General features: G+C 41.7%; 3 protein-coding genes across 3 annotated transcripts; 2 read left to right on the top strand and 1 right to left on the bottom strand.

The window, feature by feature from the left end:
* Positions 1 to 8595: 8595 nt before the first annotated feature.
* TCF21 (transcription factor 21) lies at positions 8596 to 10185 on the top strand (the record flags this gene model as incomplete). Its single annotated transcript, XM_079532735.1, has 2 exons — positions 8596 to 9045; positions 10096 to 10185. The coding sequence occupies 2 exons, from the start codon at positions 8596 to 8598 to the stop codon at positions 10183 to 10185; spliced, it is 540 nt and encodes a 179-aa protein (XP_079388861.1).
* Positions 10186 to 28079: 17894 nt separating this feature from the next.
* Positions 28080 to 33615, top strand: TBPL1 (TATA-box binding protein like 1; the record flags this gene model as incomplete). The annotated part of the gene is made up of 6 exons (XM_079550059.1): positions 28080 to 28214; positions 28786 to 28868; positions 30044 to 30107; positions 31697 to 31800; positions 31887 to 31981; positions 33545 to 33615. 6 exons carry the CDS (start codon positions 28080 to 28082, stop codon positions 33613 to 33615), a joined length of 552 nt encoding a protein of 183 aa, XP_079406185.1.
* A 7151-nt stretch (positions 33616 to 40766) lies between these two features.
* SLC2A12 (solute carrier family 2 member 12) lies at positions 40767 to 68272 on the bottom strand (the record flags this gene model as incomplete). The annotated part of the gene is made up of 5 exons (XM_079549966.1): positions 40767 to 40863; positions 41648 to 41780; positions 43897 to 44019; positions 59576 to 60895; positions 68155 to 68272. The coding sequence occupies 5 exons, from the start codon at positions 68270 to 68272 to the stop codon at positions 40767 to 40769; spliced, it is 1791 nt and encodes a 596-aa protein (XP_079406092.1).
* Positions 68273 to 72089: the final 3817 nt, after the last annotated feature.

The raw sequence follows: 72089 nt of genomic DNA, 5'->3' as shown, positions 1-72089 counted from the left end.
CATCCTCTCCTCTTTGTGGAAGTTTTGGTCAATATGTCACAGGTACAACTTTGTTCAGTCCTTACAGAGAACAAGTTGGGATATTTCTGCCACTAAATTTTGGTATATGTTAAATGATACATTGTGTTCAGTATACTTGCTATGCAAGACAAATAGCCAGCATGATAAATAAATATCTTCTGTATTATGGTGCATCATGTAAAGTTTGGCTAATTGATGTATATTGTACAAAGCAGAGCAAACCAAAATTATATTAAAATAAAATATCCTTCAACTAGCCATGGAATCCTTCATTACTGTTTTAAATCAGGAGCTTTGTATAGCATCTCTCTTCTCACACTACCCTCAGCCATCACCTCATCTGATCTTAAAACATAAGCAGATATGTATGTGGTGTACCCTACCATGCTTTCTGAAAGAGGGCTGCTTTAATCACTCATCCCTTGGAAAAGAGGCTTTATCTTGCAAGCAGTTAGGAAAAACTTGGACTTTCTTATTGTATCATAGAATCATTTGAGCTGGAAGGGACCCTTGAAAGTCATCCAGTCCAACTCCCCTGCAATGAACTGGGACACTTACTGCTAGATTAGGTTGCTCAGAGCCCTCTCTAGCCTGACCTTGGATGTATCCAAGGATGCAGCTTCCACCACTTCTATGGGCAACCTGTTCCAGGGTCTCACCACTCTTATGGTAAAAAACTTCTTTATATCCATCCCCAGAGCCTTCTCTTCACCTGACTGAACAGCCTCAGCTCTCAGCCTTGTAGGGAATGTATTCTACCACTTGGATCACCTTAGTGACCCATCATCCATGGATGGACTCAGAACAGCCACTACATGCTATTTTATATTTCCCACCACTGAATCACATAAAGCAAGTCCTGCTGGTCCGGGATCAGATTAGATGTCCATCTCTATTCAGCTTTCCTCTAGGTTAGACACAATCACCAGTTAGGAATCAAACACAAGGTAGTCTGATCATCACCTCAGATCTGCACATAAAGGAAAAAGAGGGGAGCAGGGAGGGAAGAAGAGAATCAGACTGCACTCTCCATCTCCATTTAAGCCCCTTTTTTCTCCTCACTTAGGTCATTTCTGTTCTTTGGACCTTTCCAATGAAACTCCACTACAAACCATGATCGTGGTCTTCTTTTTATGCTCTTCCTGTGGTTCATTTTTAAAGCTATTTATTTCTTCTAAATTAATTAAATAGACTTTTATTATGTGTTTTTGCAATGTCACTTTCTAAAACAACACCATTTTCTATATGTATTATAGCTCTTTGTCTATGATATGCACCATAAAACCAAAGGACCACATTGTGGCAAAATGCCATGACCCCACTTTGGGGATGTTCCAGGAGCTTTGAGAATCACAGTGTGTGAGGCATGAGTAAGGCCTGTCAGAGTCAAAAGAAATGTACATTGACTGTGGTCTTTACATATCACTTCACTAAGACTTATAATCTGCTTTCTTGTTTGCCTCGCCAGCTAATGTACCCATTTAAGACTCATCCACAGCACATGCTGTCTTCAGCTAACTACTGTGTTGAGTGAATCCCTAAGGGCATTTACACATGCGGGCAACTGAATGTTACCAGTTTGCTGTTATTTCAGTATTTCTGGCCCAAATATTTTTCCAGCTATCTACGGCCATTCCTTTTGATGTTGCTGCAGTCAGACATGCATATTCAAAGATTAGTGTGGCCCCCTATCAGAGGTGGTAAAAAAACAAACCTCTCATGACAGATTGAGTGCAGGGAGTCCAACAGCACAAACTGTGGCTATCTGCAACAGTATAAAGCAGCCCACAAAGAGTCATGGTCCCAGTATGCAATGTTTAATTTGGATAGAAATGGAAGACATAGGCTGACTTACTGTGTTTAGCAATGGATGCTGTGAAGATCTGACTTCCAGAAGCTGTGAGCACTTTAAGTGAATAGGAACTTTGGAAAATCTCTGTCCAAATGCATGTGTATTGTGCCACAAAGCATATAAGTAATAAAAGTTCATCAGAATAGTTGACATTCCTCTCACTCCCCTACAAAGCTTTCCTCTTTTCCAAATTTTCTTCTGAAGGAAAAATCTTATTTTCCAAAATTTTCTTCAATGTGCTAATGATTGGAGGGCAAAAGGGAACTCATTTCTTATCAACAAATTTCATCATGTTTTAAAACCACAAAAATGCAAAGGAATAGCCAATAAAGAAACATCATGGAAAGAAATATTCAAAATAAAGCAGTTATGTCTGCACTTTAATCCTACAGCAATAATTTCACATAAGATATACTGGCTTTTTTGCATATTTCTCTTTTGACCATTTCATAAAAGAGGCTGCAGTTTACAGTGTCAACTGTCTAGCAATATTTCAGAGATGCATCCTGGAAGCAGAGGATAGGGATGAAAGAAGGTACCTTTTCTCAGCGTGAGCTTCCTTTTGTGTATGAATAAATATGTATTAAAAAAACAAATATGACTCAGCCAGTTAAGTTTCTTCCTACAAGTATGCAGAAAAAGGGAAATTCTCTTGTATGTCTGTGAAAAGGTAATCAAAAGTTTGGGCTCTGTGCTCATGTTGGGAACTGGCTCTCTTTCTCTATTTCAATAACTTCTACATCTGACATGCTTCTGATTTCTGTAGTACTCAGCTTTGAGCTGAAAGAAACTTGGCAGAACATTACTTAACACATCTGTAATACTAAAAACCCTCACCAGAGACCTGGCATAGAAACGGCGGGTAAGTCCCATAGGGATTTGATGTACCCTTCACAGCTAGGAAAATGGCCTTGCTATCAGCATCTCTCTGATGCAGTAGGATATTTAATTATGACACTTTTCTATGAAGGCTGCTGTTGCCATTCTTGTTCATACAGGCTGATTTGCTCTGAGAGGCCCTGCTGATATTAATGGAGTTACTCAAAGGATAAGTCAGAGTGGTAGAAACAATGCAAATGTTACGAGTACAGGTGCTATAGGCAAGAGTGCTTGTAAAATGTGTCAGACCTTTTGTCATCAGTGTGCCAAAAGGATTATAATGTAAAACTTGCGATTATGTACTTTGAGTTTCATAGCATATTTTTTTCAATATTCATGGGAAAAAAAAAAAAAAGCCCACAAACAAAGCAAAACAAAACACTTCCCAGAGCTTTGATCTTTTTGGTTTTGTGACATTTCAAGATTTAAGAAATCATGTGAAATGGCAATACAGTTCCTATGTAACTTGAAGCTGAAGTTTACTTCTTTTTGAATCTTCTAATATGTAATCAGTCAGACAGATTTCCCACTGTAGGTATGACTAAAATTTTTAGACATTCCTAAATGAGAATATAAGAAATAATTTGGTTTGGGTGTTTTGATTTTGCTATTGTTTGTTCCCGTCCTCCTGTAGTAAACTATTCTAGAAAACTGTTTATAGCAGAGCACTGACTTCCCTGAACTTTGAAGCAAGAAAGTGGGGCTTCTTAGGGAAGGGGTAGTCATGCTGATATCAGATACAAATACATTCCTCTTGGGACAGTGCTCCCAAAGAATAGCCTTTTTGATGCCTTAAAAGTGACATTACTTCTTCCCTTGGTTTATTACTTTATGTTATGTAACATGACATCTTTTACCTGTCAAACCAAAACTGAGACCAGAAACAGATACATAGCACTAGGAAGGAGATGTGGGAGGGTTTAATTGCCCTGGCACTGTTGATGAAGTCAACCCATTTTCACAAACAACTTTGATTCATTTCCCGAGTGTCACCTATTTGCCACAATGGGGAAGACAGAATCCTTTAGAAAAAATATTACAGGCTTGTGTTTTGAGATACTTAAAGTGGTTTAAAATCTGATTATTTGTGACTTTCAGTTGCAGCTTCAGTATTCTTTTTTCTTTAATCTCATATACTCACATCATGATGAATAATATTGTTTTACTTAAGGTATGTAAAGATGTCCTTTTGAATTCTCTCTGCCTCTTTATTTAGTTTCCAAATGAGACCAAGAGAGAAACAGAGAAACTTTAGTCCAACAAGAGTTTTATAAAAATGGCAACATGAAAACAATAATCTAGTTACATCTTGTTTCCTGACTATTCTCAAACCTCACTGAACGTAATTCATAGAATCCTATAGTGGCTTGGGTTGGAACAGACCTTAACACCATTCATTTCCAACTCCTTACTGTGGGCAGGGCTGCCACCCACCAGATCAGGCTGTCCAGGGCCCCATCCGATCTGGCCTTGAATGCCTTCAAGGATGGGGCACCCACAGCTTCTCTGGGCAGCAGTGCCAGTGCCACATCATTCTCATTATAAAGGATTTATTCCTAATATCTAAATTTACGCTCTTTTTTAGTTTAAAGCTATTATCCCTTGTCTTGTCTCTACACTCTGATAAAAGAATTCCTCCCCAGCTTTCTTGTAGGTCTCCTACTGGGGGCCACAGAGCCAAATGTAGTACTTCAGGTTGGTGTCTCATAAAAGCATACATAGCCAGCAGACCATGGTCATGCTTCCTTCGATGCATTTTCGTTGGCTTTCTGGGCAGAAAGCACATATTGCTAGGTCATTTTGAGTTTCTCATCAACAAACACCCCTGAATCTTTCTCCTCAGGACTGCTCTCAATCCATTCTTTGTCCAGACTGTATTTGTGCTTGGGGTCACCCTGACCCAGCATAATTAATGATTCATGATCAGCTGGCTACCTCTGAGTGACCTCCTTGGTTGTTCTCCAAATATAAGAAAATACCTGTATTTTGCCAGGGTCAAGATCTCCAACACCAGCTACTGATTCTGTTTTTTCCTCAGCTTTGGATGATCTAAGCTTTTCCCTGAGCAAATGTTCATTGTGTAATGAAGTTATGGTGCCTAGACAAACGGCACAGAACACTAGAAAAAAAGAATAATTAAAAAAAAAAAAAAAAAAAAGCAATGCCATGCAAAATCACTAGACACTTCGAGAAATCTTGGCCTAAAGTTGCAAAGCTGTTCTCAAATTACTGTGTTATTCCAGCTCAAGAGAGGGAAGGTTAGAGGCATAAAAAGCAGCGCTTTATTTCCAGGGGAAATCTGTACCCTAACCAACCAGCAAAAGCCTGCATATAATATGTCCCCCACATGACACTCTTCAGACCAAGCATCCCACTTCTCTGCTCTCAACAAGTCCAGTCCTAAATGGCCTTATGGCTTTGTGGATCTTAATTAGAAGTAAGAGATACATGCTTTTCTGAGAAACACAGAGATGATAGACATTTAAAAGGCAAATTCACATATTTGTACTCATGTTTCCCACCATTTCAACTTCTTTCTTAAAAAAATTACTGAAGAAGTTGAAAGGGTCAAAAAGACCTGAACTCCACCAATCTTTGCCAGCCAGCTCTTAACCCAGTGGCAGGTAAGTGTTCCTGTCACAGAGCTAGAGAAGAGTCCACACCATCCCTAGGGTGGCAGTAGATATTCCATCTTTATCCTTTGCTCAAGATTCAATTGGTCACTATCCCAAACCGGGGCCAAAATTCAAAGGACTGGACAAAACATAAAGTGAGGGGAAAGGGATTGAAACATGAGCCAGATTAGGGCTACAAGTCCTGGCTTGGCCAGGAGGGAAACAAGGAACGAGAAGGTTGAAAAAGGACAGGTTCAGCTTATGTGATAAGTAAGGAAAGAAGAGTTAACAGGAGATGAGAGGATATAGTTCTGTTTTTGAGATCTGCACATAGCTGGCTTTGAGGGAGAAAAAGGGAGAATGTTCACGTTGTTGAAAGACTATAATAGCCTGCATATGGAAAGGAATCAAGTACAATACACTGTATGAACAAGCATAAGTGTGTACCACACACAGATTACAATCTCCACCAAACAAATGAAAAAAAGCATTATGTCTTTGCAACAATGGATTGTCTGTATCAGATCAATTTTACCAGCTGTAATGATTCAAAATGTATCTAAGTCAGTAAAAGCTACAGATGTGCAGCACCTATAAAGGCCTGTAAAAGACAGGTATGCATATGTTGTACACTGAATGCACATGCAGCAGAACACTAAAGGCACTTTTAAGAAGACACAATTCCTCCTGGTTTTTACAACAAAATCAAAAATTACTAAAATAAAGTTAAGAACAAGTGACAGGTATTACATGAATATATGCTTTTTTATTTTCTTTTGTTCTTCTGGGAGTTTCTGATGCTGAAACTTGGATGGGGTTTTGTGCTCTCTAGTCATTCCTGTTCTGGTCATTCATGCTTAGAGACACAAGAAACTTCAACTTGGTTTTCTGTCATCCTTGCTTCAATAGGAGTCCTCTAGCTTATTTATTACATCAGTCACTTGGACTATAAATCTCTGCAGTGGATGCAGCCATTTAAATCTCCACCTGCACAAACAACAATCAAGCCTAGAAAATAAGGAGGCTCATAAATCTCCACACTGGTGATTAGTAATAATTTGTATCTGAAAGGAGAAAAAAAAAAATCTAATTCATTAATCAGGTCTGATATGCTGACAATCTGTTTGGTTTATACACAGAGAAAACACAAACAGGGCACGGTTAGCATAACATGACGTTAGAGGTTAGTGAATTCCCAAGGGCCTGGGGGTTGGAGATATGATATCTTAATGTACTTATCCCATTGTGAGGGGAAGGTGCTATCTTCCAGCCAAATGGTGAAGAGATGGTTTAAAGTTTAGATTGGCTCTTCTCCTTCTAGATTACCAAGCTAACAAATCAAGATGGATAGAGGGAGAGGAAAGCCTTGCTTGCTAGTTGTCAAAAAGAGCACCCCGCATCCTACTGAAATTTTAATCTGATGAGAGTTTATAGGACTTAGCAGGTGCTAATTTGGCCCTCCACGTTTTTGTTTGGTTAGTTATTTTTTTGTTTAGTGCATGCAGAAATCCTGATATGGTGCTCCCGTGGGTGAGTACAAGACCTTCCTCCGGCTTTGGTTACCATGGATTAACTCTGGAGCTGCTGTGTGCCACAGCAACATCTTGGGTTGTGCATTTTTGCCCGGAGCTATGCCAATCCTCAGATGGACAGCTGAATAGTTGGATTTTCCCCTGCCATGAGATCAGTCATGATGGATGTGTGTCCAGAGAGAGCCATGTGCAGGAGCTCAGTGCCACAGCTCCTGCATTGAATATCCTGGCTGCTGAGAAGGTTGAGGGGGCTATGAGGTGTGTGAAGAAGGAAGGTGTTACTGGGGATGGCTCTTCAGGCTCCACAGATGAGTCCAGCTGAAAATTTTACCAAGTTGATCATGGTGAGGAAGAAGAGCTAGGCCTTGCCTAAATGCTTCAGAAAGCGTTTTCTTCAGACTATGTATGTACTGATCACGAATGCACTGAGCAGCTCTTCATTCAAGCTACACAGAAATATGCTCATTCACACTTTTGGTAAAACTCCTCTTCAACTCCAGCAGCTACAGAGCAAGTCCTGACGTTCTTGTTTGTGCAGCCCCACAGCCAGGGGCCTTGTCTTGCCTGTTTACTCAGGCAAAACTTGCTGATGTTTGAGTATGCACCAAGCAACAAGCAGAATTTTGCCGACATGAAACAGACTGTAACTCCAGCTCCTGCTCTGCCACAAAACTTTGGGTGCTTGATGTGATCGCTACCCTCCAGGAGCTCCCTCCTCCTCTCCTCCAGCACCCACAGCCCCACTGGCCCCAGCAGTGGCGTGGTGCCCGGCCTGTTTCTGTGGGATGCAGGGTCCCCAGCACCCAGCACACTGGGGGAGTTTGGGTGAAGCAAGAGGACTGGGATGCCCTGGAGGTCCAGTGGGAAGCCTGGAAAAAATCATCTCCTTCTGCTTCCAGAGCTCAGGCTGCAATAGTGAGGTCCAAGTGCTCCTTTCCTGGAACACACTAGTAGCTGGACAGGATGCACTCTCCAGTATAATCATCCACAAATCTCCCTCAGATTAGGTTACAGGACAGCATTTAGACGGCACGCATCACAAAGCTCCCTGGAAGGCTTTTGCTGGTGGATCTCTGCTCATGACCCATTTTGGCTTTCGTCAAGAATTGTGACACCAGCCGCATGGGTCATGGAGGAGGCAGGGAGGAGGAGAGCAGCCCTGGCTGGAAAGGGAAGTGGGGAAGGAAAAGAGGAGGAGGAAGGGGGAGGATAGAAAGACAGGGAGGAGAGAAAGAGGGAGAGAGAAAGTTGCTTTGCTCCAGTTACGAAGATTTCAATCCCAGTCCTGAGCTCTCTGCAAGCGCTTGCTGGGATACCTAACTCCCTGTCCTGTGCAAAGGTCTGTGATTGGGGATGTGGTGTGCTCAGCAGGCAGGGCCCCTCCCCTGGGCTGGATCCGCCTCTCCTATCCCCCAGATAAATTACTAGTGTCCTCACTAAATTCCTCAGCTTTCTCTCTCTCCCGCTCACACACACTCACTCACTCCTTCCCTCAAACACAGGCAGAGCAGGGTTGGGGGGCGGGAGGGTGGGGGTCCTCTCTGGACCTGTATCACATCTTAGTGCTGGAGGGGGGAGAGAAGGGGAGGAAAGTGCTGCGCCCCTTCTCTCCTCCACTGCCACCACGTAGGTCTGGGGAGCTCCCCTTCCTCCCCTCCGCCCCCTTTCCCGCCAGCCCTTTGGCATCTTCCAGACCATGTCCACTGGGTCCCTCAGTGATGTGGAAGATCTGCAAGAGGTGGAAATGCTGGAGTGCGATGGCCTGAAAATGGATACTAACAAAGAGTTCGGGGCGTCCAACGAGAGCAACGAGGAGGGATCCAATGGCGAGAATGGCTCCCCTCAGAAAGGGAGAGGGGCCTCGGGAAAGAGGAAGAAGGCTCCCCCCAAGAAGAGCCCTTTAAATGGTGTGAGCCAGGAAGGAAAGCAGGTCCAGAGAAACGCTGCCAACGCCAGGGAGAGGGCAAGGATGAGGGTCCTTAGCAAAGCCTTCTCCAGGCTTAAGACCACCCTGCCCTGGGTGCCCCCAGACACCAAGCTTTCCAAACTGGACACCTTGAGGCTGGCCTCCAGCTACATTGCACACCTGAGGCAAATTCTGGCCAACGACAAGTATGAAAATGGCTACATCCACCCAGTCAACCTGGTAAGTCACAGCCCGCCAGGGCCAGGCACTCCTGTGTGTGTGGATGGGGAGAGGGGGGTGAGGAGTTGGGACGGGGCATGTCCACGGAGAAACCTTCACATCCTTCTCACAGAGGGTCTGGTGCCTAGCCACAGGGTACGAGGAGTAGTGGAGCACGGGGACAGGCTCCCAGCTGCCTTCCTTTCCTGTATCTCAGGAGCTGAATGTCCCAGTCCCCTCCACTAGTCCCTGCTGTCCCATCCAGAAGTGGCAGCAGAAAGGCAGGAGCATTGTGCCTGAAATGCCTGAGAGAGACAAGCTTTCTACCTTCAGATGGGAAGGTATAAGAATTTGGATAGAGAATGGTATGTTTTAGGAAGGGCTCAGGCAGAGAAAAGACCCAGGATTTACGCAGTCTGTCTGCTTTATCATAAAGTTTCCTGCCATAACAAAACTCAAGCCGCAGTCTTTTAAAGATAGAGCTTTGGAGGCTTTGTGCCCAATCGCTCAGAGTTGCTGGGTCCAGGACATATTTCACCCCCCCATGTGAACTCACACAGAAGAAATGTTCAGACGTTCAGACATAATGTTCAGACCCCTCGGAGGGCTGCGTGGCTGCCCCAGAAAGCACTCTCCAGTAGCCCCCCGGGTCTCCCCAGCAGAAACATCTAGTTTCTAGCTGTATATATATGCAAGGGATGCAAACCAGGGGTGGTCTTCAGCTGCTGGGCTCACCCCATGGGACTCTCTCATGGGACCCGGCTCTCGTAGGAAACCCCAGCACTGCGAGCAGCCCCCACGCTGCTCACGACCTGATAACAGCACATAGAGTGCCCAGAGCAGCTCGGCTCAAAGTGAATCAAGCAGTGTGCCTTGCTCCCAAGGTGAGTGCGATTCCCGGAGAGAGCCGGCTGCGGCTGGGAGGCGAGGAAAGAAAACAGGATCCTAGCTGAAGCCGTGCCCCGGTCAAGGCGGTGGATGCCGGGGTTGCCGCTGAGGCTCATTGAGCATCGCGATGTGCCTTTTCATGTATGTAACCCCCTTACCACCCGTGTCTTTTCCTGGCTACAGACCTGGCCTTTTATGGTAGCCGGCAAACCCGAGAGTGACCTGAAAGAAGTGGTGAACACAAACCGCTTGTGCGGCCCGACGGCATCCTGAACCCCCGGCCCCGCCAGCACCGGCCCCGTGCGGCCGGGGAGGGGGCACGGGCGCGGGCAGGGCCCCGCTTTGCCCCGCTGCTGCCCCGGGCCCGGGCAGGGAGACGGGAGAGCGCTCTGTCGGCACGGCACCGCGGAGACTGAACGCAGAGACTCCACCCCGGGAGAGCCCGACTCTATTTAACTTTATTGAGTGCGTGTGCAGTCGAGTGTCCTGCAACAACAGCCTTGCTGGTTCAAGAGCTACTAGAGGAAAGGCAGAGATCAAACAAAACCTACAACACGTGTATCTTTTGTCTGAGACCTGTGGAATATGTAGATGCCTAGAAAAAAGACTGACTTTGACAGTCATCTCTATGAACTCATTTGCCCTAAAGATATATAGATATATTTTCTTCAAGCAGGTTTTTGCTCTATTTCTGTGAATAAACCTTCCTTTCCATTGAACATGGAGCGGTGTACTTTTCGTTTCCAACTCACAAGGCAGTGGGAGCACCGCACCTGGCTTCCTGCAGTGAGGCAGGGGGTCCAGCCCTACGCCAGGGAGAATGAGTGGGGGGAACAGTTGGTACAGCATCTTCACACTGAACCCCACAAGGAGGGGCAGCTATGAGCTCGGCAGGGAGAAGGAGAGCAGCGAGAGAAAGAAGCTGCCTTGCCTCTCTTTTTTTGTCGAATAACCACAAAGCCGTGGGTTTTAACCTTCCTGAAGAACCGGCGTGGGCCTTCCTGCGGGGCTGCAGTGGGAGTGTCGAGCTGGCTTATTGACAGATCAGTGTGGGGCTGAGGATTTTTGTCCAGATTGAGGTGCCAGGGATTTTAGTGCAAACATCTCCCTTCTGTTGCTTAGGGCGCCTGCAGGAGATTGGGCTGAGATAAACAGGAGTGCAGGGTGCTCTCCCTGCACCGGCAACGGCAGTCGGCAGCTGATGCGCCAGATCCCACCGAGCTGTTTAATGTTTCGGGGTTATGACCGCACTGTTTACAAGATGTCTTCAGTTATTTATACTGTTATTATTAGCAGAGGGGCTTTAAATTTCCGCTTCACTTGCTCTTTCGATATCGTCCCCTGGTTCTGTTGGATACCTGGGTGCTGGTGGGCGGCAAGTGGACATCTGGGGCTCCCTGTCCACGGGGCCTGCATCTCCCCTAGGTCAACTGAGCAAGGCAGAGTCCTCCTGGCAATTCACATCCATCGGCTGGGTTCACATGTGGGCCATGTTGAATTAGGGCTGGGAGCTGGGAACTGTGCATGCATTGCGGACCTTGTTACAGAAAGGGCTGAGGACTGCAGGATAGTCCTAATGGTTTTGAAGGGCGGGCTGTTTAATTTCACTTATTCACAGCTTTATCTCCAGCCTGCACAATTAAAAGCAGACCTTGTCGCCCAGCCTAGCAGTGCACAATTTCACCATCAAGAGCAGGGCTGCGCCAGCTGATACGTAGTTACAGGCAGACGTGCACAGATTTGATGTACTTTAAAGCAAAGGGATCACCTTGAGCAGCCACAGCTCCTGCTTCTAGGAAAAGCAGCTCTGCTTTGCTAAGCACAGCTGAAGAGGTTGGTCCCTGCCGCAGACAGTGGCAAAGTCAAGGGAACCTCTGTTCTCTTAACGGGAAAAAGAACAGAGCCCTCTGACCTTAAATGCAGAGCAAATGACTAATGCAGCAAACGCACAAGCACTCTTTGAACCACTAAAGTTAACCGCTGAATCAAAATTAATAATTGAATTAAAACACTCAAAATTTTGACTTGAATTCCTACTAACTAATGCATGCTCTGTCTCATAGCAAGGTGCTGTTTAAATTCAAGAAAGCAGAAACTGAGAGGGATCTGGGATATGCATAACATTAAGAGTTACATTCTAAATTTTCTGATACACGCTTTTCTGCCACGCTGCAATGCTTACTAATCGCAGGCAGCATCCTTGCCACCCTTAGCCACACTCACTGCTCATTGGCCACCTAAAATGCAGCATGAAGAAAGAGTGAAGTGCTCCATGCAATATTGCTCCATGAAATGTGAGGAACACAGCAGTAACCATGTACCAAAAGCTGCAATGTAAGTAGAGCGGAAAGAGGAAGCTGTAGACACAGTTATTTCTCTTGTCACTGCTCACTTTACGTAGCACTCTAGGGACTAAAATATTCCTCAAGTACACTCTGTCTTCCTCAATCCTTGCCACTGAACAACAGTTCAGCAACAAAGAAAAAGGGAAAAAGCAGCAAACAACAGACAAATGCAACCAGCAATATGCAAGGTAAATAGCGGCTTTACTCAGACAGTAAAACTTTTTATGACTTTATGTTCACTTTGAAGACAAAAAAAAGATTTTCAGAGACGTGGATGTGGGTGGCAGCCCCTGATCACTGCCTGCCTTAGAATATGAGCGAGGGCACAGCCCAGTGCATGGCATTAACAGCCCCCAGTCATTAGGTGAGTTGAGCATCCTCCCTGCATTAAGTGCAATTTTACAGAAAAATTATTTGCAAATGAAAAAAAAAAAAGAAGTAAATTTAGTTTGATTGAAGCACTTGATGGTTTTGAAGGGAACTCACAAATGTGTTAAGGAAAGAGAAGGAATGGATATAAATATTAATGTCAATGACTTTAAAGAAATTATTTTGTTTGCTTTCTTTTCTGTACAAAGTGATGTATTTTAATATTTACTGAAATATAATTATTTATACCCTTTTTCCACGTGGAAACAAAGCCGACTCGATTTATCTTTCTCTATCTACATGGATGTACACGCAGCTGCGAGAGTGTCTGTATACATTCCCTCCTAATAATGTTTGAACTCATTGCCTGATTTCAACTGAATTTGACAGAGGTCTCAAAGATAACCAAATTGCTATAATTTTTTGTAAAAACAGTCAGCTAATAGAGAAGAGAAAAAAAAGTCTTTAAATTCTGCAAGTAAAAGAAAGCTTTTGACATGAACCCCTGTCAGATACCAGAGCATCCGCAGCAGAGCGGCAGCTGTAGGTGAAGAGCCAGGCGCCGCTGCCATCACCCACTGCAAGTCTTCGGACAATTAGACAACACTCCTTGCGCACCCGTGTTTTTAAGATAAGAGCCGTCTAAAAACAGTTTAGTCCCATTTAATTTTTAATATTATTATTCTTTTATTTATTTATTTCCTTTTTTTTTTTTAATCCCCGAAAGAAAGCCAGTTCTACGGAACTTCTTCATACCCATTTTTCAGTTCAGCGAGGAAGTAGAAAATCCTTTATTCGCACAGCTGCCTGCAGTGCTTGAGCTGCTGGGCTGGGTGCTCATACTGCGCTGCCTGGCATGAGTTTTCACACTCCGCAAGGTCTTTAAGAACAAGTATTTTTCTATCTCTTGCAGAAAATAAATGTTAGGCTTATCTGATTCTCTTTGTGATGGAAATCTGCCAGTAGGAGACTCCAGCATGGCAGGAAACCCCTCTGCAGCCCCAGCGCAATGCCTTGCTGTCCTGGGCACTGATACAGTTGTCAGGTCATGGTTAAAGCTGTGCCCCAAGGTGCACAAAGAGCATACACCATTGAGCTAACTCCTTTAAGTGTTGCTGAGAAAGCAGGTCAAAAATCTCAGTGCACCTTGGAAATCAAAGATACAGAAAATCAGTGTGGTTTATTCCATAGGAAAGCTGGTTTTAATCCTGGGTGTAATGTTGTATTGGTAATTTTATGTCTGTATCTGTCTGGAAATATATGCTTCCCTGTAAATGACTTTTTTTTTTTTTTCAAAAGATAACCTTTTCTGAAACCCCATTGTCATTGTTTTTCATTGCTATTTGTGGTAAAAAACAGGCAGAAGACATTAATTAATAGCAAGTAATAAGCAGGCTAATGGATCTAAACTCAAATGCATCTGGTGTGTAAGAAGAGAGTACGAGTTGATAAAAACACAGGATATTTCTGATTTCTGTCTGGGGATCTGAGTGTAGTTCATCACTCACAGCCTCCCAATAGGAGCAGATTTTCAGAAGAGATTTCAGAGAAATTGAAATCAGCAAACAGCAGAGCACTCTGTAATTTCCACGTATATACACTCACAGAAAAGTCCACATACAGAATCTCTCCCGACAACCAGTGATCCAAATCATCCCTGTTCACTGCAGGTGAACACTGCAGCCCTGTCAAGGCTGTGCTACCTGATCAAAACCACGGGGTATGAGCAACTGAGCACTCACGATTTGGCCACGGGATGCTCTGTGCTCTGAAGCTCAGGGTGCACTATGAGTGGGATGGTGGGATGGGAAGTGGCACAACCAGCAACACCTACTTTTTTTGTTCCCTGTGCTACAAAACAGCTGCTGTGCTATGGCTTGGTGACTTCCTGTAACACTGAGAAGATGTCACAGTTCTGATCTAAAATGTATGCTCCAGAAAGGATGGGAAATACCCATTTGTTACCCTGGTGAGGTTTGCTGTCGGCAGAGTCCACAACCAGCCAAGCTCTGCAAGGACCTGATTTTTCTTCAGGTCACTTTGGACACTGGTGTGTCTGAGCTAGCTGTATAAAAATGACTTTGAGGTCTAAGCATGCAGTAAGCGCATTTTCCAACTGTGGTGTGGACATACCCTAGGGTCACGACAGTCCTGAAATGACGCATTTTCTTGCCTCAGGGTTTTGCCCTTAAACTGAAACTTGTAAACAGACGAAATGGATTTCCAAGCCCATGCGCATGTGTGAACCAAGCTGAACAGTCCTCACGTGGGGAGTGGAAAGATCCAAACCTTCCCGCAAGGAAAACAAAGATCATTAAAAAAAAGCAGGAGAATAAAAAAAACAATGCAAACCCTTCCTTTCTGTACAGTCTAAGAAGCCATTTTCTTTAAGCAAAGAGAAAAAAAACAACACTTATTTACATCCTCAGCTGCTATGTAAACTCTAAGACCATATCCAACTGTAAATATGGATTATCTACACACTCAAGTTTTCTCTCAGTTGTTTACATGCATACTTGAAAAAAAAACAGAAAAAAGGATAAGAAACATGAGGGCGAAAAAGGGAAGAGCACAGATTCGCTGCAGAAGTAACCTCTGTGCACAGTCAAGAGACAGGAGAAAGGGGAGAAAAAAGCACAGACAGCCCCTCTTCCTCTGGCTGCTGCCGCTTGGTCCTTAGAAGGGATGGGAAAGGCAGAAACTATGAGCAGCTTCACCACAGCCAGGTGGGGCCAGACCACCGGGAAGATGGAAGCGGAGAATCTGAGAACCACAGCTGCCTTCCCTGGAAGGAACATCTGCAGAGCCTGCATCGGGAGGAGGAGCGGGCACAGCAGTGAGTTCCCAGGGCTGCACTCACAGAAAGCTGTCCCACTGGGCGGCTTCCTGGCAGCACATCCTTCCCCCAGCAGGGATGAAGCAAAGATCATCATGTGTTCACGCAGTCCAAGTGACAGCATGGCTTCTTGCTTCAGCATCCTGTTTCTTGTGATGCTTTTTGACGGCAACCAGAAAGGGAATAGCTTTTCCTCACTGATAACATGCTGTTTTCTTCTTACATAGGCCTTTTTGCCACTGGCACCTCCGAGACAACTGAGTAGAAATTAAGCAGAAGACAGCAGTTACCTTGGAGTGTTTGCTCCAAGGTTTTCTGTAGGAGGTCACTATCATTCTAACAATGGGGGAGGGAAAAAAAGAAAGCAGATAAGAGGCTGGATGAAGGTTGCATGTAAGCTTGGTACAGGTTTAGAAGTAACATTTTTGGTACACAAACTTATGAACAGTTTTAGGCACTCTGAAATCACCAGATATCTTTGCTCTTTGAAATCGACATAAATATAGGAATTGGAAGAGCTGTCAGGCTTTATTATCATGTATAGACAGTATCTGGATCAGCAAGTAAAACAGGCCATGGACCATTCTCCAAAAAACCAAGAGTGAGGAAGGTGTCACATATACACACACTGAAGTTTTATTCACTCTCACAAACAGTGAGCACAGTTCCTGGCACACACTATTCCCAAAACATGCTTGAACATCTTCTGGGAGAAAGCTAGCCAGACCAAAAGCAGGCCAAGGACCATGCTAACAGTGAAGTACTATTAAAAATAAGCCACACGCCTTCACCATGTTTCATTGATCCATACTATTGTACCCTTAGAAGCTAGAATTATAAAGATCATTGATTCTCTGTTCTCCTCTAACTTGGTTTCTAGATCAGCCTGCTATCTTCTCCAATGGGCTAGAAATTTTTAGTGGGCACTCTCCTTGCTATGTGAGTCTTGTACCTAGTAGTAACAGGCGAGGTAGGCTAGGGGTTATCAGAAGAAAGAGGCCAAGTTCAAGGATGAAGTATGAGATTTAAACAAAATTATATCCAAATTTATTGGATATAATACTTGGAAATAACACAAAACTCCTGTTCATTTGTTCTTCAACTCTACTAAGCTCTACAGCACCCTTTCCACTTGAGCTGTGTGTTCACAGGTGCTAAGCTTGACATATCAGGAGAAGCTTCTTTACTGAAAGGGTTGTTAAGCACCAGAATAGGCTCTCCAGGGAGGCAGTTGAGACACTAGCTCTGAATGTGTCTAAAAACTATTTGGATGTGGTGCTCAGGGACATGATTTAGTGGAGGGCTGTTAGAGTTAGGGTAGTATGGTTAGGTTGCGGTTGAACCTGATGATCTTTAAGGTCCTTTCCAGCCTGAGCATTCTATGACTCATGATTCTATGATATACTCTCATGTGCTCTTCCATGCCAAGCAGTTCCACTTACACTTCATGTAAAGATCTAAAATGGAGATAATCATCAGCTTAAATGTGCCAAAAGGCTTGAAACAACTAACAGGTGTTAACATCCTTCCTCTGGGGCAGGATGCAAGTCAGCAGGGCCAAAGTAATGCTTTAGGTTGAGTCACAATCTGGGTGAAGTTTTTGCACCTTCTATGAGCTGGATGCCTGAGGGCTGTACGATGCCATACGCTTGCAAATAAAATTCATCGTCACTCCTGAAAAACCCAATAAGCCAACATTAGAAATACAGACACTGAATGCAGGAAGCAGCTTTGTGTAACAGCTCAGAGAAGAGTTCTCACTCATACAGGAGAAGGAAGGAACACTTGCTCAGGTTCCTGACAGGCATTCATAGGATCTCAATCTGGGCAACAATGTGCTCTTCTTCCAATTATACAATTTTCATCATGTTTCTCTATTATTGTCAACCAAGGCTGCTAAGCATAGTCTACAAGTATTTTCCAGTTGTAGAGGACAAAACTACAGATATGTATTGAATCATTTTAAAGGTTACTAAAGAAAAACCTCATCTTGATCATTTAACTTTTATTTTAGACTATTTCACTATCATTTTTTTCATATTATTGTACCAAGTAGCATATCTATGTTACTTATTATATGCACTCATATACTGTATACTTTTTTAATATAAAATGAATAAAAAAATATAAAATCATATATATCATAAAACTTGATGGAACATTTGAGTATTGTGGAGTTGGTTTTAGTGCCACTTATGCCAGGGAGGTAACACTTTAATATAGTATAGTACTAGCAGGAGTTATCATACTGTACATGGACCTCATCATCAGAGAAGTGTGAGAAAACAGAGTTTATAATTTCATCTGACAAATGAAGTCCTGGAGCAAGGGATTCCCTCCCTGGCTGATCTCTTGCCACAGGTTTAAGCTCAAGTCCTGCTGGCTATCAGCTTGGCAGCTTTCTCATAATTAACTTGTAATATCATATGCATTTAGCTCAGGGTCATTCCAGAAAATGTCATTTCTATGGAACGTGCAAAATATGGATTGCTCCTAGGTATCTCCTCCTCAGAAACAAATACTTGAATATAGTCTTCTGCATAGAGCTCACAGTTCCAAGCAGCTGTGTAACAATCCTAGTCTAGCCTCACTGTGGGCCTCCTCCAGCTCTCTCATCCCACCCTACAAATTTCCCACAGTCTACCTTGCGCTGGATTTTATCTGACTGGAAATAGATCCTGCAAAAATACAGAAATCCAAATAAGCATACATTTCCTTTAGGTTGTTGAATTTTAAATTTTTTTTTAATTTATTTTTATTTTTTTACTGACACCTGCAATTACATTTGAATAACAATGTCATAAAATTGCATTCTGCTCACTCCCATTGCTGTAATTACCAAACAAAAATATGTGCAGTGTCTTCATATTGATACTGATGGTCCTAAGCAACCCACAATTCCACATCACAGAACATTCAAGCATAGTAAACAGCCTCCTTACATTTTCATCTCCTCTCTGCTTTCCAAACAATTGACTGAGAAACAAAAGCATAGAAAAATTTAAAATTACATAGCAAGACAGTGGCAGAAATGGCTTCAGTGCCTTATCTGTGAGATGTCAGTACAGCATCTGTGAAGTTAGAGCATGCACTGTTTCTGCAGGTGGGACATCACTAACACCTCACCCACACAGCCACAGAGACTAGAGAGTTGCAAACAGGGATGGAGACCTCAAATACAAGTTAATGGTGAAATTGGCTGGCACGCGTACCACGAGTGGCACAGCTAAAGATAATCAGCTTTGTAACTGCACAAGTATGAAATAAACAGGTATGCACAACTGATGAACTTACACATAAAATCAGACAGTGCCCAATCACCTCATTTGCATTCTATGACAGTGTGATCACAACTACTTTCAAAAACTGCATATTTTCCAAGCATATATTTAGAGATGAAATCCTAAACGCATCCCAGCTCAAATGGGGAAAACTCAGGCTGAAAAAGCAGCTGAAACTGTGGCATTGTAAGGGCTCATTTCTTCGTCAGGAAAAATATTAATGTGGTAACAGTTGCCTAAATCCAGAATTCCCGTTTTCAAAAGCGAGTCTCATTTTACCGTCTCCACCGAAATGAAACGGATCCGTTCCAGCAGAAAACCACAGGGTGGCAGTGCTGCTGCGCGCTGGCGTTAGCGCAGCCCCCCCTAACGGGAAGACAAAGCCTGGGTTAACGATCTGTGCAGCCGCTGCAATACTTTCTGTTAGAATCTAAAGTAATTACTTCCGTCAGGTGAACTTAGCAATGAATTTCAGTTTTTGAATTTAACGTAGCAGAGGAAAACATTCCAACTGTGAAGATTTTCATACTGTTCCCTCTGTCCTAATGAAAGCCATTCCACAATCACTTCACACATTGTTTCAGATCCTCAGAAAATTGTCAATCCAGCGTCAATCCAATTGTCAATACTGTGCACTATACACCCATAAATACATGTACAAACACATACATTTCTCACACACAGACTGACGTGTCTTTATGAACTCAACCAGACCATTTTCTTTCAGTAAGGTGCTGTGCCCTCAATTGGCTCCACAGCACCCAAACCCAAGTATTCACAAGTTCCCAAACATCACACAGCAGATAATGATAGAACAAGGGGGTGAATGGTTTCTAACTAAAAGAGAAAAGATTTAGATTAGATGATGGGAAAACATTTCACTGAATGGGTGGTGAGGCGTTGGCACTGCTGCCCAAATAAGCTCTGTGCCCCATCCCTGGAGATGCTCAACGTCAGGTTGGATGGGACCTTGCGCAGCTGAGCTGCTGCCCTGCCCGTGGCATAGGGTTGGAACTGGGCGGTCTTTGAGATCCCTTTCAATCCAAGCCATTCTATGAGTCTAAGAATCACAGAATCACAGAATGGCCAGGGTTGGAAAGGACCTCAAGGATCATGAATCTCCAACCCCCCTCTGCCACATGCACGGCCACCAACCTTCACGTTTAATGCTAAACCAGGCTGCCCAGGGCCCCATCCAACTTGGCCTTGAACACCACCAAGGACGGGGCATCCACAACCTCTCTGGGCAGCCTGTTCCAGTACCTCACCACTCTCTGGGTAAAGAATTTCCCCCTGATGTCCAACCTAAATCTCCCCTCCCTCAACTTAAAACCATTTCCCCACGTCCTACACATATCAACCCTTTCAAAGAGTTGATTCCCCTCCCCTCTGTAGGCTCCCTTTAGGTATTGAAAGGCTGCAATGAGGTCGCCCCGCAGCCTTCTTTTCTCCAGGCTGAACAAGTCCAGCTCCCTCAGCCTGTCCTCATAAGGGAGGTACTCCAGTCCCCTGATCATCCTAGTGGCCCTCCTCTGGACCCTCTCCAACAGCTCCCTGTCTGTTTTGTACTGCGGGCTCCACACTTGGACACAGTATTCCAGATGGGGCCTCACAAGAGCAGAGTAGAGGGGGACAATCACCTCCCTGTCCCTGCTGGCCACCCCTCTTTTGATGGACCCCAGGATACCATTTGCCTTCCGAGCCGCAGGAGCACACTGTTGGCTCATATTAAGTTTTTCATCTATCAGGACCCCCGGGTCCTTCTCCACAGGGCTGCTTTCAAGGACCGCTCCTTCCAGCCTGTACAGATGCCTGGGATTCCTCTGGCCCAAGTGCAAAACTCATCATGTTCACCCAGGTGGGGGGGAATGGAGCAGGCAGCAGCGCTGCGGAAAGCCCAGGAACGTGTGCTGGAGCTGCAGTGCTGCTGGCACATGTGCAGCAGGTGAGGCCGCCGCATGGTGATGAGCAAGCAATAGACGGTGACATTGTGTGGGACGGGTGGTGATGTCACCCAGTGAAGGTGAGAACTGGCAACACAGCCGAGCCATGGTTTGTGGCACCTCCATGCGACGCATTCTGACTGCTTGGCACACGCTGCTTTAACGCAGGCGTGGCAGCCCAGCCCGGCAGTTCGTGCCTGGCCCCCGACTGAGCGTGTGTGCAAGGACTGGAGTGTGGACAGGGCAAACTTTGGAGCTGAAACGTGCTCTGGGTGCTGCTAGCACAGCTCTCAGACGTCGTCTCAGAGCCACTTTGCTGTACCCCGACTCTGCTGGCAGCAGGCAGCCGGGATATCGCAGAGAGGTGCGTGCAGCAGCACAGGTAGGCAGCGTGGCAATGCCTCACGCCAGCAGCTAGAGGGGAATACTTGAGAGACCCTTCCCAGGCCGGCCCATGCCCGTGGCGTCTCCTGTCCTCTTCCAGCGTGACATCTGCTGTCACAGCATCTCCTGCTGGTGGAAGCATGGAGATGGCATTAGATACCTACAGCCCCATAGACCTGGAGAAGTGGGACAGCGTGGTATGCACCATGGCACACTGCCACCATTTTCTTTCTTCGGGCCCAACGTTCCGCTCAAACACTACGGCCTGGCACTACAGCTTTGTACTATGGAGGATCCATAGTTACCATAGATCCATAGATCCATAGCACGCTGAAAAACAACGCCTGTCGCAACTGCCTATCGCAATAGTATGCGCCAAGGGCGACCCCTCGCGAGCAAGAGCCCCCTCTCTCCCCCCCACACCCACCCACACACACACCCCGCACGACACCGGAAGTGCGCCGCAGGCGCAGCCCCCTTCCTCCCCTCCCGCCGCAGCGACTTCCGGTGGCCGCTCTAGCCGGCGTCGCGTCTATGCCCGCGGCGCTGGGGGATGTTTATTGTCGCGGAGCCTCGGCCCGTCATCCGGAACGCCGCCGGGCGCGAGCGGCGGGGCGCCTAGCAACCCTGCCAGCCGCCTCCCGCCCGCACGGTAACGGCTGCCGCGTGCCGCCGGGCCGCGCTCTTCCCCGCCGCCCGCGGGCCGCCGCTTAGCGGGCCCGGCTCCACCGCTAGCCTCTGCCCGAGGGACCCGGCTCCGTCGGGCGGCCGCTGGGAGCCCGCGCCCCTTCCTGCTGCGGGGGTAGGCAGCGCGGCCTTCTGCTTTCCCTCCTCGCGTCGGCGCGTTCCCTCCGCTGCCCCTTTCCCTGGCGGGAGTCGGGAGATGGAGGAAGCCGGAGGGAGGGACGCGGCTCGGCCGGGGGAGCGACCCCTAAAGGGGCGAAGTGCCGAGGGGCGCCCGGGGCGTGCGGTGCGGGGTGGGCTAGCGGGTGGGCGCGAGGCCTTGTGTCCGCGCTTTGTCTGTGCTGTGCTTGGCTGGGAACTCCGGGACGCGGCTCACTGGGGGCGATTGCTGCCTGAGTGCTGCGGCACAGGACGGGCACGTGCCGGGCTCGACAGCACGGCTAGCAGAGTTCTCTCAGCTGAGGCGGGTAGAAAGGGAACACGCGACGTGCCCTTTATTCTAAGTCGTTCAGGTTTTGTGTTTTTGTCACTCGTTTGTCAGTGTGGAACGGCCACCGAGCCTGTTGGGCCAGGCTTTTATTGCACTTCGGACGGTTTTCTACCTATCTAGCTATTGAGATCGAATTGGTAGTTCTCAACACCTGGAGCTGGGCTATCGCTTGATGCTTTGAGGGAGAAGTGGCACAGAGCTGGATGCAAAGTGATTCTCACTCTGGCTATGAGCAGATTTATTTTGATGGGAAGAACGTGAGGAAAATGGCGTGTTACAAGTTACTCTCTGAAAGCAGGCTTTCTCAGCTAGCTCTGTAAGCAGCTTGGCTTTATTTCTGTAGCTGGATTTGTGTTGGAAGACCCTGGGTCTGTGGGCACACAATAGTCTAACTCAAAAGAATCCAAAGCAGAATGGGAAATTTGTGTCCTACTTGCTCCTGGCATTGCAGGTATAATGGTTTTTTGTGTTGTTCTTCTTGGACAAATGTCCACTTCAGCTATTTTTGCACATATTTGTAAAATTTCTTCCAAGCTGTATGTGCTTTGGTTCCATAGGAAACAGTCATGCGACTGTAAATCTCAGAAGTTGGAAAGAGCTAGTCTGAAGGTAATGATCCCTTTTAGAACAATTTAACTTGCCACTGGAGGCAATAAAAAATGAAAGTACATGCCTCTGGCTCTGACACTTAGAAAGCTGATTGAGTCAGAGGGTTCTTGGACAGACAGTAGCAGTATTGCTCTCATTTCTTGGGAGTCGTCCACCGATCGCTGTAATAGTGTTGTATTCCAGGATTCAAGCAGACCTCAAGTCTGTCAGCTCTCATTCGTACGGACCTGTTTCCCCATTGCCCGAACACGAACAGGAGGATGGAATTAATTATCTCCTGGATCCCACTAGGAGTTGTGTTTTGTGTTCTTCATTCTCACGTGGACTCTTTTGATAACTTAGTCAAAAATGCTTTTCAAGCTATTGGTTGGAATGCCAATAGCAACAGTGGTATGTTCCACTGGGAATGCTGTCCACTGGGCTGTTGGAACAGGTTTTGGAATTGGTTGGCAAAGCGCTTAGGTTAAAAATAACCAGTACAAGTTGCTTGTCCTTCTGCTGGTGTGACAGATATGTTCATAAAGCTTTTCTGATGTTAGCATCACCGTTGTTAGGTACCCATCATCTATCTTCGCAACTCTGAGTTTCTCAGCTAAAGGTAGCCAAAAGCTTAAAATAGTACTTTGTTTATATACCCTTTCCCTAGTGACTTTTCGTTCTCTTTGATAATGACAGTGGTGTTGGTTTGGAATTTTTTTTGGAAGTCAGAGCAAGCTGGCTTTTTTTAGATTGCAAGATTTCAGTGCAGGGTGTGTTTCTCTGTGTATGTTTATATAGTTTCAAAAATAGTATGGCCTTGATCCTAATTGAGGATGTATGGGTAATGCTTTGTCCAAGAATTGCAGTGTGCAATCCTTTTCTCTCTCCTTCCTTCAAAATGTTCTTACTCTGAAGTGGGAAGTTTCTCTAGTTTCAGAGAATAGAATGCACTACTTCTTAGAGCCAAATATTCTTGAGATTAGTTTTTATTGTTCTTATTTTGAGGTTCTTTGCTTGATCTATTTGCTTTTCTTCCTCCTCTTTTTTTTTTTTTTTTTTTTTTTTTTTTCCCTTAATGACAGTATTCCATTGGTTTCCCTGACATCCGTGTTTAAAAGAGAGAACAAGCTTTCAAAATGTCTATGATAAAATGGAATAATACAAACTTTTGTGAAGATGCATTTATGTATCTTTTCTCTCTTGGTGTGGATTCTGTTACATTCATACAAGAAAATTTGAATTCAAATATGTTACTTGTTACTTGCTCTGGAGAAAGCTGAATGAAGTGTACAATACAAAAGTAAAGCTGTGTGTGTAGAAAAGTAAATGATTTTATCTTCTGTTTTAGCCTGATACTAAATTAGCAGTGGCTGGCAGAACATACTTTTGAAATGGGATTTAAGCTGCCAAAAGTTTAAGGTTCAGATGAGAGAACTTTTGGGTGATATTAATCAGGAGAACATAAATTGAGCTCAGTGAAATCAACTTGGAATTTGTGAACCCTAAACAGGAAAGAACCAGATGTTAAGTTTCTACTCAGTCCCACTGCTCTGCAAATATAAGTGCATAAATACAGGAGAGTAAAAGGCACATACATAAGGCTGTTCCTTAATATCAAACTGTCTTTCTAAAAGCATGACAAGATTATTTTTCCTAGTTTGCAGATACGAAACAGAAATGTAGAAATTCAATTTGGAAAATAAGAGGATGGATCAGAGCTACCCATAAGGGATCATAGTACGTCTTGGGTTAGAAGGGACCTTAGAGAACATCTGCTTCCAACCCTCCTGTTGTTAGCAGGGCTGGCACAAGATCAGGCTGCCTGAGGCCCCATCCAACCTGGCCTTGAATGGGATGCAGTAGGGTGCATCAATAATCAGAGATGAGAAAGGAAAACTTGGGAAGAGGAGCATCAAAGCATTGGTTACAACTATGTGTTCCAGCTGGTTGTGCTACTGGAGAGAAACAGAAGAAAGAACAGGTTTTTTGTTTGTTTTTTTTTTTAATGAACCTTCTTACGCTATTTTTTGTAAAGATGGTTTGGGGTGTTTTTATGTGGTGCATATATTAGTATTTTTTTAAATCATTAATTTCTGTTGAAGTGGTTGCTGTGCATTTGGATTTCTTTAAGACTTCCTGAAGAAGGAGCACGTCTTTTTCTGAACAATTTTTTCTTTGTTGCTGATACAGCATGAGACATCAAAATGAACACCTGAGGCAGAGCTTGTAGCAGGTTATGCTCACTGTTCAGCGCATCCAAGTATAGAAGCAGCTTGTTTCATCTAGTAATTCTAAACCATGCCTTGGAAGAGGTTGGTGCTGTATTTATGTGCTAAATGAGGATGGACATACTGAATTTGAGATTGTCCACACTCAGATTTTGAAGGAATTTGGGTGGTATTTGCAGCAGCAAATGCAGTCATCTTAGTGCAAATGGAGAAATGTCATAGCGAATATTTGAAATGTTCAGCATTTGAGTGAAGTGTTTCAGTGATCTTCTTTTGGTAGATCAGATAATGCTACAGTCACAAAAAGGCAGTTTTTCAATTCTTATGCTGTGTTTACATAACTGCTTTTATGAAAAATTCTGTCACTTTTTAAGTGAATGTTGCAAACCACAGTCTAGAATATTAGCTACAGCTCAAATTAGATTACAGATTTAAAAAGGTCCTGCCTATATATCTGTTGTCTTGAGCTTTCAGAATGTGGCTAATGAAAATGGGGGTATGGTACCCTAATATCTTACAATTTTTCTCCCTTAAAACTCATTGAAGTAACTTGTACACCTAACCAAGATACATCGTAATTTCTGAAAACCTTCTTACAGACAGTTCCACAACATTTTAACATTGAGATTTTTCCTGTAAATTTCCCTTTAGTGATAGATCTTTTCCTTTTAAGATGTGATTTTCATGTCTCTCAATTGCTTTTTTTTTTTTTTTTTTTTTTTTTTTCCTTAAAGCTTTTCTCTTAGGTTCTATTTAAGACAAACTGCCAGTGTTTCATGGGGATATTCTCATACAGTGTTATAGTTTGCTTAGCAGTTAGGAACCTTTTCATCTGCACGATGGCATTATTCTTACAGACTGTGGAGATTGAATGTGCCAGTAGGAACATGGTGAAATCTGGGAGACAGTGTCCATTGCAGCTATCTTCTTGCCTAGCATTAGTTCCTGGGTTCCAGTAAGTGATCTCAGCAAAAGTCAGGACATGGAGCCAGGATGGAAAACAAATGCCTCTCTCAGGATGCCATGGCTTCCAGCTCCTCTCTCTACGCTGTCCCTGCCTGCGTGCTGTTCAAAATCTGCACATGTGCTATCTTTGGATCCAGTGCCATAAATTGCTAACCCAATCTGTAGTAGTCCAGCAAAACCAGATGGAACAAGTCATTTGTAACTGCATAGGATTCATATAATTTTGAATTAAAAAAAAAAAAAAAAAAAAAAGAAAAAAGAAAAAGGAGATCTGGGAATACTAATTAGTAACTGTTTGTTCTCTGCCTTCTCTCCCCCACACATTGCCTTTGGTTTCCTCCCTATCTTGCCATTTCTTCATCGATTTCTGTGTTAGTCACCTGCCTCTCCTTTTCTTATATTGGACAAACCAATAATTATAGAATAATTCTTTTAGCTGGGAGCCAGCTGCTCAATAGGAGAAGGTGACTGTCACAGCAGTTTATCAAGTGCATTACACACATCTGCACTGTACATTACTCTGTGTTGGCAGTGAGTTTTATTATGACGTTTAGGAAGGTGGAAATAATGATAATAACATTGGTAAGTTTGTGTCTTGTAGGTTTGATACATAAACCAAAAGATTTATGAGATTATAAATGTGCATTGCATTGTGTTATGTGTATGGGTGTTTTTGATACATAGTCTTCTGCTTTTTCGATGGCAGTGACTGCATAGAGCATGTTGCGTATCTGACAGTTTCTTTGATTTTGGCCTTTGCTTTCTATAGGGATTCATTTGGGGTGAAATTTTACTACCATTTTAGATGAGTGGCACAAGAGCTATCTGGGGTACTATTGCCTCTAACCCTCAGGCTGCTCTGTGCTTAACCTCATTCTCCTGAATGAGAACTAACATTTTTACATTCTTATACAAAGAAAAATTCCTTAATAAGCTCTGATATTTTTGTATATTAGTCCTTTTCACTTTATACCAATGTTCTTGCTCTTTATTTCCCCCACCTTTCTCCAAAAGGTGGAATTCCACTTCATCTGGAATTTATGTGAAATGCCAGCCATCTTGGCTTTGGTGTGCTTACAGAAGCGATGCCATCAGTTGCAGGATGGCATTGAGCAATATGCCTGCCCCTGTCTCACAGTCTTCTTCTAGTCAAAGTGTTTGGTAGGAGCATCACCCCTGGCATGCATAGGCAGATTGAGCAGTTCCTTGCTGTGTTAGGTTTGCTGTGTTGTGTGCTGGGTGGCTGTCCTGTACCTTCATGGTAACACTCATGCTGTTCCTTAGAAACATTTGATTTTTCTGTGTGCATAGCGTATGCTTGTTCTGTGTCATTCCTGTGGCAGAGCAAAAGGGGATTAGAGGCTCCTATGTCTCATGGCCTGTTGCTGCCATCAGGATAGTTTGTATAGTTCACCCCATGCTCTTACATTTGGAGAGTTTAGCCTAGAATGCTGGGGGAGAAGTGGGTAAACTTTGGTTGCAGACTGTCTGCAGGCTGTAGTGTGTGTAACTTCTGAGTTTCAGAGTTACTCAGCAGGCTCATCCATTTCAATAGAAATGATAAGCTGTTCAGAATTATCAATGTAAGCAGTGAGAGAAATGCATTTTCCCGAGGCGTCTAGTGACATCGTCAACTCATTCCTCAGCTCATTTCTCATTTATCCTTTGAAGCTATGGAAAATGTTTTAATAAGCTTTGCGGTGTCCTAATATAGTTGCTAAGAGCTGTAACATATTTAACCAGTAGATTTAAAAATAAAGTACATACATTTTATGTCTGTTAAGTCTGGCAACGTGGCTTCAAACAAGCAGCCTCCTATTTTATAGTGCACAGGATGCAGACATCCCTCCCCCCCCCCCCCCCCCACACACAGTGAACTTAAATGAGTCAGACTGTAGTCACTTCTGCTTCTTGTCTCATTTAAGGGATGAGTGTATACAAGAACAGTGTTAATAGACAGTTTTCTACTGGTATGCTTAATTTTGTTGTTTTCATTCTCAGGATGTGATCTTCATGGTGAACTGGTGCGAGAACTGAGTTGTAAATCACCCCAATGGATGCAGACAGTGATGTTGCATTGGACATTTTAATCACAAATGTAGTGTGTGTTTTTAGAACAAGATGTCATTTAAACTTGAGAAAGATTGCATTAGAGGGAGCAAATGTGATATACAAGCGTGATGTTGGGGTAAGAGATTTAATGTAACACAGTTATCTGTTTTTATGTATATGTTCCTTAAGCTAAAACTTCATGTATCTGATATCCACGTATGATGGATAGAGAAATTTTATTTCTGTAGTTATGCAGAATGCTTAACAAGTCATGTCAAATGCTAAGCCTGTTTATTAAGATATCTGATGAGACCTCCTATGCATTCGGATCTAGTTTGTCTCCAAATTCGATTTTCTTTTCTCAGAAAATTTATCCTGATAAGGAATTAGCAGTGTGATAGTTGAGATAATAATAACAAATAATAATAATAATAATAATAATAATGGTGCTGTGGCTTTCAGCTTTTTTTTTTTTTTTTTTTTTAAGGGGGGACTGACTTTCAATCTGTTGTGTTAAAATTGAACGGCTAATTCAGTGCATGTTTATTTAGCTCTTCTCAGGAGCTTATTTTGTAATTGCTGAAAGAGATGAAAGGAACGGTTCAAGACTTATAAAAAATAAAGAGAATATTATTAGTGTAATTTTTTTTTTCCTTAGTATGAAATTGAACTAATTCCCAATGCTTCGCTTTCATTTTCCTTTTCAGAAAGTATTAATGAAACTTAGAAAACCTAGGATTACAGCCACAATTTGGTCCTCAGGAAAAGTTATTTGCACAGGAGCCACAAGGTAAGTTCATGAAAATCTTTTCTGTGGATGAAATTGATGTGTATTTTAAAACATAATGTTACAGATGACGAAGTTAGCAAGAGGCAGTGCTTGCTACTGTTAATATTCCCTCACATTGTATCACATTCTTGCCAACTAAGCATTTGGGCGGAATTTATCTATGCAGTGTCTGCCTTGGACCAAATCGAAATCTTAAGAAACTTCATTTCAGCCTTCTGGAAGAACAGTTGGAAAAACTACTTTATGAAAAAAAAAATCCTAGTGATTTCTCTTGAAAACTCTCTAAGATATATATATATATATATAAGATATATAAGATATATAAGATATATATATATATATATATATATATTGTTGTTGTTGTTGTTTTTTTAAGCCAGAACTTGAAATCTAGAAAGGGATGATGTTTTTTAAGGAATGTCTCTTTTATTATTACATGAAAACCTACCTGAATTTAATTAGGTTATATACTACTGAGGGACTGGAAAGAAGCAAGAGCAAATTTAATTCAGATACAGGAACTCACTGAACCCATTAAGGCTCATTAGGCTAAGTTCCTCTTGAGATGTGTCCACACTGTGGATAAGATACAATGATAAATCTGTATGCTTTTTGTATATGTTCTCCATCTCAAAATGGAGAATGTTTGGTCAGTACTACCATTCAAATGATAGAGTTCTTTGGTTTTTTTTTCCTTTCACCCTGCACACCATGTAACTGTATGGTGAGCTTTTCTCCTAAACTTTATGTTGTGCTTTCTACTAGTAGGAATGTTAAACACTGCATTCTTTTCTATACCTCCAGGCAAGTTAACACACCCATTGTAAAGGAGAGTGGGATGAAAAGTAACCACCAAGTCAGGATGGCCAAATTCAGGCTGCTTGTGGTCATATTTGTCTCTTAGGAGCATTTATGTTTGATCAAAGTATGACTTCCACTGCAGCTCCTACTGACTCGAACTGAGCGGTGGAATAGAATTCTTTATACCATATTTGAAGACTGAATATCTAGACAGTGACAATAGAATTTGATATGTACAGCTGGATAAAATAAACAGCTGTCCACGTGATCACACTTCATGCTTGCATAATGGTTTATTTTATACTCTGATTATCTACTTACTATGTGTGAACATAAATATATGCTCTATTAATGCTAGATTGTCTGCTTTACAGTGAAGAAGAAGCTAAATTTGGTGCCAGACGACTAGCTCGTTGTCTACAGAAACTAGGTTTTCAGGTAATTCTAATGAAAATGGAATTGTGTGACTTAAGCAATGCTGGTAAACACTGTTTTTGGAAAAAAAAAATATGAGGGAACTTAACAATTCAGCAACCAGCATGTTTTCACTCAGATGCCCCTTTTGTTACAGAATACATTTTCCAGATGCTATCAAAGAGAATCTGTCTTACTTAGTGGATTTGAGTTTCATTTGGCAGCTTAGAATTGTGCTTTTTCTCTGGCTAATGAACAGTATTTGTTAAATGAACCACCCACAATTGTTTCTTGAATCTTACAATGTATTTTTCTATTCATTTGGAAGAAGTGCTGAAATGTATAAACCAAGCTGTCATTTGAAGACTATTTCCTTCATTTATGGTGGAATAGCAAATGCATGTCTATCTTGTTTAGGGCACATTTTAGCCCTGTTAATTGCAGTGGAGGGAAATGCTGCTGTGTTGAGATTGCACAGCTGAAACTAAGTCAAATGAAAAACTCAGGGCATGAAGCTCCTCTTTTCTATTTGGATTACAGTTACTAGTCAAAAATACTACTTCAACTGTGTTGTAAGGGTTATGAATGACTCAGAGTATGAAAATGTATTTTAAAACTTCCTGATAGCCAGTTGTGCTGTTTATCCACAATCTATGTTTACCAACAGGCTATCCCATTCAGACTGTATTCAACCCAAGCAGAAGTTAGGCAATTTTATTGCTAATGTATACATTAGAACCAGGCTCTAAAAGCTAGAGCGGATCATTGGATTATTGGGAGATGAACGGTGCCTCCAGTGTAGGTGCACAAAGTTTTATAATAAAGTGAGTGGTTTAAGTGGAATGTACTTTAAGGTTTGAAGTAATAGTTGACTTTTTTATAAGGTTTTTTGCCTCCACTCATACTTAAAAGTTTTGACTGAGGAATGATCATTTTCTGTTTAATTTGTTTCAAATACACTGAAATATTCTGCAGTGATCTTACTAATACTGACTATTGATCAGTGCACTTGCTTAGGTATTGTCTGTTGGCTACTTTAATGTAGAATAGCCATGAACGGAGAATTACAGTGTCTGTGGTCTGTGGTAGGTTGCAGAAGGTCAAAGACTGTAAAGAAGATGTTGCCAGAATGGAGATTTGAAATGAAGAAATTTTTGTCTTTTCTTATTCCTACCTTTAATAAAATCATTTATAGCAATGAAACACTAAAGACACTTTTCCATATTGCAAAGAATTCTTGTAACAATGAAACATTTTTTTTTTTGCTTACTTTGATGTCTCATGAATTATTTTAGTTTGCTTTCAAATTTGATGTGTTTAGGATAGCGATGAGTTGTTCCTGCATCTCATTCTTAAAGTAAATTGTACTAAAACCACATAGTAGAACTGTGAAATACCTAGTTCAACAACTACTATACTATAGAAGGATAAAGTAAATGATTTGAATCCATTAAGTACTCTTTAAACTGTTATCAGAAATGCATTAATCACATTGATCAAAATACTATTAACTAGTATTCTTATAGTACTCGTTTAAGATTTTTTGCAATGCATACATCTCTGCTTCTCTATGAACTGAATTTTTAATGACTCTTTCCTTTCTTTTTAAAAAGGTAATTTTCACAGATTTTAAAGTTGTGAATGTTTTAGCAGTGTGCAACATGCCCTTTGAGATCAGATTGCCAGAATTTACGAAGAATAACAGACCTCATGCTAGGTACGGTAGGATTTTAAAGAGTAACAGTGCTTGTGTACCTCTTAAGCTTTTCATTTTGAGTTTTGACCTCTTATTTTGTTTTCTAGTTATGAACCAGAACTTCATCCTGCTGTGTGCTACAGAATAAAAACTCTCAGAGCTACCTTACAGATTTTTTCAACTGGCAGTATCACAGTTACAGGTATTTTGATGCCATAAATATTTAACTTGTTGGGAATATTTAACTTCAGGGACAGTAAGTTAGGAAAAGATGATGTTCAAAATAGTCAAAAGATATGTTGAGTAGATGGAGTGGATTTTGTTTCCCTGCGCTTTCATCTAAATTGTTTCAGAGCCAAATTCCAGAGGAGTTACATAGAAAATGTTATGATTGATAGGCTTAAAAATTACCTTGAATGGACAAGGTCTGAGGGCTTCATTTGTTTGTATTTTTTTTTATTTTTATTATTTTTTTTTAATCTTCATAATACTGTAAGCTACACTGAAGCATGTATTCTGAACTGGTTGAACTAGAAATTAGATTTAAGATAAATTGGAAGCTTGAGCTTCCCTGAAGTCTTAGAAGACTCAGTGCCTCACATCATCTTCTTAATGAGATTTAGCCTTTCTGTAAGTTTGTGTCTACTCAATGCTGCTTCCTGAAGGCTGTCTTTTGAGCTTGTGTTTGTACAGTAGCAGACAACTTAGAGAAGGGTGCAGCATCTGTCTAGAAGGTGGAGAATATTATAGGCTTTTACCTAAGCTTAAGTGAACATTTAACTCAACTTGAAAACAAGAATAATCCTGGTCCACTCCATTTTCTTCCCAACTTAGCACGTGAATTAGAACAGTATTTCCCAGATTACATAAATAAGGTGTAGCCAGTTATTTGTGATTTTGGGGAGCCATTTTGAATGGTTCTTTCTACTTGAGGTTAACTTCTGAAGTCCAAAAGGAGAGTAAAAAGAAATTGTGTTCTTAGGCATTGAAGCACTTGAGAAATAGCTGATTTGATTTATCATGCATCACCAAACTTCTATCCAGGATGAATTTCTTTTGGCATGTGCATTGCTTGTTCATTTATGACCTCAATTGTTTGTTGTGGAAAAGAATCTAGTTCTGTTAAAAAGCACTGGTAGTTCGTTTGCTTTCCTCAAATGTTGATAAATCAGATACCCTACAGCTGCTTCATCCTGAGATAATAATCACTCTCTGGCTTGCAGATGTCCTGAGATTAATGTTTGGAGCTATTTGCAAAATCAAGATTGAAAAGTTTTCAAAGATAAATTTGCTTGAAACATACTTAAATTAAATGCAGCATTATTTAGCATTAATTTTTGTTGGTGGCTATTTAAAAGAAGAATTAAGTGTAGCTAGCTCATACAAATCTGGATAGTGCAAATTCCTAGAAGAGTAGTGTAAGTAAAATTATTTCCTTTATTTCTGACACTCAGCTGCTACAATCTTCCCTGGGCTGACTGATTAAGAAATATGAAACTTGTAAGGAAATCAATAGTGTTTATTTGTACTCTAGCCATTGGCCAGAGTGGAACATCTTACAGCATCCACATTAGAGTCTTTCTCTTGTAAGTAGAAGTGATGGGAGGAAAACATTCTTAATTTGGGAGAAATTGTTCTTGTTTACAAACTAAAGTTATGGTAGCTAAAATTGTTAAAGACAGTTGTTTTAATTCACGATGGTCTGATTTATTTCTCTTCCTATTGCTTTTTTCTTTTTTTTTTCCCCTTTTTTAATATATCTCAGGGCCAAACGTAAAGGCTGTCGCCAGTGCTGTGGAGCAGATTTACCCCTTCGTGTTTGAAAGCAGAAAATAAGTTTTATAACTCACCACTTGATGGTTAGGTTCCCTAACCAAGCACCTTTAAAGACTGCTGCACATTGGACTAAAAGCAAAAAGGAAAACTGGACCAACTATAGCAGAGGAATACAGACTTTTTTCTTGTTCATGGCCACAGTATAAACTCCAGTCCTTTTGGATTTTACTCTTAACAGTGCTGTATTGTAAAAACAGAAGTTTACAAGATATGAAATTGCTGCTTTTAAAAAGACATTCTATTTATTTTTGCAGTAATTTCTGTGTATTCATAAGCAAAGCTGTCACGATGTGCACTACCTTTAAAACTTTTTTTTTTTAGTTTGAGCTTGTGTTTTATTTGTGAATAGTCTTTTACATTTTTGTATGCTGAATATTGGGCACCAAAGAAGCTGTAAAAGTTATCTTTTTCACCTGATGAATGTGCACAAATAAAAGTTTGGAAAATATTTCTCTTCATACCTGTTCTGTTATATTCCTTTCCTTTTTCTATTACATTAAAATTGTATAGTTGCAAATTAATTTGAAACAATGTAAGATAGTCTTTTGCTGATAACTTCTGTTTCTATTTGTAGTATGTGTAAAATTTTGTGTGTGGGTTAGATCAAAATCTATAGTAGTTACATATGTTTATCTGAGGATGAAATTTGGTTTGTTCCCAGTTCGCTTAATTACATGCCAGATCAAGTATTTTCTTGCTGTTAAAAGACAACATTTCTAAATAATTGAAGTCTACAACTGGTGTTTTGCTGTAGATGTTGAGGAAATCTTACCAACTAAAGAAGCTACCATAGAAAAATCAACCACTTTGTTCACTTACTGGATACGAAAGGAAACAAAAGTTACTATGTGAGCTTCAGTGTTCTGGAAAGCATTGTTACCCTTGGACTCAAGGAGACTAATCCAGTCCCAGCCTATTGCTTGATGACAAACATAGGCCTTTCCTACACTCAAGTTACTGTATAATATTTTCATGACAGGAGGCTGCCAACAAGCAATGAAGCTTGATTCTGGCATGTATTATTATAGGTATGAATCTTGGACATGGAAGCCAGTAGATGTTTCAATAAGTGCACATTTGAAGCAAAAGAGAGGTGAATGCTTAAAAGAAACTGCAAATGCTACTTTTAAAAAATTAAAATAAATATGTATAAATGTATGTATGTCTTTTTTCCCTGAATGAAGACATTTAACACTACAGCTTGTGCTGCAAGTAATATGTGATCATGTGAGTCCTGCAAACTGAACAATTAACTGTTATTATACTAGCAGACACCTTGTGTTGTGGAAGGAAACTGGCAGAATATCCTGAAAAAGTAAATGCCTAGTATAATGCATATTGTCTGTCTGAGGGGTGGTATAGAAGTTGGGTATCTGCTGCGTCTCCATGCGGAAATTATGGGAAGAGTTGTTTATGAAGTGCTCAATCATACCCTTCAGAACAACACTGATATACTCATAAAAGCCTTATTTAGATCAGTGAAGGTAACAAAGCAAAGGATTTGTGACTATGAAATACTAAGTAGAGTTCCACAGAAACTCTTCACAGAACTCTTGTTAAAATATATGCAAAGGAATGCTTGCTATGTGTGACCTCTCCAGTTAGTATAGAAGACAGCGTGAACCACAGCACTCCTGACAGTATTTTTGTGTAACATCACAGCAGTGGACAAACTACCATTAGGGAATACTGAACTTGTATTAGTATGATTTTAAAATAGGCATTTGAACAATTAAAAAAATGGTATAAGGTTTTCAGTAACAGAATATATTGCTATACTGATGTATGAGAATTTGGCCGCTGTACCTACAGTAGGTACAGTGGGTGAGGTTTGGCTCTTTCAGATCAAATCTTGAAACACTTGAATGATACCAGTGAAATTCTGGAGATTTTATGAAGCACGTATGTCTCCTAAATTTATATATGATGAAAGAAAACTTGTTCTAATTAACATCATGGTGTAGTAAGAAATCCACCTCTTGTAGGAAGAAAAAGGTGTTATAGCCTACAATGTATGTCCAGCTGGGCTGGTTAGCTCAGTTTGTTAGTGTGTCAGCGGGTTTGAGCTCTTCATGGGCCGTATGTGATTTCCTGTAGCAAGGACACAGCAATATTGGGTACAGGGACAGACTGGGAGAGGAGTGGCTAGAAAGCAGATCAGCAGGAAGGGACCTGAGGGTGCTGGTGACAGCAGGCTCAACATGAGTTAACAACCAAGATGACAGTCTGTGTTTTGGGTACATTAAACAGCATAGCCAGATAGTTGAAAGAGATTCTCTTGCTATGTTTAGCACTGTTGTGGCCTCATCTTTAATATTCTGTTCAGCTCTGGACTGCACAATATAGAAATGATGTTAAGGTCCTCAAAATCATTCAGAGGAGAGCAGCAAAGCAGGACATGCCTCCCAGACCTGTCACCTATGAGGGTAGGCAGGTAGTACTTGAGTTGTCCAGTCTAGAGAAGAGGAGGCTCAGAGGCAACCTCTCCTTGCCCTCTGCAGCTCCCTGTGGATGGTAAATGGACAGGGAGGTGGTTGATGCCCCACACCTGCCAGTGTTCAACATGCATTTGGATAATGCCCTTAGTCACTTTAGCTTTTGGTTAGTCCTGAAGTGGTCAAGCAGCTGGAGGATATGATTTTTGTAGGTATCTTTCAACTGAGGGACCTATTCTAAAATAGGAATAGTTTCTTATAATGTGTTTCTTAGATTCGTGCTAAATTAGCTGTAGTGCTGATTTAGTTTTGTTTGAGACCGTAAAAACAATCAGTAAGTGAGCCAAAAAGCACCCTACCAAACCTGCAGACAGGGTAGCACTAAGAAGGAGAATGATAGTAAATAAAAGATTTCTTGAAATATATATTTCTATCTCCAAGGGAGACTCAGTCTGTTTGTGACAAAAACATCCTAAAACCACAGATGATGAAGTTGGTGGTGTACACTCATCTTCAGGGATATCACTGTGTTCTCAGTCAGTACTGGGAAACTGCAGGTCCCAGCTGTGAGTTGCTGATGCTGTTTATTTCTGTACATACAGACACAATGCCTCTCCTTACATTTAGATTAAACCTGTCAGTCAATCAGCTCTTCCTCAATAGCCTTGGTTTCCATAGTTCTACCTGTTTTCTCCCAGATTCTCCATTCGGATCACACACAAATCTCTGCACAGTGCTCAGCTGTAGCACTAGCAGTACCATAAGAAGTCTATTTCACATTCCTTTGAGAGAACAGCCAGTTCTATTTATACAACCTACTAAGGACTCGTTTTTGCAGCAGAATGAGAACTGACTCATTGCTAGCTTTTGAGTTGCCATGGCCACTAGATCTTTAACTGCATGTTCTGATCCCCATTTTCTCATTCACTGACTTGTAGTTAGACAGCATAACCAGAGAAATTGGCATTTACCCTTCTGCAATTACACTGTTGGTTTTTTTTTCGTAGCCTTCTCAGAACTTTCCTAAGCTCTGAGTTCTAACACAGTCCCTCTCACTTTAACACTGCCTGCAAATTTAATAAGCACATTTGTTCTGTAATCCACTCTGTTAATCAAGTCAGTGAATAATTCCAGATCCTTTTGGGTAGGCCTTCAGAGGGATGTGATGCATAAGATGCCTCTTTTTGCCCTGTTGTAATGCTATAATGAGATGGAAAGTATCACAATAACAGCACGGGGGCAAAGTCTTTAGCTTCTGCAAATGAGAACAAGCCCAAGCACAACAAATGCAGAAATTAAGGAAAAGAGCTCCCTACCTTTAAAAGGCCTCAGATAGGCAGGGATCTCCAGCAGACAATGCTCTCACCTCCGTTGCCTACCCTTAAATGAGGTCTGGGAAGGGGTAGATCCTGGCTTCACCCCTTCCAGTCACTGAGGTGCATTGCATTCACCTGAGCTCCCCTGGGTTGGCCCTGCCTTCCCCCCAGGTGCTCAAACAGCTTTAGGCCGTGACTTAGCATTTCTGCTACACCTGTATTTTAATATTTAGTTGGAAGTTGTAACTCTTAATTCTGTGTAATCAGATGTGCAGGCTTTGTTATAAAAGAGAGGCATAATTATGGCTATATTTACTAGGCTATGTAAGTCTACATCACTACAATTAAGTGATTACAATTAAGACTAAAGCTGTGAGGAGTAAAAAAGCCCTTGACGTTGTAATACTACCTGAAACTGTTAGAGTCTGCAATTAAACAGCACTGGAACTATGCCTTCTTCAAAAATACTGTTTTTTTTTTTACTTATTTATTTCTGCACTAAGTGTTTGTGTGTGGGGAAGGCTCACAAAAGCTCACCATGAAGCCAAAATCTCTGTCTCTGAGAAGACAATTCCTATGGTATATTCCAAGTTAAATTTATTTTTGTGATAACACTTACAGAATTTGTTACAGCAGAAATTTATTTTGGAAGCTGTGATGCTTAGCGGGATTTTACAGAAGCTCATTGTACTCAGTGTGATGTAATAGAAATTAAAAGCCAACGTGGGCTTGGATCGCATGTGCAAAAGTATGTTCAGCTATCCAAAAGCAGTACCAACCAGAGCAAGTAATGCTATTGGAAGCACTGACAATCACCATCAAATCACAGATGCAGGAATTTCCTGCTGCCACTAAAACTACGTTTTATTCCTTGATTTAATCTCAGATGCTTGTTAGTATAGGAATGAATGTGATAAACCAGTAGCATATTTGAAAGACTACCCAGAATCGGCTGTAGGTGTCTTGCAAGGCCAGTTTAGTACAATGCACATGAATGAAACACAGCCACCAGCAGATGGAGAGGTTTCAGTAGACATCAGTGCTGAGCAACATGGGAATTGCCAACACACAGAATTCAAAAGATGATGGATCCAGTCAGGTGTGGGTTTTTGGGGGGTTTTTTTGGTTTTTTTTTTGACAAGATGACTTGCCAAGTGTTTAGAACAGATGGTGTAACTAGTAGGTTTTATTAAAAAAAAATGCTAGTGTTGATGTTAAAAAAGAAAGTGTCACAGTATTAGCAGAACTGTAGTAGCTCCTTATAGGTACTTGAGAACATCTCCTGGATCTTCTGCTTTTTTCCTAGTGGTTAGTAGGCTTCACACACACTCATTAGACACTACACGGCACCAACAGTTTAACCAATATTTTAATATCTTTCCATTTCAGTAATAGAATGTTTTGTTGCTGTTTTTCTCCAGTAATAAGGCACTAATATTTGTCAAAACTATTCTTCACCATGGCTCCAACCCAGCTATCCTTGCATTGTGACTGAGCTTTCACACATTTTGCATCCTTTCTGTGACTATTTGAAGAGGTTACAGGAATACACTTACCTTTGTCACTGCTGCAGTGTTGAGTAAACTGTTCCTGGTGCAGCCAGGAAAATGCAAGGAGACTCTTAGCTGCAGGGTCTCTTCCATGCAATAGCAAAGATGCCTCTTCTAACAGCTTGTTATTTATTGGGACTGTAGTGCTCAGACAAAATTCTGGGCAGGTCTTCATTTTTTATTGGAAAATTCAAAGTAATGGAAACGAAACTCTTCCACATCTATGGGAAAACTGGAAGTACGTCTGGTCCAGAGTGGGATTGGAACTTGGGATGGGAATCCTGTACATTACTACCAGCTTGGCTAATCCTTTCTGCAATGAGAATCTGAAGTCTTTGCACTTACTCCTTCTGGAGGAGGCTTCACCCTGAATCACCTCAAACGTAGGTGCACGGCCCCACTGTTTGTGTAGCCTGTGTGTGCTTGGTCTCTTCTTGCTTCTTAAGGACTATGTCAATAGTACTTATATGTACCCTTATTGGAAGATTTTACTTAATGTTTGATGTGTGTGCCAAAATCTGTATCTTGGTGAGCCTTATGTGCACTATTATATGCATTTCTGAAAGCAGATAGGTCTTATAACACTCATGAGGTGTGAGCACTGATGGCTCTTGGATCAGAACAGAAAAAATAAGGCAACCATAAGCCAGATAGCTCACCAATCACCTAGAAGTTTGGTGGAAAAGCTTCAGCAAGATTTTTGGTTGTTTTAGATGACATAGGATCTTCACAGTTAAAAATCCTGTGTTGTGATGACCACTTGCCTGATCTTTGTACAAAAAGTCCAACAAGATTTTGACACTAGTTCCCTAAAAGCTTACAGTGTAAGAAAGTTGTGGCATAGATTTGACCAGTAGATAGCTAAAGTCCTGAGGTAGCTAAATTTCTAGTGACTTTGGTAAATCATGGCCTTGGCGTCAATAGTTTCTTTTCAGGTTTTGAACACACACTAACTGTATGAATAGGTGTTCTCCTCTAGAATTACAAAATTAGTGTGTAAATGTGTGACAGTCTCAGAATCTGATCAGAACTGATTCAATCTGTCCAGGAGTAGAACTTTACCTTGATCGTTAAGTTCCTTTAGTGCAGAACATGGTCAGGTGGTTTTAATGCTATGAGACAGTAAATAAAATGGGATCATGTGTGTAGTCCAAAGTAGTATCAGTATTCCAGTTGAGCATGTCAGTCTTACTCCCTCTATTAAATGCTGAGAGAAATGCCACTATGTGGCTGCTGAGACAGTCAATATGCTTTTAAAGTGTTTGCAGGTTCTTGGGCCATTTACTTATCTGCTAATAAGTATTAATCTATTCATTATTCATTATTTTCCTAAGAGGTTCATTAACCTCTTAGGAAAAAATAGACTTAAGTTATTTCATGGGAGCCATACAGCTAACCCTTTTATAAGGCTGGTTCAGTAATTTAGGATACATTTGGTGAGAAATGACAAAGAGTTGGAGTGACGTAAGTCTTTGGCAGTCTCTTCCTGTGAGACAGACTCTTCCTTCTCCTTGGCACCCGGTAGCTCCTTGCAGCTCTGAGCACTTGCTGAGTATAGATAACAAGGACTGTGCACAGCATTCTGGCTTCCATGCACCTCCTGTGTGTCAGAGTAACCTAGGGGAGGTGAGGGATTCTGGTTTGAAACAGATGGAGCCTGGTGTTCCAGTGAGTTACAAACTACAACAATCTTTAATGCTGGCCATAAACTACCACTGAAAGAAGGTCTACTAAGAAATAAGAGAGAGATTATCTTGTGTATAACAAAGAAACCATGTGTCCCATTGTAGTGTCAGTATTTTTTTCTCGGAGTCAGTCTTTTGGCAAAGGCTGCCTTGGTTGCCTCAGCTCTAGTAGAACTGTTCTTTCTCCCTGCTGGGTAGTTCCACCGGCACCAGCTTCTCCCTGCGCTGGCTCATCCAGCACAAGGGGGTCTTTGTGTATTTACTGGAGAATAAAATAAAAATAATTTTAAAAAAGATAAATAAATAATAAAAAATTGCTATTGTCAGTAGGACACGTTGCACGAGAGGACTGCCCCCAGTCACCACCACCACCCCTACAGGCTTTGCAAGGCCCATGCCCTGGGCCACTGCCAGAAGAGTGTGGGAGCTATGCTGTCTTTTAGTTTTGGGCTGGTAAAAACGTAGGCACACATCCTCTTTGAACACGTTATGAGACTCTGCTTTTATGTATATATATATGCACATATATATATATATATTCAATAACTAAAAAGAACTGAAAAAGATGGGGAGATTATGAGCATCACACTGATAATAAAAATTGAGTCCACAGGGCCACTAGATTCAGTAAACACATGCAAAAAGCCCCCATCTAATAAAGCTATCCAAACTTACATGGAGGCTTGAAGTACTGGAGAGAGGGTCATTGTCCTTCCCTTTTCCTAACTGCAAGCAAAGGCATACAGCCCAAGTGGGAGAGCAGGGCTCCCTCCTCCTCAAAAGGCCACTCAGCAAATGTGCTGGGGAGTCAGGCAGTTATTAGCGTTGCTGGAAACCACCATCCCTTCTGGGTCAGTCCTCCCACAACAACAGCAAAGCTTTACTTTTTTACTTTGCCAGAGAGATTAGCATGTGCAAGCACAAGCCTTGAAAATACATGACTTTTCTAAAAAAATATCAGCTTGTATTCCCGTTTTGTTGGTACACATCTCTGGGAGGCTTTGTCTCTCTGGCACCATGGGGATGCAGTCACGCTTTGTACTTACTCTTTAGCCAGTTCCATGGATATTTGCTCCAACGAGCAGCCTTTCGTCTCTGGTATAAACACAATAACAAAAGCCAGGGATGCTAGGCTCATTACTGTGTAAATGAAACACACCCAGGACAAGCCAATAAGCTCTATAAAGGAAAAAAAAGAATTCTTCAATTTTCAAATATTACTTTTTCTGCTGCAACCTTTCTATAGGATACAGCCCCAAACACAAAGGAGATGTTAGAAAACAGGCTGTTATTCTAGGCTTTTTCATTTGTGAAATGTTTTTGCTTTTTCAGTCTTGATGAGAAAAAAAAAAAAAAAAAAACAACTAAGCAACTCATATTGACCCATTTAGCATAAACCCATTGATTTATTTTGTTTGCTGTCACTTTGGATAGAAACAGTGAGCAACCATTGTTGCTGTTTCATGCCAGGGCACTGGGGGTCACAAGCGCCTTGAAATTCCACCCATGTCTGCTTTTTTTGCAAATTCTTTCATGGAGCAATAAGAGCATTTTTCACACTGTGGCAGTTGCCTCAGTTAATCCCACCAGGCTGTCAGTTCCCAGCATTTCTGGGAGAGAAAAAGAGACCCAAAGATAATTCCTAATGGAGCCAGCTAAAAACTCAAAGTTTTTGTGTTTTTTGGTTTTTTTTTTGTTTGTTTTGTTTTGTTTTGAGTTTAAGGGGGCAGAGAGGACCTCAGGCTGAAGGAATGGACTCTGGCACTACTGTCATGTTGTTGGAAATCTCACCTCATACACGCTTCTGTATAGACAGGTCCTTAGTGTTCTTCCCTGTTAAAACTAGACCAGAATGCTGAGACACTTGTCAGTTGTATCACGAGCTAAAAATTGCAGCTGAAGCTTCTGTTCCAACTGCTATCTTACACATCAGATACTTATTGGCCATACTGACCTCCACATAAATTTGTCTGAAGACAGATTTTCCAATTCTGCCTTTCTACCCCAGACTAGGAACTTGTAATTGCATATAGTTACAATTTCAGAAATCCGGATCACATCCGCTAAACCAGCAAAGTTGCTGTGGATCTACGTTCACCATAATTGAGACCAAAGCAATGGCTATGTATGCATTAACAAGTAGTGCTTCATGGCAGAAAAGTAATTCCAAGTCAACTATTATTCAAGATGCACACCGTCTGATTTCAGGAACATCTCCTTAGCTCTAGTGTGGTCCAAGATCTGGACACGTATTGGCAGATAGAGAGCATTCATGGTGCATTTTCCCATTTGGTTTTGTTGAAAAGCAGTTCAGGACTGCTCTGTGATGGAGACCAAAGTGTCACAAGTGTAGACAACTGGAAAAATTTCTTCTGAAGAAGCTAAAGTGCCAATATAGACACACTGAATTTAACCTGGCATATTTTGCCCTAGTTCTGGTAAAAGAGAACTTTTTCTCTCCCTCTCTCCCTCTCTCTCTCAGAAAATGCCAATGTGAAACTCATTTTAGTCATAGATCGCACTTAATTTAAATATTCAATTTAAAAATATATCTAACAGGATGAAATCACCTCAACTTTTTGTGGGTCTGATAACAGTTGCTCGCCTGCCTCTTCATCTGTTGCTGAGTTATGCAGAGTTAAAGTAAATTTGGAATCTCAGTTCTCTCATATAGTTTGACTTTCAGCCCATATTTTCTTCAGAGAAAGGTTGTAAACCAAAATTTGCAATACTTCCTATGAAATTATATTAGAAAAAGATTATTTGCCAATCAATGAATTTCCAACTTGGAATTTAAGGCTTTCCCTTGATTATAAATTATACTGTGACAGTCTACTTTCTTGTATTAAAACATGAAACACTTTCACCTTCCAAAGACACCTTTTCCTAAATGAAATTTCCTTAAAGTCAGGATAATCCTGCAAAAAAAGAGGTTGATTTCTATAGGATGTTCTCTTTTTTTTTTTTTTTTTCCTGAGGAAAACTATGCCTGATCCAAAAAGCTGTGATTTAATATAGAGCAGAACTTTCACTGACTTCAGAAGGAGCAGGGCTAAATCCTAAATATCATGTATTTTCATCTTACTAAGGAAATGGCTTTTTAAAAATGGTCTGTGGGAGACACAGAACTGCCACAGGCAGACTCAGAAAGGTACGAAGGAAACTAACATAGAGCACCCAAGTAAGTCTTTGAGATTGTCTCCTGGGCACAGTGGGTGCAATTTCAGCAGTACTGTTTGCATAGTTGAGACTTCTGTTATGTCCATCAGCGCAAGAGAACACAGAGAAATCTTACCAGTGACAGTCAAAAATGTCAAGGAAATGAGAAGGTTTATTCCCCAGTTCATGCTAGATGTCAAAGCCATGGCTCGTCCCCTGATCCCACCAGGGAAAATTTCACTCAGGACCAGCCAAGACACTGAAATGGAAAAAAAAAAAAAAAAAAAGTAAAATATCTTTGAAAGGATGACTTGCTGTTACTTCAGGTGGCTTCACTTGGAGCCACCTGGCAGAATAAGGTAGTTTGGAGGATGCTTGGCGTGCATGGGCCCAGCCCCATGAGGGCCCACCCTGAGAAATACCAATGATGGGAACATTGTCACCTTCCAGACATTACCTGGGAAATAGGAAAGGCTGGAAAGTAAGTGAGCCCTGACAGCACATCTGCTCATGGAAGGGAGCACTATAAACAACTCAGTGACATAATGCTGATGCAGCTGGGGCAGCAAACCAAAGTAATCCTAGGCTTCGGAGCAGCACTGGGTGTTTCTTCCACCTTATAAATCAGCCTACCATGCTGAGGGAAGTTCACTCTTCCAGCTCTCTGCTATGAATCAGGGAGATCGCTGAGGGATAAATTAAGGCAGACGTCCTGATTTTTGGCTCCTTCATATCACAGCATAATGTAAGTGACCTCAGTGCTTGTGTTTCTGGTCGATAAAAAATTAATTCAGTCATTTAGAGCTGGCTGAATGGCAATCTTGGTGGCAAGAAAAAAAAAAAAACCAACGACACCACATTTTTGCACCATTCCTCGTTACTAAAACAAGGATTAAAACAACCAACTCAACTTCTCTAGCTCATTAACATTTTCTCAAAGTTGCTTTGTGGAGAAGTCATAGGCTAGCAGACAACAGGCAAAAGGGCAGAGAGGTGCATGCAGACAAACTATATCCTCAGGCCCTTGGACATTACAGGTTGGTTCTCTGATGCATGTTTTCTGCATGATAACAGATGGAGACACACACTTGGCAGAAAGTTATATTGAGAAACTTGACTTTCTGTGGCCAAGCATGTGTCATGCTGTGTTGTCCCTTTGGATGATTGCAGGGTTCTTCTGTGACTGAGGTGACAAGGGTATGAAAGGAAAAATGCTGTGGAGGAGACTATAAAAGACCAGCTGAAAGGGAAAGAAGCCTGAGCCCTAACCCAACAGAGTAGATTCCAGCAATCTCAAATTTAGATCTCTTTGTACCACTGTTTCAAATTCAGTAATAATTTTTGGAGCTGACTCAGATTTATTTAGTTAGCTTTATGGAGAATTACAGAGAGAGCTTCCCTTTCATGCTGCGATCCTCTTAGCACTGTGGTGATATTAGCCCAGGCATAGGAGCAGCATTCAAGACCACGATGCATAAGAGCCTGATGCTGTTACAGAGACACATGGGCATCATACAGGGAAAGCTGTAGAGAGACTTCTGTTTTCTGACTTGAATCACAGCAAATTCAATACAATCTGCTGAGAAAGCTAACTTTCATCAAAATAAATGGTTTAGTCTGAAGTTCTATGTGGTCTCTACAAATACGGAAGGGGAGGGGCAAGTAAAAAGAAACCTGGCATCTGAAGCAGGTATTCTTCACTGTCAGGCCAGCTGTCTGGCTCCTGAGAAAAGTCAAGCCTTAGCAATGCATAACAACCTTGCTGCTGTGCTTTGTGCTGCTTCAGCATCAGGGCTGCTGAAGCACAGATCGTTAGCCATAGTGATACAACACATCACTGCAGGAAGTGCCAGCCACAAAGCAACAGAGCAAGCAGGATGCAATACACTGTTTCTAGCAGTAGGTAACCAGCCTGTGGGCTTCATTACCATAGGATATTATTACAGCCAGAAGCTGATCAACACTGGAGAAATTGATTATACACCAAGTCTAGCAAAGAAAATATTCATAGTGCAGGGTTAAAATAGATTCTGAAATAATTCAAATTCGTTTTCTGCAGGGGACAAGCCATCTCCAGATGACAGGGATAGGAATAAACCTTTTCCCTGGGTATTTTGCTCTGTTTTTGCTCATTCAAGGGCATTCAAGCACTTGACAGTGCCTGCTTGCAGAGGCCCTGAAGATGGACCATGTTCCATTTCTGCTAATGGGGCAAACCCTGAGCTGGGTGAGCATGAGGGGCTGCATTGTACCACAGCTGAAATGTTGCAGCAGCTCCAATACCATGCATTTTTGCAAGGATAGGTTGTCCCTTTCTGTCTTAATGTGATTCATCTATGAGGCTAAAACGTGATGTTTTCCTGTTAAGAAACCAAAATTCTTGAGCATTTGCATCAGCTAGAGTAGTGCTTAGCCATTATCATTTCAACAATCTATTTTGTTCAGGCAGGCTTACTAGGTCTGTTCTTCATGTCTGCTAATGGTAGCTGCTTCCTCTGGCATGTCTCTGACCTCCTCTTAACTGGCTAAGAGTGGAAAGGTTTATTTCCCCGAGAGAAATAGCAACTGTAGAAATCTGAGACTTATTACATTCTGTTTATCCCCTTCCCCAAGCTGAGGCAGCGATAACGATCAATTCTTTGCTTTTAGCACCTCCCCGGGATTGTTTTTACTATTTGTACTGTTGCCAAAAAGCAGCAGCTGCTGTAGGTACAGAGGGATGTGGCTTTCTCCTGGGGAGCCGAGAACTAGGCTCTGCTTCCAGTCACAATGGCTGCTGCTACCGTGTGCATGAAGCCCTCAGAAATTTAACCTGCACGCTCCCATAGTCTCCACAGAGAGGACTGGCTTCTGCGCCCCCACCAACCTAAGCAGTTGCGTTGTACAGGAGAAAACAGCCCTTGTTTGAAATCAGGGTCCAAATAATATCCCCTCCCACCAGCAGCACCACCTCCCTGTCTTCCAGGGAATCCAGCATTACTGCAGAAAGACACTGCAGTAAGAACCACACTGCACACACACAACAGTTTTCAGTGACTGATTCAGCAGCCCCAGCTGCTGTTGGTGGAATAGATGGAGAAAGAGCTGGTGCCTTCCAGTTCAGGTGGGATAAGAAGTGAGGCTCAGAGCCCAGCAGGAGTCTCTGTGCAAGAGGATTTGTTCACGCAGAGGCTGCATGTAGCACTCACCTCACTGACCTGTGAGGAAATTGTACAATTGAGTGATCTCTTACGGCAAAATCCGAAGACGAAAAACCACCAAACTGATGGTTTGTGGATGTGGTTAATTCAATGAAAACACTGATCTGCATTAGAAGGATTTTAACTGTTCCAGTATCACAGAAACTCCAAGCACTCCGTGGGAAGTTCCTTACCCACACGGGAAGAGCAGAGGATGCAGGTACAACACAATCATTTGGCGGATTGGAACATTCATCTCTATACAAAGTACAAGAGACTGTAAAGGAATAATAATTATAATGATGGTGGTGGAAGATTTCAGCTACTCCAGACTGCATAAACTGCAAGACGAGGTACATTGCTGGGCCTACATTTTATATGGCATAGATTATGCAAGTTACCTGATCGCAATTTACCTGATAATTAATGAGAAAATAAAAACGTATTGTGTTTTAAAGCTGAACAGATTGTTCAAGGTGTAACTGTCCCAAAGATGCTCTGTTTTACTGGCTGTAACATTTCAAAATCAAAATCAAAATTATTGTAGAAATGAAAAGAGCCTCTCACAATATTTTGTTTCAAATGGAGAACAGTATTAGAAAAAGCATGATTTCTGTAAGGAAATAACAGGGCTATTGGAGTGAGTGCTTTAGTGGTGGTATGGAGAATGTTTGTTACCTGATTAGAGGCTTAAAAGAGAGATACAACTGAATAAAAGTAAAAGAAATATCTCAGCACAGTAAAACAACTGAGTGAAGAAAGATGTTAGAAATGCAGTAGTGCCTCCCATAAATGTCATATGCCTGACTTGGACGTGCTGTGTGCAGGTTTGGTGAGCTCAGAGCTATAAAGTGCCACATAGAAAGCTGCGGAATTGGCTCTGAACACGGTAATTAGGCAGATGAGAACTCCAGCTTAGAAAACAGCGGAGGGAAATAGACCTGAAGCTTATAACATTGTGAATGCAAGCAGGAGAGAGGTTTACGTTGCTTTTTAAAAGACACAAACCAGGAAAAGTTGAGTGAAGTCAGCAGGAACAGCTGTTAGGGGAGACAGGAGGATGTGTTTCTCCTGCCAATGCTTATATTAACTGCAAAACTGGCTTGCACAGGATGCTTCATATGCGAAAATTATTATTGAGTTAAAATGATGAAATACTGGATATTTAAATAATATTTCCCTATGTGTGTGGAAAAGGATCCATCAGGACTGTCAAACAGCAGTAGAAATAAATCTCCAGCATTGTTCTCGAATACCTGGAAAGACTTGCTGTGCATGTTGCAGGTGCCTTCTTTTTATATGTTCCCTCAGCATCTGCTGCTGGCTGTAGCTGGAGATGGGTAATGGTTTGAGAAGCTCTTTTGTTTGAGCTGATGTAGAAAATATAATAAGATTTACCTTACGGCCATAAGTAAAGAGGTGTCTTGGACCCTTGTGTGTTTTCTTCCTTATTCTATTTATGCGGTAAGTAATAAACAATAATAACAATTTTTGAAAAATCTCAGACTTACTTCAGAGAAGAAGAAAAGTGAGAATATCTAAGCAATGCTGTGAGATTGAGATTACTCAACATTCAAGATGCATGAATGAAAAATGTCCTTGTTTTGTCCTCATCCCTGCCAGGAGGCAGAAGCAAACTGGAAACTGCTCAGCAGCTCTCATTAATGAAATATTAGATCCATTGCTATTCATTTGCTGCTTAGCGTTTTTTTTCCTTTCCTGTACCTTTATTCTGAGAGAACAAGCTCTATGTGGTGAAATTTAGAAGCAGCTGTTGGAATTGTTGAAAGAATTCAAGTTGCTGAGGTACAAACCCTAGAACGAGATTAAGGGGGTTTACAGCTTAGCAGGGAAGTAGCCAGAAGTACATAAGGCTCTGGAAGGAGTGTAGCAACCAGAGGTCCAAGTGAAGAGGAGGAAGCAATGCAGGCAGGCCCTCTAAGAACATGTAACAAATTAATAAAATTAAGCAAGAATGCAAGCAAGCAACTGTGGAGCTGCCATGAGAAGAAGGAATTCAAAGGACGTGTCTTTACCAAGACAACAAGTTTTTCCAGGCTCAGGACCTTCCCTGAGATTTTCACGTATGTGGTTTCTGGACTAAAATTCTGCCCACATTTTTTTGCCAGAGACCAAAGCAGACACTGCATCTATTTGATGAAAGCTAATTGTCTCCATGGCTCTGCTTCAGAACGTGAGATTGAAGAGGCTGCTCAAAACTAATAGCTGGCAAATACAAAGTAAAATGCAAAGCTGTATTCATTCGGAGAGCAGGTGAGCAGCCAGCAGAGTACCTGCTTCTTCTGTGTCCACATGGAAGGGAGCTGAGTGCTTCTACTACTGAGGGACAGGGAAGCCAGGAGAAGCCACAGCTGATCTCATGCCTCTTGCTGGATCCCATCTCTGCTGCTACCTCATTCTACGGCTTTTGAGGTGCTGTAAAGTTCAACTAATGCTTCTCTCCAAGCAATTTTACAGCTTCTGAGGCCTAACACTGCTGATGATATAAAGGAGCCAGCACGGTATGGCAGAGCTTAAATTCTTCATCTTTTCTTCTGATACAGTACATTTCTATTTCTAATGGTTAACCCTTTAGGTTCGAGTATCATATGGTAATACAAGTGGGACTTGATCTCTGAGGATGTAGTAGAGTACATAAAAATAATTATTCACAGTTCAAACTATTTGCATCACTGAATGATGACCCAACCAGGCCTCCCAGTATTAGAGGGAATTCATCCTTCACTCTTGCCTCCTCCTGTTCATGTTCAAACTGCAGGAAGGTCTTGGGGAAGAAACTGTGATTCCAATGCACTGTCTCCTTCCCCTACTGCCTGGGCCATTGGAGGAGGAGGGCAGCAAGACGTGCATCACCTCTGATTTTCTCCCAGTGTTTTTCTCCCATAAACTGTTTTTCACCATTGTGATTTTGCTTTTAAACTTGCATTTCAACACATATTTTTATTTACTATTGCAATTTTAATCTCTGTGAACTTGAAAAAATACATGTTGTCCAGCATGTGTTGTCCTGTTTCATGCAAGCAGTTCAATATTTTCCTAGGTCTGTTTTCAGTGATACTCAATTACTGTCCATCTGCTTGCAGTTTCAAAGGTGATGAAAACTAGAAGACATTTCTATTATCAGTGATTCCTACCCAAATGATTATAAGTCAAGAACAGAGAGGTGTATAAGGATCTAAGAGTGATGGAATTGTCTCAGTTAATGTGATTTGGAGCCCATCTTAACCAATAACAGTGCGTTAGAAGGATACATCATAGCTCTAGTGTAGACAGGTATATCATTATCTACACCTCTTTTCAGGTCCCCTAATAGAAACAGATTTAAGATGGCATACAAGATGACAATTCTGTTTGCAAATGGATTTCACATCCAGCATCTCTGTCTCTCATCATTTGTTGTGTAGACACTCATATGTACCCATCAAGACAGAAAAGTTTGAAAGGCAAGCAGAAAGAAAAAAAAAAAAACAAAGAGGGAAACATGAAAACAATCTTTCAAGAGATAAGATGATTGACTATAATAAATCACATACAGTCATTGAAAATTGTCTTTTAATTAAAAACTGAAATGTGTACTCCTGCTTAGAGGTGTTTATTTGTTCAGAATATTGAATCCAGGATAATCCTGTAAGGCATTTGCAGAGGAATGACTGCAGAAGCCAGAGGCCTTAATCCACAAGAAAACTGAACATGAATTAATTTGTATTTTCACATATTTCACTTCTGAAAAGCATGGAGGGGAGAAATTACCCAACTGGGTGGGGGTAAATGAACCTGTTTTTCTAGTGTCTGAGGACCTATGTTGGACCTTGGGAGGTGCGTAACAGAAAAGTGCTGCTGGGACATAACAACTGGGGGAAATTTAAACTCTTGTTCTTGCAAAATAGAGATTTGTATACACACTTCAGAAAGCTCCCAGTGGAAGGGGTAAGAAGCCTTCTAAAATAAAGACTTATTTACTGAAAGGACCACAGTGGTCCATTTTTTCAGTCCATCTCTATTCATTGCTGCTCATGCTTTGCTTTGGTTTGTGCTGGAGAGAGGGAGCAAGGAGGAATTTTAAAGACTCTGGGTTCACCCATCACGACACCTTTCAGTGCTCCTTCACTCATAAGAGTAGATTTTCAAACAAAACAGAAACTGGGTGCCTTTTTGTGCTCCCCTTCCTTTTGAGGAAATCTTCTATGGTTTCCTCCCATAACTCAATAAGGTCCAGGAACTCAGATGCCTAAATGAAGAACCATCCCCTAACTCCATGCAGTGCCTTACCCACCAGGCCATCCTGCACTTTGTCTGCTAGTCTCCACCTTCCTCAGCACTGACTGAAAGTTATGTGGTGACCCAATTTTACTTTGTTGGTATATATTTTTCTCATAGTTTATAATGCATGCTTTTTTGATGGCCTCTACAAGTGAAATAAAATATTGTCTTTGCACTCAAAATCCTTCTTACAGTTTTATTTTTTTTTCACAAACCTGGCCCAGGATAAGGTTGCCTCTTAAAAATTTGTCCCAGCCCCTTCTCTCCATGGAAACTGGATATTATGAAGCTTGACATATGCCCTATGAACTTTTTCACAGATCCCATTGTAACAATGATCTTCCCTGCAAGAACATGCTCAAGGAAAACTAATATAAAATCTTCCATTATCTTTGATATGTTTACCAAAGGCCACTATTGTTTACTGAATGCTTAGATGTAACTCTTGGCCTTCAACATAAGAATGGCAAATATGGTTGATAATAGACAGCCTTGATGAATGCAGGAAAACTCCTACATGATAGTATGCTAGATTCACTTTGACAGTGCACCACTTAGCTGAAGATAATGTCTTAATGGAACAAACACGAATTACTAGGTTCAGTTACTAGTTAGCATCCCAGCAGTATTCACTATGCAGATTTTTTGAAGATATAGCACTTATTTTGGCCAGCAGCTACTAACTAACCTGAATTGAACAGGTACTTCTTTGGTATGGATAATTTTAAGCATGACAGCTGTTCCTCTTAAGCCAAGTAGTTTCTTGGTGTTTATAGGTTTATTAACACAAAACCATTAGCAGAGACATGTCTATGTAATTCAGTGCACTGAGATCAGAATATTGAGTTTGATTACTGTTTTAATCCAACATACTATGTCAAAAGATATGTAGCCATCTATCTTTTCTAGACAGTTCTCTTCAGGCCAGATTTTGTGCTCAGCAAGTGAAAATGGAAGCACGGTCAATGAGGATGCATAAGAATATGCCATGCTGGGGCATGGTGTCATCATACATTCTGAAAATTCTGTTTTTCGGAATGAAAAGCCCTTGGTCAAAAAGAGACTCCCTCATTCACCTTCTTGAAAGTACAATAATGAACATAACAAAGTCAGTGAAACAGAAACAAAGCCAGTGAAAATGACTTCCCAGTTTTCAGCTGTGCACCTCAATGTACAGCCAAATTTCAGTGTAATGGTTAAACAAGACTATTCTGTTCCTTGCAAAAATTGAGCTCTAAAATAGTTGAGGAGAAACTCTTGCTGGCTTTGCCATGCTTCAGTAATACAAAAACATCCTTGCCTAATGAAATTTTTCACACTTAAAAAGGCCTCCCAGAACTGTAGATCCCAGTAAGTTAGATAAAATGAACCCATTTGGCTGGTATTTTAAAGAACCCCCCTTTGCAATTTGAAATTCAGTAATTCAACATCGAGCTATCCAAAATTATCTTTAACTGGCTTGCACCTCACTTCTATTAATCATACTATGAAGACACAACCTGATTTTTCAATGAAGTGTCATGTTAACAAAAGGATGTAGATAAAGCTTGTCCAGGACAAGGCAATAGGATGACTGGGCAATTCACAATTCTTCCTCTATTTTTCACTGTGGTATGTCTGTCTTTCTACTGCAGCTTGGTGCAGACAGTGTGAAATAAAGGCCGCACAAAGTAGTGTTTGAATAACACAAGAATAATGAACCAGATCAATTCTAGAGGTGTCATATTAAAACCACATGTATGCATGCATTAAACTATGATTCAGTACAAATGTAGAGTGATAGGAATCTTTGCTTAAAATAAAGAATCCAAGACCATTTTTAATTAAGTAAAATAAGACTTTCTATACTGATTCACAGTGCAACATTGCCATTTTCCAGGTTTATTATTCTGGTTCAAATCCAAGAAAGCATTTAAGCATTTGCTTATTTTTGAGCACTTGGTATACTCCCCACTGCTATCTTCTTTTCCAGAGCAAATGACAAAACAATGTGAAACCAATGCTGTTCATTTCTGTGAAATATAAGGCTGAGCCACAGATGCTCTGCAAAATGTAGAAGCTCAAAAATAAAGCATTGCAAACAAATGTCATGCAAGGCAATGCTGAGCATGAATGCCTGTTAATGTCAAATTAATGCACACTATAAATTAGGACAATAGCCATATGTTTTGTAGAAACCTGAAATACTGCTCTAACACCACAGATATTGATGTGAATTGTAGCCACCCCTATCTTTCTCCAGGTAGTTTTCCAAGTTAGTGCAAGGCCATATGGCTTCCAAAACAATAGGGACAACTGACTAAATCAACTGAGAGTTAGCATTTTCTTAGTGATGGCTCTCTCATCCACAAGGTTTTCTAGTTTCTGGTAGAACATTTATTGGCCTAGTATATGTCCAGGAGCATTTTGTTATAGAGAAAAAAACAGCCCTACACAGTCTGGATCATAAACATGACAGGAGACATGACCTCTGTGGTCAGGTCCCTGGGCTGTTCAATATCATGTGTGAAACCAGCTGTTCTGGGTTTTCTTAGAGATACATATAACTTAGGAGAAAGACATAAAAGGTTTTGCATTTAACCACGCTAATGAATCATGTTTTCACTTAGGTAGCCAATTCATCTAAAAATCACAGAAGCAAAGTCCAGTTGACCAAATCTGTTTCCAGCATAATTCTCCGGACTTCCAGAGAAATGTTCCAGGTCTGGGTTTTGGCTTGTCTAATACAATAAAGTATATAAAGAAAGACAGCCACATAAAATTGAATAAGGGTAGTGATAGATTGAAAAAAGGACTTATTTCCTTCATTACCTCCACGGATTTCACTTTTCTTGAGAATCCTTGAACTTCCATTATTCTTCCATCTTCCCTATTGTCCCCGGCACAGGTATAAAACTTTGCATTTGAATGATGTCAACAATTCACAGCAAAATATAGACAAAACAGGTGCGTTTCACATGGGAATGTAATCTCACAGTCCAATATAGATTCCTGAGCACCCTAAAATGCCTCAATAGCCACTGAGGAAAGGAGGGCTGCTCCAAAGAAGAAGTCAGAGAGCAGGGATCTGAAACCCTCCCCGTAGATTGAGAGAATATCTTCCTCTGCTAATTATCTGAGGAATCTGGCTCACATATCAGTTAAATGTCCAAGCAGGTTGGAGATTCCCTTTCAGGAAAAAATATATATATATATATATTTAATTATTTAAATAATTTAAAGCACTGATTAAACTCTGATACACTCAACAGGGCATATCTTCCCAGCTTTAAACTAGTAACAGGCATTTGTCAACTCAAATTAGGGCTTCATCTATAAAAATTTGCTCTTAAGTTTTGTTCTCAACATGAGCTTATCTTCACTGATGTCCCCATTGGAATTTGTTCTTCGTGGGGCTGACAGCCCCACACAGAAAGCTGCATGGAGATGGTGCATCCCAGCAGGGCTTGCTGAAAAGTAGGGTCACTGCTCACTCTTGGGGGCACATGTACCAGAGGACATGAAACTGCAGACTCTCGTATGGGAGGAATTTCAACTGTGTAAAACTAGAAACCAAAAGGCATCTTGGTAGCTTGCCATCTTTCCCTGCTCCAGTATCAGATGGATGCTCAAATCTGGGTCCCACGCACCTCATATTTAACTTATTCCACTCTTCAGCTGATCTTAATACCAAAGTTCTACAAGCAGCTACTTAAAGGAGTTTTGATGGGGCTATAAAAGCTATGTGGATAAACAAAGTTTACTGTAAGTTCTATCTTCCCTTTAGTCTCATTATGCATTTACTTGTCCACTAAAAATATATATAGATAAAAAACCCACTTCTTTTATTTTTTCCTTTGGGGTTTTCCTTTGTGCCAAGCCCTGAGACCTAGAAGACATTCCTTCAGATGCAGGGACTAGTCTGCCCTGGGAGAATTATGTGTGTGCCATCTGGGCTTCGAATGCCAGGGGCAGGGCATCCCAGCAGATCTGCAAAGTCTCCTAGAAGAGGATCCTGTGATGCCCTTCAAGATCAGAGCTCTGAGAGTCCATCCCTGGACTCTGAAGAGCTGCACAAAGCTCACAGATAAGTAGTAATAGCACATGTTATGTCCCAGTACCACAAAGAGATAAGTACCTATGGACTTTATGCATCTACACGGTTTTGAGGATGGATCTTCTCAAGACAATTCCTCTCAATCCCACTTGTAGGTATTTCCACTGATTTGCATTCACATCCTCCACAGAGCTGATGAAGTTTGCACTGAAGTTCATTGGCTAACTGCATAAATACCTTTGCAGTTATGCAGGATTAGCAGAGGAGGAGGAAAGAGCTCTTCTGAGCAAGACACTAGCGCTGTACATCCAATCCAAATACGTGCATTCAACATCTGTCTCTCAATTAAAGCATTCCCCACTCCACAGCAAATAAAAAAACCCAAACAAACAAACAAACAAAAAAACCAATAACTTGTGAGCAGCACTGGGCCTCCTTCCTTGAACTGCATGCAGGGCTCCTACGTTACATGTAAGACGTACTACCAAAGTCCTGTTTCATTGTTTCTTTTTATGTGCTAGAACAAATTTAGGCCTAGGAAAAAGATGCCATTTGGGTGCATACTCAGTTAACGTTACTTGCTTTTCACCACAGGACTTGCTGGAACCCTTCTGGTTTTTGCAGAACAAAGAGGATTAGCTCCAGGGCAGACTGCATTTCTGTATTAATGTGCATGGTGCTACAATCTACCTTTCACCTACTTGTTAGTGAGATCATCCAGTGCAAAGACATGGGCTTACGCTTTCAAAGATACCTGTGGATGTATGAGAAAATGTGGAGGCAAGTTGTCCACACGTACATGATATTTAGTTTTTGACCCTAAATGGTGCAAAAGCAGCAGATGAGGACAGAGGATCAGATCTTTGGTAAACAAGTGCCGTCCAACACCCAAATCTGGATGTTGTTTTTTACATCAGGGAGAGAAGCACTTGAAGTTCTTGAGAAGTTCTTGATACTCATTCTTTTTCAGAAAGGCTAAAGGTGCTCTACAGTTGTTAAGAATGAAAAGTCTCTTGCATATGCTTCATCCAACTCCAAGAGTCCCACATTTACAGCTTTTTTTTTTTTTTTTTTTTTTTTTTTTTAAAGTAAATCTGCTACTCCAGGAGTTTGGCTTTCCTCATTCCTACAGCAATTCCAGTTTAATCTGTGCCACATGTAGACATGGCCCTGAATAGAAGTTCTCTGTGTTTCCTCTATGTTAAAATCATTTCCGGGGTCACACCTAGCTTTTAGCTTCAGTAACAAATTGGTGATCTACCTCTGCACTGCACTCATCTCATTTGCCTGCACTCACAGCTCCCTGTGCAAGGCATGGAGAGTCTACTTCTTTGAGATTTCCAGTGGTGTCAGCAGCCTGCCTCTCTGCAGACAGCCATGGAATGCAGTGCAGAGACAGACCTTCATGTTCTTCACTCTTCATGTAGACTGAGATTTCTCATAGTCTCTGTAAGTATCTTTCATCTTCATATGACCTTTCTGATGTACAGAAAAAGGCAAGTCAGACAAAGCTAGCTGGCAGATAAGATCCCTTTGCTCTCTGCAAACACCCCTGAAGAGACAGTATGTGCTGCTCTGCAGCATGATGCAACACTCATTTGCTGTACCTACAAAACATCCTTAAGACTGTGTGAAATTGAGTGTGAACAAGCAATAGATCCCATTTCATCAAGCATAATAAATCCAAAACAGAGCAGCAGAAATTCTCCTTTCATCTTGCCTAAGGGTTAGTGATATAAACACAGAACACCCTGTAAACAAAAAAGTGACTATGCAGATCTCAATGATCTGTGAATTCTTTTGTAATGCAAAAATGGCTTTTATCTCTCACTGTCTATTTATGAACACTCATCAGTGTGTTTCCTGAGCGCTTTGATAAATGGCAGTGAATACATTTAGTGTATGTTTCATTTATTAATCCATCTACTTCATCTAATTTGGAGATAAATGTTAAATAATGGAAAAATACAGCATTTACAAATGTTTGCTGTGCACATTTGGACAGTAACTAGCTCTTTGACTAGAATCCCAGAAAAAGAAGGGAAAAAATATTATAACAAGTTGGTAGATCTCAGGTTGTATGATCTGCCCTAAGAAGGATGCACCATTTTCCTAATGGCACTACACAGATTCTTGTTTATCTCTGAAGAATGTAGCAAGGACACAAAGTGGCTGAATTTGTTCCAGAAATGGTCCAGTAGGGTGGAGAGAAAGCACAAGAACCTCTATGCAATTTGTCCAAAAAAGCCTGATAAGATCTGTAGATCACACATCCCCAGTATTGCTACCACCCTAGCCAGCACGCATAGGAGACAATAATACAGAAAATCCAGAGGTGTGGGTTGGCAGTACTTCTGCCTACAAAGCATCACCCAGCTGTGGCTCAGTGAGCACTGAAAGCAGTGCCAGAGCCTTGACGCCTCCTCCCTCAGCAGAACAGGTGATGGCAAACTGTCTGGTCTAGGCCACAAATTGGACTGAGATGAATAACATGAACGTGTTAAAACTGTTTATTTTATAGAGGCTAGGGTGCCCTGTTATTCTTCACACTAAAAAAGGCAGAGTAAGAATAAGAAATCTAGGCTTTTAAAATACAGGTGTTTGGACTCTAAGTAGCACATGTTGAAGGCTGCGTATGAGACATAAACCATGGCCTCCTCCCCAACTCAGCCTATGTAACCACAAGAGAACCAAGAGAACATTTGTAGACTCCAACAACTTCTTGATTATCTTACCATTGCATTTTCTATACATTGCTAGATTAGAATGAGCGCTGTATTTCTGTGTACCTGCATTTGGAAATGCCCGTACCTCTTCTGGACCTTACATTCACTTCATTTCACTTCACTTTGCTGTGCTTCACTTCACACAAACAGACCATGGCTTTATCATACATGATTTTTTCGATCTGGAGCTGAGATGGTGCCTGTTCTTACCCGTTTGCTGTTTGAGGGCATTTTCTCAGTAAAGAAAGAGGTCAGGAAACAAACAATGGCCTCAAAGGTTTCTCAGATTAGCCTGGCAACACACCTCGGTTTCCATAGCCATCAGGGAAATGGGCATTGTTATCAATAGCGTCACACCAGACCAGCCCAAATGACCAGGAACCCAGTTACAGCCAGATCAACAGGAAAGTAGCTTGCAGCAGCACTCCAAGCGTGAGTCTGTATCCCTGCCCTGAGGGTCATTAACTCTGTGTTTGAAACACCCAAGAAAAAGCTCTAGCAACATTTCTTTTCAGGGCTGCAGCCCTGGTTTTGAGCTTGTGTCACTGAACAAAGGATCAGTCCCCACAGGGTCTGCAAGAGAGGGAACAACACTGCAATAACAAGGCCAAGCTTGCTGTCCTGGCAATGAATGTTTATCTCACACAGCTCTCCCAGTGAGCAATGTTTAAAATAAATACTGCAGGGGAGTTGCTGTTACTGTAATTGTTGGGCTTTATTCTTGTGGAAATTTTTACTGTAATAGTGCAGTGGACGTACAGTGTATTTGCAAGTCAGGTTTGAGCCAGAGCACAGGAGCACATAAAGTCACTTAATAGATAATGAACTCTGTGCATGTGGGGTTTTTTTTGCAGCATAGATTAAAAAAATCAACCCCTTCAAATACAGTAATATGTACCTGCTATTGAAACAAACTGAAAGAAAACGGAATGAAGAGATTTAGCTCCTGGTACCTGGAAATGGCACAAATGTTCTCCTCAGGAGAAGGTTGCACAGCAGCCCTCCTTCATGTTCTTCCACTTGTGCTGTTTCAGCATAGGTGGCAATGATGATGCTGCTGAAGTTTGCTCACTAACTATGATGCTTTAAATTTCTCCACTATATCTGAAGACTGTCATACAATCAGGAGGTCAGATCCTCAACTGGACTCAGGCACGCCACCTTTTCATGGATTTGATGGTGCCTTAACATGCAGAGGCCAAGAGCTCTTCATTGTCTTAGGTTTATGGGTTAGCAGCAGTAAATGTCTGCATCTCAACCTTCCCAGTGTAAAGAAATATCAGAACATGAGGAGGAAAGACTGACAGGAGCCCTGAAACTTTTCTGTACAAGTCTTATACCAGTTCCTAGCTTCACTGAAGGTGAACAATTAGTTCTAGATAAATTAGATAAATCCAATAATTTTAGTGGGTGGGATCTCTTTGTAAAAGGCACACTCTAGGCCCATCAGGATAATCTGTAATAATACCAGTGCACATAAGCGGAAAATACTACTTTGCCCATGTGGGAAACTGCCAGATGGGCATGTCATCCAAGCACTTAACTTACTTGTAAATAAATAATTACAAAGAATCAGAGAAAAGAAACACTTACTTGGTCCAAGACCTATGGAAAACGCAGCAACGTAAACAAGCAGGCTGGCCAGCGAGACCCATTTCAGGACAACAGAAACCTCCCCATTCTCTGTGTGAGACCCCATCATGCTTCTGCTTCCTGCTGGAGTAGTCCTGTTCAGTTCTCCTGTCCTGGTGACGTCAAGGTTTCTCTGTATGTCGAATAAGAGTCTTTCTGGTAAAGCCATACTAGAAAAGAGGTCCTTGAAGCTCCCATTGGTGACACCAGTGAGGTTTCCTGGATTCTGATAGGTATCCTCTGGAGACTGGCTTCTACAGATATTGGTGAAATTCATGTGTATGTTACGGTTCACTAACCCCATAGTGACCAATGATACTGCCATAACAGAAGAGCCAATACACAAAAAAGTTTTACTTCCAACTTTATCCACAAAAACTGTGGCTGGAACTGTGCTGACCACTTTAACCACTCCGACTCCAGTAGAAGCCAAGCTGGCAGCTTCATTGCTCTGAAACCCAACTGACTTCAGAACAGTTGATGCATAAAATAAAATGTTAGGCTGCCCAGTTGTTTGCACAAAAAAGACTAGTGTAAGCCCTACCAGCATTCGGGCCCTCATGTTGTTCTTTGAACGAAACAGGTCCATGAAACTATACTGATGTTCATCTTTCAGGGAAGACTTGATCACAGTGAGCTCTTTAGTAGCATCTGAAGTTTCCCGTAGCCTCTCCAGTATTTTTCTTGCAGCTTCATCATTATTTTTCATGACAAGAAAACGTGGACTTGGTGGAAGGAAATACATGGCAATACCCTGCAAGGCACCTAATGGAATTACAAGGCCAAACATATACTTCCAGCCATGAGATACGGTGGCAAATGCATAATTTGAAATATAGGCAAAGAGAATTCCTATCACAATCATGAGTTCATTCAGTGAAACAAGAAGGCCTCTTCTGTGCTGTGGGGCAATCTCGGCAATATACACACATGTTGCAATTGATGATAATGATATGGAAATACCTATGGCAATTCGTCCCACAATAAGTATTCCATATGATTCGTGGGGCAGTAAAATCAGACTTCCCATCACAAGTAGAGATGATGCAATAATGATAGCAAATCTCCTTCCAAAATGATCAATCAGGAATCCACCAGTAAGTGACGCAAATAAGGCCCCAAAAAGAAGGGAACTCACAACAATTTCCTGTTCTTTGCAAGAGAGTGCTAATATGCTACTCATCTGAAGAAGAGCTCCAGAGATAAGGCCCAGCTCATAACCCATTAGAAGTCCACTTACAGCAGCAATGGCAGAAGATAGTAAAGTAAATGTTCCACAACCTGAAATAAGAGGGAAAAAGAAATTGAAAGTGTGACTTCACAGCACTCACAATCAGTACTAAACATAAGATATAACCAGTATTAAACATTTTTTGTAACTTTTAGGAAAAAGAGTTAGGTACAAACAAACCCAGAAGCAGTAGCTGTATACAATGCTAAATATGACTGTGTGTAATTTTTAATTCCTATAACACTCTCTTTAATTTTAATGCATTTAAGTTTCTGATATCCCTAATTTGAAGTCGATTAGGTTTTGGTTGAACCCTAAATAATTAAATCTTCTGCAGAATATCTTCACAAAAGGCAACATTGACAATGCAACCTTTTGATAGGAAAACAATTTTTGCTTTGAGACATTCTCAAGGTAAGGAAAGCAATAATCTTTCACCCAAACTGTTTCAACCTTGACTTGAATAAGTAATAAAATAATCCTTCACCACTTATTAATTCCTTTGTTTCACTTAAGGATGCCATGACAGCTGCAGATATCAGTGTTTTTAATTTGCCATACCAAGGTTGATGCATACAGCCAGGAAACCAATCCCCGAGGTACAAATTTCCAAACTTTATGGGCTTTGCTCATCGTTTTTTTGGAATATCAGAAACAGATATTTCACATGCTTAGAACAACCTCAATGTTAAGAATAAAGAGCAGATGGCAAAAACATAAACTAAGTGGAGATTATATGCCTTTGAACCTCCACTTTAAAATAAACTCATTTTATACAACTACGATTCATTGTTTATTGTTACAAGATAGATTTCACTGATCATGTTCTACTAGCTGTGAAGCCTTTTGCACCCTAGACTTTGAGGAATATTTCAGTTTGTTGTTGTTGGTCTTGTTCATTCTCCCAGCATGATCTTCCCCTCACCATGATGTTGGCTGCAACACAGCTAAGAAAAAAGTAGACTGACTTCTGATTTCCTGCTTAGCTGGAGAAATCACATGTGCCTGAGGAGAGGTAGCTTTTGCATCACAACAGAGTCCACAGTTCAGTTAATTCTCCTGTTATATGGTATAACTGAAAATTATACACAGACTATTTTTAGCTTATTTTTCTAAGACATTGGTTCTCTGTTCATGCTGACTGCCTGAAGGTCCTTGCCAATAATTTTGAGTGCGTTGGTGAGAATCAGCTCCATTCGACAGAGGTTATTACATTTCTAAGGAAAATCAGGCAAGTGGAGGAGGAGAGCAACCCCAGCAGGATGTTTGCACTACTAAAACAAATAATGCCAGAGCCCGGCCCCAATCCTGGAAGGGGGCCAATGAATCCTATTAAATTGCTGGCACAGTCTCTGGCATAGTATTGCCCCATGCCACCTAGAACTCTGCTAACAATTCCTGGATGTGACCTGGTGGCACAAGGCCATCATCACACCCTGCAGCCAGTCCACAGGAGTTATTTCAGAGCATAAGACAATTTAATAAGTATAAGCCTGACTATAAGCCATGCCTCCAGGGAATTTCTTGTAGTGAAGGACCCAAAACTGAACACAGTACTCAAGATGAGGCCTCACCAGAGCTGGGTACAGAGGGGTGATCACTTCCCTGCTCCTGCTGGCACACGATTTCTGATACAAGCCAGCTAGGCAAGAGACAGGCGAAAAATGCATGATTGTGCATGCACATGAGCATGGCACTGATTACAAACAGAGCTAGAAGCATAGAATCATAGAATAGCATAAAAGTTGGAAAGGACCTCAAAGATCATCAAGTTCCAAACCCTCTGCCATGGGCAGGTTTGCTGATCACTAAATCAGACACTAGACCAGGCTGCCCAGGGCCCCATCTCAGCCTGGCCTTGGACAACTTCGTCGATAGGGTAAACACAGCCTTTCCAGGCAGTGGGTTATGTACATGACTTATGTCAAGTTATGCTTGCAATATTCATTTTACTGTTGTAAAATCTAATCTCTCCATTCCTCCCACCCTCTTCCTTTCTATTTTTCGACTTGTTTGCTGACTATATATTTCTAGCTCTGGAAAACATACCCGTCCAGTATATCCTGACTGAAAATCAGGGCTGAGGACACAAGACTGTTCTGCTGAATTGATGTTTGGGTATTAGAAGTGAGATTGTTAATTTTTTTCACAGTGCTCTATCCAGGCTAATTCCCAGTGCTGACATCTGTGCTTGTTTTGACATCTCTGCATTTTACAACAACAGCCCATGAAGATTTAACCTAAGATTCTGGTTTATTTAAATAGTAAGAAGCCAATAGAGATCACTTTGGTCATCTAGTCTAACAGGAACATAACACTTTGGACACAATTACATGTATTCTTATTTTAATTAGAGCACTTGAGATACTTACCTTTGATTTTAAAATTTAAAAATGTGTTTAAGTCATACATTGTTCCTGTGGCTAATTGCTTTAATTTTAAGTTATCTGTAATTTATTTTTAACCGTATTTTCTGCATCTTCAGATTACAGCCATCAGATCTCATTCTCCATTTGCCTTCACTTACCCTTATTCAATATGTACAAAAATTATAGTCTGTCATCAAGTCATCCCGCAGATATCTCCTGGATGATCTTCTTAGCCTGTGAGTCTTCATAAATTTCCCAGTCTCTTAAGCATTCAAAACCCAGTTCACTGAACCCTCTCCAGGTTGCCAACTTCTTTATTAAACTGTTAACAGGATCCAGTGCTTCTGTTGTAGTTGCACAGTGCCAAATGGGAGTCTTCTATAACTCTTCTGCTCCTAATGCCCATTTCTCTCCATACCCATCAAATGATTGTCACAGCAATGCACAGAAACTCATTTGCAGCTGGTTACTCTCCAGCACCACCCATTTCTTTTTTGACTGAGTTCTTTCCAAGGCACTCAGTGCCTTTCCTTTTTACTGGCCTGACATCTTATATCCTAACTACAAATGAAAATTACTTAGCATTTGGCTTTGTTAAAGGACAGAGGACAAGTTCAGGTTCCCTGTGAGAAATAAACAGCATCTTTAGATTTCTTTTGTTACTATTTGTAAAAAAAATAGGCACTTCTAGATGTTTGAAATAGGTAAGATGCCTACTTCTCTCCACTGACTATAAAAGGAATCCCTTGCTTGCTCAGATGCAAATGTCTAAAGTTAGCTGTGGGGAGCCTCAGACATGGTATTCACTTGCAGTCAATAGGTCGGGCCATCCAAATTTCCTTAAATCAGTGATATAACCCATTTATTATTCACCCATCACTTTTATCACCCACAAATGTTATTATCTTTTGCCAGGCAACAGAAAACTATTAAGTAACAGGAACAGAAATTGATTTTAAGGATCTCCAGCAGAAACAAAGCAGCCTGGGCAGTGTCTCCTATTTATGCTTTGAACTCTGTGTTCTGCACAGCTTTTAATTCTTTAAATGTGCAACCATCTCTCTGGTATGGTTCCAGTTCCTTATTCAAATTGGCAGTGCCAAGACAAATATTTCAAGGAGTCTGCCACCACCACTATTCTTTACATCTCACAGTGTCCTCTCCTCAACCCCTGGTCCCTCAGAGCAGTGCAATGGAGGTGGTTTTTTTTTGTTTTTGTTTTTAATCTGAGAGAGATTGTGCAAGCTGGAGATGGAGCCTGGGCACCTGGGAGTTGCTAGAGAAGCAACGTATGTGTGACTTAAGGTTATACATACGTTTAGCATCCCCCAAGTAAAGCAGCTTGGTAAATGTCTTCACATTTGTTTTTCACTGTGTCAGCTGGTATCCTTGCTGGTGACACATGTTCACAGTGGTATAGAAGTAGTCATTGACTGTAGCTAAAGCAGACCTCTGAGTGGAAAGAAGGTTCTAATGCATGGGTATCCAACCTTCTGACTTGCTTGCGCTGCACTGAGTAATGAGGAATTGTTTTGGGCTGCTTATACATAATCTGCTCTGAAAGTAATGCCTTCTACTATTGCTAAGAAAACTATGACAAATACAAAGTGCACAGTAACATTATTTGATGGAACAAGTTCTTGGCTACAAAAAAACCTGTTTTTCCACATAGTCAGCAACATCAGCTATGCATTTTTACCAGTGATGAACAAGAGCCTGTATACAGCACTCATAAAAAACCGCAACAGCAAAGATGACCCAGTGTTGTCACTGCTGAAATGCACCACCCACAGCCTCACTGCATTCACATCCACTCTTCAGTCTCCGAAGTTCCCTTTGACTTCAGGATACGTTTTGCTTCAATGTTTCAATATAGAGCATGTTACAGTAGTTGTACTCACGGTCCTTTAGCTCTGATTTTTAACGTTTCTGGCAGTTAAAGGCTTCCTTCCTTCCTTCCTTCCTTCCTTCCTTCCTTCCTTCCTTCCTTCCTTCCTTCCTTCCTTCCTTCCTTCCTTCCTTCCTTCCTTCCTTCCTTCCTTCCTTCCTTCCTTCCTTCCTTCCTTCCTTCCTTCCTTCCTTCCTTCCTTCCTTCCTTCCTTCCTTCCTTCCTTCCTTCCTTCTTTCCTTCCTTCCTTCCTTCCTTCCTTCCTTCTTTCCTTCCTTCCTTCCTTCCTTCCCTCCCTCCCTCCCTCCCTCCCTCCCTTCTCTCTCTCTTTCTCTCTTTCCTTCTCTCTCTCTTTCCTCCTCTCTGTCTTTTTCTTTAGCTTTATCCCTTATTCCTTTATCCTAAAATGTTTGTTCCTCTCATTTTCAGGAGATGCATGCAAAGTGTACGGTGGTGTACAGCCCAAGGGAAAATCTGTTTTAGTGGTGGCTTACACCAAAGAGAGAGGTTTCTTCTCCTGCCTGCAACAAGCCCTGTGGCTAACCAGTGTGTGACTGGTATGTGACAAGTGATTAGAAAGTCTCTTGTTTAGTTTTCCCATGTAAACAAAATGCTTTTTCATAACTGTTACTCAGGTCAATAGCAGCACTATTTGGCAAACAAACTTGTCTTCAAGAACATTTTCTGGAACTGTTTATACTTTGTTCCTGAAAAAGAGACCGAGAACAGTTGCAGTATAGCTGAGTGTGCTGCTGATGGGACAGGATGGGGCCAAGTTAAAAAGGGCGTGCCCCTTTCTACTTCTGTTCAAGCACACTCTTTCCAAAGGCAAAACTTGGTTTGCACTTGTACTTCATGGGCATTATGGATAAATGATCTGAGCCAAGGACATCTACTTTGCCCATGATAAATATTAAAAATACAGCATTTGTATCTGAAAATTTTAAGCTATTTTTAAGAACTTCTTTTTTTTTCTGCATCTGAGTGCCAATTGACTGACAAAAATTTTGCCTTGATGAGGAAATAGTGTTCAAAATTCCCCAAAATGTCATCAGGGTAGCATTTTGCTAATAAGTAGCATGTGGATCACATGATTCTGTAGCGTAAATATTTAATAGCATATGTTGGGAATCACCGCATAATTAAATTGTAGATTTGTTTCTCATCAAAGGTGATTTTCCCATTTTCATGCCATTGTGATCTTTGCTGCACTGTCATAATTATTTTCTATCTCATCCAAGTGCACAGTGTAAAGAGATATACGTTACCCCACTGATCTGTTCTAATGTCTGAGATTTATTTAGAACCAGTACTTGCTCAATAGATACACTACTTACATGATCTAGGATAACTTTGAACTAGCCATCTATCTGGAAGTTTGGTGTGAGATGTGAAATCGTTACTCTACAAAACCCTATGGGAAGAAATAAAATGCTGCTTTGGGACGAAGTTATGTTACAATTAGAGATGGACATTCTCATAAAATATTAATTTTACCCCAAAATAGCATCAGCGCCAGGTAATGTCATAACTGTTCGACAAACATAACTCTTGCTAGCAAGAAAGACAAACCCAAAGCTTTTTTTTTTTTTTTTTTTTTTTTTTTTTTAAAATTGAAGTTAAGAAAAAGAAGGGGCAGAAGGAAGCTAATGTATTGCGCATTTTCATGCATCTTCATTCCTACAATGGTGGGAAATATTGTGTGCTTTATACATTGTAAGCTTGGAGAATGTATTGTGTGAATAAAATTGATATTTTATGAACAAATTATCTTAGAATCAATGGAAAGAGTGCAAAGCAGAGCCTGAGCACCTTTCTTAGTGCTTTGACATGCATTTTTATTATGTCAACAGGCAGCCTGGCTCTTCAGTACATTAAATGGAATCTGGTGTTTTCTTATTTTCCAGTAAAAATCAACAATTTCCTTTAATTCCTAGTGAATTTCTCAGATTACTGCTTTAATTCCTGAGGGTAAGGCCAAGTGTGTAATTTGCTCATCCACTTTTAACTATAGCTCTCATGCTGCAGTAGCTTCAGTCTCAGGTTATTGCAACTGCTGTGCTTCCCTTTGATAACGCCATCCTGTAACAATGTGCACTGCTCCCCCATACCCTAGGGTAATGTTAAATACATCTGCCTGCCGACTGGCTTTCTGTTCTTCATTAACCTCTGTTTCCTCTGCTCCTAGTTGTCAGTAGAAGCTGCTCGACTGACTGTTACTGCACTCCAACAAAGCATTTGTGCCTGTGGTGTCTGAGTATGCATGGCTCAGTCAGCTCATTCATTTTTAAGTGAACAAAACTTGCTCCTGACATCACAGTCATTTCTGGCTTGCAGTGGTACTTTCCCATTTGGTCACAGCTGTCTTCTGTGTGAGAAAAGTCACATTTGTGGGCCACATTAGTGGGTTTCACTAGATCTTATTGGCAGCAGAAGAGCTTTGAGATGCGAAACCATGTGTGACTTACAAACACTGCTGGGTGGGACAGCAAAGGTGAAGAGTTATGAAATTTAGCTTCAGCACTTGAAAATCTTTTTCAGAAGAAATTCTGCAGTTAATTTCTCTAAGTGTCAGCATGGAAACCCTGCTTCTTCATGAAATACTTGGATAGAAGAAATAGGAGGGAGCCCCAGGCACCCTATCCCAAAAACTCCCTCTGCATGAGCAGGTGCGATTCTCACATGGCCTTCCTGGAGTTCCCCTCCTGGGAATGAATTGAGCTTGCATGGGTTGAAGCACCACTCTTATCTTATCTTGGATGCATTGGGTCCCCTGGTTACTCAGATAATTGATCCTCGTAAAAGAAAGAGATTTACACAGCAGACAACTCATGCACGAACAGTAGGGCTTGAGGGAAAAGTACTGCGTATGTCACCACTCAAAACTGCAGACGGTGTTTCCCTCCTTGCTTGCTATTTCCCCACTCACACTGCTAGGAACTGGGACGGTGTGTGTCCAAGTCCACAGGCTTTGCTGCTGTCTTCCCGCACCCTGCAAGCTACACATGTGCTGCTGATCAGCAACAGCTTGTGCCCAGTCCCGCCACCTTACCTGCTGCAGCTGGCAGCTGGCGGAGGTGCCCGCTGCCTCTGCCACCTTCCTCATCCTCCCCTGCTCTCATCGCCTGGCACTGCTGGCCGAGCTCCTCTGCACTCTGCACGGGTGCCATCGTCGCCTCAGCTGGAAGCCTCTCAGAGGGTGGATGTCCTCCCCAGACTGGACAGGAAAACCCAGCTGATTTTCGTCATTGCAACAAGTTGCTGGAGCTGGCTGAAACCAAATGCGGACCGCAAAGTGGTTTGTGCACAACTTTGTTGCTATTTCAGAAGGCTTTGCCCTTTGCAGTGACACAGGCTGTTGCTATTCTTGGGAGCCTATTGCAGGCGAGGGGAGGGACGTCTGTCGGAAGCATTGCTGTTGCCTTTTAACAAATAGTTGGAGACATCAGACATTCGTGCACAGCACGGCGCACATTCCTTACCCACTAGCTTAAGGGATCTCTTTTTTTCTCTTCTTCCTCATGCTCATACACATGTTTTTTTTAGCAGAGAAGGCACATGGAGGGGAGGATATGGAGTGTGTGCTGTGTCAGCTGAATTTCAGGCGCTGAGCACACATGCACACAGTGTCACTTCATTCTTTTGAGGCATGAGCAAGTTGTGCTGAGAAACAGCAGCAAAACTATGACATTCCTCTGCACTCCAGGAAGATAGAAGGCAGGTTTTCATAGCATAGATGCACACACTATTTTACAACCAAATATAATGGCAAGCCAATCTCTCTCCTGTAATATTTAGGGAAAAGCTGAGATTGTCTTATTTTTAGGGAGACAAAGGCTTGATTTTGAGAGCTGCTGGAGTTGCTCCATGCCTACTATCTTCAGCAGAGTCAGTGACCAGAAGTGGACCACATGAGCAAGGAAGGCTACAGCAGGGGAAGTAAGCTGCCTTTGGGGGCTGCCTGCCTCATCCTGGTCCTGCTCCTGCTCCTTGTGCAGGAGCCTCTGTGTGCTCTCAGCAAACAGGCCTCAGTGTGGCAAGTCATCCAAGTTAACCCCAGTGGGAACTGCTGTTGTATAATCTGGCAGCACTACAGGCTCTTTGTTCTCTTGCTTTCTTCCATGACTTGTTGTTTTGTCTTGGTTGGTTTTGTTTTAACACAGTGATGTCTACATACAGTGTGGGAGGGAAGGAAGATGTGGAAAGTTGGTAGCTTTGACAGTATTTCTAAGAAGGAGGAGTGCTAAACATTTTTTTTTTTTTTTCCTGGAGTAAGCATGACACACCTTTTATCAGTGCTTGCCTAACAAGAAAATGTGACAAAATACTCTGATACTTCCCCTTCTAACAGATATACTGCTGTCAGCTTCAGATACTGGAGAACCAGTGATGCCGCAGGAGTATGGATTCCAGGGAGTTTGGTTGTGGCAGCACCTTTGGTACAGAGATGATAAATGAGTATAGCTACCTCTCCTCTAATGTGTGATGTATTTTCCACGTAAAATGCTCACCTGTCAAATAGAACAGGATGCCATCCGGGCTGGTAACAACTTCTTGCCCCTTCCGGAGAGATGTTACTCCATCATGTGTTACACAGAAATAAACAATTTCATTTTCTAAAGAATATATTGTAAATGAGAGGCTGTTCAGACTAGGGGAGAGGAACTCTTTCCTAAATTTCAGCTATGACAAGATTCTTCTGTTACAATCCAATCTGTGATCAACTTCCTTATATGGCCCATATCTCATATAACCCATAGTTTGGCTTAAGTGATGCTATCTGGCAACTCATTTAACACTGTATCTACAGTTGTTCCCACCTCCCAGAGATCTTCCGTGTAGTGGTCCTGGAGAAGTCAGAGGACCGCCATGTCCTCTCAGGTATTTGCCCTAGGAGGATGCTTTCCAAGAAGAATGTCCACTCCCCAGGCCAGAGCTGCTGCCCAGCCAGGGATCTCCCTGGGCAGTGATTCCCACTGCCTACCAAGGAGCCAGGAGAAGAAGAGAGGTTCAGTTTCACAGAGAAGTGATGAGAGGCTCTCTGGCTCTTAAGAGAGCTCTGGCAAAATGAATGGAGAAAAACCCAATGGAATGTTAGGCATCCTGGACAGCCTGAAATGATGTATTTCAATGTAGAAAATATTCGCCATCCTTAGATAATCAGATATGCAAGAACTGACTACTTATTTTTAATATTAGTTTTTGGCATCCAAATGATGGGAGGCTGCTTTGCTGGAAATTGGAACTATTGAGTGAACTATCTAGACAAGTTTGCAGCATAACATCTGTAGGACTGGAAATACTTAACAGTCCTCACATTTGTGAAGACCTACAGTTTCCCTTTGTCCTCTCATTCCTCTGCTCCACCTGTAAATGTTCCTGAAAAAGTCTAGGACCTTTGCGAATGTCTTCACTTCCATCACATTTGTAGAGCGTGCTTCATCTGTGAGCTGAATCAGATTCATCAGCTAGAGGCTATTACTAATTTTGACTGAAGTGGAGGTCTAATATGACTGCAGCCCCCTAAATGTTCAGAGCCTCTCCTCCAACTAAATGTACTGGTTATGTACAGTTGTCAGCACCTGTGTACTTGGGAAGAATTTATCATCAAAGGCATACTACCCGTGGGAGTAATACAAAGAAAAGGTTGCTCTTCATCAAGTTTCCAAATCTTGTGATGAAAAAACTTTAAGTGATGAATGTTAAGTAAATACATAGTGCATTCCATTCATTTTTGAATGACATGGAAGAAAAAAAAAAAAGATATTTTAGGCAAACAGTGGGATTTGTTGCAACTGCATTTCAACCTGGAGTTCAGTGCTATCTATATACCTCTCGGAAACCAGAGGCTGGGCTGATTTTGAAATGTTTACCTCTGTGTTTACTCAGATAGCTGGGAGACTGACCTTCTCAAAATTAAGACCTCATACTCTATTTTTCCTTCCTAACTCTGCTTCATGGTACTTTTAACAGCTGTCACACAGCAAGTAAACTCAGGAGACAGTGAGCTCTTATTTATGGTTAAGAAGCCAGTATAGAACACAGATCACAATGACCATCCAGAAATGAAGGAAGATACTGACAGGTTGGCAGTGTTGAAAGGGCAAAGAACTCTACTGGTGTTTTGAGCCTGGCCATCCAGAGCAGTGCACGCTTACCATGCTGAGCCTCTCCTGCTAGTGGTGAGTCACTAGAAGGGCTGTGCAGGGCTGCTTCTCTTCAGTGCTTTAACCAATGACTTGGATACAGGACTTGAAGGTATACTTAAGAGAGTTTGCAGACGACACTAAATTGGGGGGAGCTGTTGACTCCCACAAGGATAGAGGCTTTGCAGAGAGATTTTGACAAATTGAAGGTCTGGGCAATCACAAGTTGCATAAAATTTGACAAGAGCAAGGGCTGGATTCTGCACCTGCGATTGCGCAGCTCTGGGTATATGTACAGATGGGGGGATGAGAGGTTGGAGAGCAGCCTTGTGGAAAGGGATCAGTGGGTTCTGGTTGGCAGCAAGTTGAACATGAATGAGCAGGGAGTGCAAAGAGCCAACCATATGCTGGGGTGCACCAGGCTCAGCACTGCCACTGTGCGAAGGGATGAATTGTCCTGTTATGCTCTATGCTGTGCAGCCTCATCTCGAGGATCAAGTGTGGTGTGGGTGCCACAGTATAAGGAGGACATAAAGCTATTACAGAGCATGCAAAGGAGGGCTATGAAGATGGTGTAGAGCCTAGAGAGCAAGGAGTGGCTAAGGCCCCCAGGTTTGTGCAGCTCAGAGACAAGGAGGCTGAGGGGAGGCTTCATGATAGCCTCCAAACTCCTCATGAGAGGAGCACAGGGACAGGTGCTGATCTCTGCTCTCTGTTGACAGCAACAGGACATGAGGGAATGGCATGGAGCTGGGTCAGGGGAGGGTCAGGTTGGAGGCTGGGAAGAGGTTCTTCACCAGAAGGTGGTCGGACTCTGGAACAAGCTCACCTGAGCAGTGGG

This window comes from Tetrao urogallus (genome assembly GCF_951394365.1).
Source record: "Tetrao urogallus genome assembly, chromosome: 2".
NCBI classification, from domain to species: domain Eukaryota; kingdom Metazoa; phylum Chordata; class Aves; order Galliformes; family Phasianidae; genus Tetrao; species Tetrao urogallus.
This window is presented reverse-complemented; position numbering and strand designations above follow the sequence as displayed.